The sequence below is a fragment of the Dasypus novemcinctus genome, chromosome 18, assembly GCF_030445035.2.
Source record: "Dasypus novemcinctus isolate mDasNov1 chromosome 18, mDasNov1.1.hap2, whole genome shotgun sequence".
In the NCBI taxonomy this organism is placed as follows: Eukaryota; Metazoa; Chordata; class Mammalia; order Cingulata; family Dasypodidae; genus Dasypus; species Dasypus novemcinctus.
Window position 1 is genome coordinate 47,827,788 of NC_080690.1, and position 71,280 is coordinate 47,899,067.

Consider the following 71,280-nt stretch of genomic DNA (forward strand, 5'->3'; position numbering starts at 1 on the left):
GAACTGAAGATTCTGCACCATTCCTTTTTCACAACTGAGATCAATCAGCAACCACACACACAACCTGGGCTTCCCATGATACCTAATCTCCTAACACTTCATTCTATCCAATGGCAGTGATCTGTTAAATGTGTCATGCTTTCCATAATTTTGTAAGATGTTCTATATGTATAAATGCACAAGTGAGAAAAATCTCTTTTGTTAGTCCATGTGTCCTCAATATCGATTCAGGAAAAAAAATTAGTAGCTGCATAATGAGACCATAGCTTTGAAAGCCATGACAATAAATTAATTTGGACCCTATTAATCTGGAGTATGTGCTAATCCCATAGGCCTGGGAAGAAGTTTAGCTTTGAAGAGAGAGTTTGCTTTCTAAGCAAAGAAGGATGCAAACAAGCCACAGTATAGATAATCTACTTTAAGACAAATGTTGTGCTTAAAGAAGAAAATGCATGTGAAACTCTGCCTGCTTGTGAGTCCTGATCCATGAGATCACTCTCCACTTTAGACATCAGCCATTCCATCTATGGATGAGGAACTCCAGGTCCCTCTCTCATTCCAGCAACCACAAAATTTCCTCCAGTACTTGAGTTGTATAGGGTATAAGACATGGAAATGACCTTGAGTTGCCCTGGTCCCACAGCCTTCATGGGGAAACTGAGGCCTAGAGAGGGGAAGGAACTAGAGCAAAGTCATGCATCCCTCCATTCAACCCAGTGGTGAAAGCCTCAGCTCTGAGTCAGGCAGGTCGGGGTTCCCATCCCAGCACTGCCTCTTCCATGAGATATGGGCAGATCGGGGTCCCAACCTCAGTGCTGCCTCCTCCTGTGAGATTTGAACAAGATCCCATTGAGTCTCCGTGTGCTCATCTACATCATTCAGATGAAGGCTGGAGACTCCCCACCCAGCTCCAGCTCCACAGTCAGTGAAGGTGGGTAGTCCCCTCTGCCCCGGAATCCCGCTGCCTGCTCTCTCTGTTACCACTGTTCTGACTGAAATGGGGCAGCCAGCCCATCCTCAACCCCTACGCGAGGAGGGAGTTGGCTAAGGCTGGCTCCCTAGCAGCAGAGGAAGGGGCCAGCCTTCTGAAACCCTTCTGTCAGTCACTCATCAGCTGAGGGGGACAGAGGACTCACAAGCAGGCAGAGTTTCACATCAGGAGGCTCCCACTGAGCTCAGGACAACACGGGGGCGCAGCTGCCAGCATGCATAGCATCCAGCATGCACAGCGTCCAGTGCAGGGAGCACTGGAGACAATGCTCTGCAGCTACCCTTGGGAACACACTGTCACAAGCAGTGTAAGCACCCCATCCTCTATATCCCATCCCCATTAACCCTCTTGCTTCTTTCCTTCCATTCTATGCCCCTATTTCTATCTTCCTCTCCCTTTCTAGAACAAAAGAAAACCTGCTGTCTGCTGACACCCCCTCTCTAACAGTAGTCAACATCCTGGTTTGCCATGACCACCCAGAGTTAGCACTCAACATTCCACAACCCAGGACACCCCTCAATCCCAGACAAACCAAAAAAGTTGGTCACACTCCAAATTGCTTCTTCAGGCACTTGGCTCCTCAAGCCCTTTCCCAGGGGCCCATAAGTATGATGTCAGCTAAGATGGCTAGTCATCTTTTCTTTTCAATTAGGAAAGGGTCTTAAATTTTGCCAAATGCTGTTTCAGCCTCTATTAAGAGTCTCTATTAAGAGACTCATCTTGCCTTAATCTGCCCATGGAGTAAATTACATTAGTATATTTACTAATGTTGAATCATCCTCTGTGGCTAGAATAAACCAAGTTACCATAGTTGAATCTGCTGTATGTTTTTTATGGTCTTATACTTGATGTGATTTACTGATATTTCATGGTAAACTTTTGTTCTAAATGAGGTCAGTCCAGAGTTTCTTTTAACCTGATGTTTGTTGATGTCTGGTGTCTGAATTTGGTGCCTGGAATAGATTCACTTTGTAAAATGAGTGTCAGCTCTTTTCCACTTTTGCAACACTCATCTCCTTCCTGCACAGCCTCCATATGAGTGAAAAGTAAAGAAGAAAGGTATTTAAAAATACAGTACAGGAAATTTTCCACAAGATGAAGAATTTCACTTTTTACATCCAAAACTCACATGTAAAAGAAAATTGTTTTGAAAATGACAAGGATCAAGAGATGTAATGGTTAAATAAAGAAAATAATTCTTCATGCATTCAGGGGGAAAAAAAATGAAAGGTTTTTTGGTGGGGAGAGAGTTTCATGAAATCATGCTATATTCAGACTTTTCCTCAGGAATTTTCAATCCAGCATCCAAAGGAGCAATGACCACAAACCAGTGAAAATATGAACCTAAATGTTATTACCATTCAATATGTCATTCAAGTGAAAAAGCAGCAGGCAAACATTCTCAAAGAACATGAAAGAACTTGGGGAATGTAGCACCAGGACACTTTTTCAAAATCTATTTGAAAAAAAAAAAATCTATTTGACAGTAATCCAAGCAAATCAAACCCAAAGGAAAAGGAGACTGGAGAAGTCATGGTATAATGGGGGGAGGAGGAAATAAGATATGAAGAAGTGATGGGGGGAGGAAAACTCAACACCAAAGTCTCTAGAGCAAAGCAAAGGAAAGCCAGTGTTAAAGGGAAAAGTTTATACTTTCAAGTTATCCTTCAAATATAAAAATCAAGAAACAGGCATTCTCTAAGCATAAGAACTGAAAAACACAGCACCCATGATGCTTGCAAAGAAAGAAAATACTTTACCACAAAACAGAGGCTCAAAATAGAAAAAAATAAAAAATAAAAACTTTGATTTAGAAAAGTCATGAAAAAATAACGAGCATGTAATACAAAAAAAATATAGAAGTAGAGGCAAGTCCAAACATTACAAATTTAAACAAGATGAAAGAATAATCTAGTGAACAAATATTGGCAGGGCATCTTTGGTTGAAAAAAAAAGTACTGCTAATTTCTTCATATTTCAAAGTACAGAGCCAATTGAAATGTTCAAGAAAGAAACATTCCTAAAGCAAAATGACCCCCAGCTCATATTGTTTTTCATAAACTGTGTTTCTTAATCTGAGGGACACTGAGGAATAATTATTCTTTCATGGTGAAGCATTGCCCTGTGCTTCAACCATTGTTTCAATTTCAATTTAGGTGTCTTATTTCCACTGTTCAACTCAAGCAAAGTTCAGCAATTTTATTTTAAAATAGCATGTGTGTAATAAGCCCATTTTATCAAACTGTTCTATTTGTGTGCCTGTGTATGTTCCTGGAGAGAAGCCTGGAATGGCCACCACCTAATTTTAACAGTGATGTCCGCACGGTGGGTTAGTGAATGTGAGTTCTCTTTCTCTTTTTACTTCTCTTTTGTTTGAATAGTTTACGATCATGAATCATTTTTCTAAAATCAATAGTCATTATTCTTGAAGGTAAAGGAAAAAAGAAAGAGAGGAAATCAAATTCTTTAGCCTTAGACCCAGACCTTCTTCCCCCATCCCACCCCCGCCCTCCCAGGGTTCAATCTCCGCTCCCTGGCCAGCCAGCAGGCCTCCTGCCCACAGAAGTGTTTCCCAAACACACACATCCCACACAGCTGGGTGGGGATGGCCCCAGCAGGTGCTGCTGCAGCTCTCCCCCCATTATACCATCTTCTAGGGGGTCGGCATTAGGCAACACTAACCCCACAGCAGGCTGTGAGGCCCCCTTGAAGAGGGTTTGGCTTCCTGGCCCCCTTTCTCCCCTCTAATAAGTGCCGCACTGGTGACAGCCAACAGGGCTTTCCTGAGGTCCAGCTTCTGCTTGGGGAATAGTCAGAGTCTCAGGTTCTGGTCTCGCTGTAGGAGCTTGGACAAGTCTCTCCTAGAAACTTTTGTATAATGAGAGGTCCTCCCCGGGGCCTGCCAGCTCTGAGGCTCTGGGGAGAACTCTCAGTAGTAATGGCAAAGACAGCTGGGCATTTGCACCAGGCATGCCCCTGCGGAGGGCTAGCTGGAAAGGAGAGGCTTGGTTTGCTGCGGCACCCATCCCCCACCTGCAAAGCTCCATGTTCAGAACCAAATGCACAAATGAAGGAAGTGCTCTTCATGTGCTTTGGTTCCAGAGAGGCCCACCCTCATGGGGCCCACATTCTGGCCCTAAATAAAGGAGGGAAGAGGCCTCTTGTCAGAGGTTGGTTTTGCATGACATTGCGCTGTCGGAATTGCCCAACCCCATAACTAGCCCTAAATGTCTCCTGCCCAGGCCAGTTTCTTCAAGTGTCTGCACCAGGTATAGCAGTCCAGGTTTTCCTGAGCAGAAAGAAGGGACATTAAGAAACACAGCAAGATCTTCGCGCAGAAGCAACTCCTGGAAAGAAGCAGCCCTCTCCTCTCCCACGTTGCACACCACAATTGGATTTGACTTGATCCCTGACAGCCCATTTCCAAAGTGAGCTTTTCTACAGTCCTCGTGTGTAGTTGATGGTCACTAACCAATGTCACAGCCTGGGTCACACACAACCTCAAGGGTCTGGGGGCATGAAAGGCCAATGCATATAAACCCCCTTCACCCCAGCAATCAACCCTGTGGCTCTGTGAGGTCAGCACCTGAGGTCTTGGGGAACTCCTTCTCCAGGAAAAATGATATGCTCTTTTTTTGCAAGGTAAGAAGGGTAACTCAGCTGCTCATAGGCAAGTAAGTCAAGGCAAATGTGTCCAACCAGAGAGAAAAAGAGCTGGCAGAGTCTCTTCATGACAAATAGCAAGGCATGTGTCCAGGCATCCACCGGTCTCCCACCATCTCACAGATCCTGATGTGCACAAGGAAGGAGCCCAGTCTCCCATTTCAGCAATGGAGAAACTAAAGCCCTGGGAGGAGAAGTGACTTGCCTGAGATCATGGCAGAGGCACAGCTGTAGAATCCTGGCCCTGGTGCTCCCCCCACTACTCTGCAACGTATTGCAATGTAGGTGCCCCTCAGGCTTCTCTCACACTGAAGCTACTAAAATAAAACCAAGTTGTCAAAACTACAGAAGCGAGAAGACAAATGATCACATGCAAAAAGGAACAATGGAGTGATTCTCCAAAATTCTCCAAAAGCTTCAAAAGTATTCTTTTCTCTGAACCTCTGAAGCTGCAGAACCTGGTACAATTGGATTTGGAGTTAAATCCCGAAGGGGCCATTAGTATCTGATGATGAAAAACTCATTTTACTGTAATTATTTGTTTACTGTCTGTTTTCCCTGATAGACTTTAAGTTCTTCAAGGGCAGGTATTTTCACTGTTAATCTTCAATACCTAGCCCTAGAAAGCCCTCAAATAAATCTTTATTGAATGAAAAAAAAAAAAACTACATTACTGAGTATTTTTCAGAGTCACAGATCAAATTGTTTCTGAGATTTTCAGAAGCTCCATGTCAAAAGCTGATGTTAATATCTTGTGAGAGACAGCATAATGGAACAAATGCAAAAATCAATGCCATCTGTCTCCAGGAAACTACTCGAGATTCCAGACATCAGTTAGGCCCTACCCAAGCAGATTCAGGAGTGATAGCCCCCACTGAGACAGAAATGGGAAGTGAACCAGTGTTTCTGGTTAAAAGAAATCCTCTTTTGATTGTTAAAAAACAAAATCAGGGAGTTAACTATTTGTTCATAGCCTAAGCCCAAACATAAATTTATAACCCAATCATTGCAATTTACAGCAGATCAGCATGTGGTCAAATAGCAGGAAGGACTTACTCAGTAAAAGATGTGGAGATGGGAAAAGAATTGCCAGTATGGCTGGTTAATGTTCATGCTCACTAGCCCAGAAGCAGTCACCTATTCAGAGGATAAGACAGAGGGTACATGTATGAAAGGACACTTAGGCCTCACAAATTCACCAGGCTTGGGAGAAGGTGGACACCAAGGCAGCTCCAGAAGGCCAAGCCACAGGACACATATGCAGGCTGGTCATACCAGGCAATTTCCCTGCAGCTCTGGTCACTCCAGCTGTTTCCCTAAAGACTTCAGAGTGACAAGCATCCCTTGTACATTTTGTATCCACGGTGACCCCATTCCCCAAGCCCTAATCAGGACATAAAGTCTGACAAGAAGAAGAAGCATGTTCATGGGGAGTCAAGGGACAGATTTGAAATCTGGACAATTCAGGCCATGGGGCTGTTCTCATCTCTGCCATATACCATGTCCAATTCAGCTCTGGGCTTCAGTGGATGTTTTGAATGAGCACGAAGCATTCCCAACCCCACTGTCCAGGCCTCCTCCCTCTGATGAAACTGATGTCTCTTCTCCCACCCACCCTTAGCCAACAACTCAGCATAACCACCGTTTCCTCTAGCAGACCTGAGTGTGCTGCAGTTGAAGGTTCTACAGTTCATGCCTCCATTCTCTCTGCAGCCTGCTTTCCCTGGGAATGATTGGATTGGGGAATGCCTTAGTCAAAATGCCTTGGTGACAACTGCCATTCATTGGATGACTGTCCCAAAGCAGATCTGCCAAGGACAGGCTGCAACTGTTGCAGTCAGTGCAGACAAGACCATCAGAGTCCCTGGTGACAAGCAACAGAGATTAGACAAAGAGGAAGGATGCTTGGGCCCAGCGGTCAAATCCCAGGAAGAGAAGATTCCAGCAGGCCTTGGGGACCCTGGGACCATCAGGGTGCTCTCCTCACCCTTCAGCTCTGCTTCTTTCTAAGCTCAGTATTACTCTCTCATACCAGTCAGTAAGACTGAACTGTGGCAGCCATAGCTCCTGGGCTCATGAGTTCCCAACTTTTCTAGATTTGGTGGAATGGGCGGCTCTCAGGTCCACATGGAGATGCTGATTTTCTGACTTGGATTACATGCCCCAATTGACAGCCATCAACTCCTCCTCCCCCCGCCCCCCGAGTTTTTACGGTTGAGTGAGGGGACACATTCCCACAGAGACAGAGGAGGCTGCTGTTTCAGAAGAAGGCTAGGGTGCCATTGGAACAAAGTGACAGGCCATCCCTCACAAGCCACAGGGAGCCACCTCCACTGGTAGCTCCTTTCCTGGCAGTTGCTGACCCTGTGTGTGGTTTACATGAGTTCTAATTACTGAATGGGGATTTTTCCTGGTTTCATCCTAAACTGTGGAGAGGCCAGCCTGAGGTGGGAGGTAGAGGCACTTCTCCCCAGAAAGCACATGCTTCCCAAAGCTCATCAAAGTCTCAGCTTCAGAGAAACACATCATCACCCCATTGAAGCATGCCAGGCACTGTGACGAGGGGCCAGCAGGAGAGGCCTACTGGCAATGTGCCTTTTAGCACCCTTTATGTCACCCATGCCCTGCCCAGCCCTGGTGTTGGGTTAAGGAGCTGCTACCCCTACGAGGACAGTCACACAGTGGCAGGGGAGGTGGAGGGAGAGGGCAGTGGGGTGCTGGAGTCAGACCCAGGACAAGCCCCTGACCTGTCCTAAGACAAGGGCTCACTCTCAAATCAGTCAATTTGGGCCTTGAGCCCAGGAAGCACTGCTAGGGGAGTGGGCGGGGAGATGAAAACAGGGGTGAGGTGCTAAGCAGACTGCTGCCATGGGTGGACAACTGGGGCGTTTGCCCACTGGGACCCCCTAGGGGACTGTGCAGAAAGAACATGCCTCAGAATGGCCCCCACCCTAAAGGTGAGAAATCAGGGGGCATTTATCCATCAACTCTCATTAGTCATCGGATGAAGGTCCTGTCAGGGCGTCCCCTCCCAGGCATCTCCAGGTGTAGGCTCCACAGCTAGAGAGAGCCCCAGGCATCCCAGGTAGCTACAAGAGGCTATGCACAGCCCACCAGCGGCGTCCATGACATTCACCAAGCAGGCCCTTCTGTGGGGCTGAAACAAGCCCTAAGTGACTGGGAGAGGGCAGATGCCCTAGCAGGACTTTTTCTCCATGGAGAAACCCGAGCCTTGTTCAAAAACTACCAAAACCCACCTAGGGGAGCTAGGGTGCCTCCCACCAAACTCCTGCCTGTCCACCATGCATTCATGAGTCTGTACACCCAAGTTGGCTGCTCAGAGGTAATACCTGCTCTGAGAATAAAATTCTCCTCCCCAGTCTATGCATGCGGGAGGACAGAACACAGATTCAATCTACCGTGTTAAATCAAGTCAGCTAATGCTCCTGTCTGCACCATAATTAACTTTACTTTCTTTAAAGGAACACATTAAAGAAAAGTGTTGTGTTTTTTAAAATAAAAGCCATTTTCCTCACTAGTATTATTTTTAATGAGTTAAGTGGCATTAGTTTTTAAATTGCAATTGAGAAAGCATGCACACACACACAGTAATCGACAATTTTAATTTTCAACAATTGTGATTGTGAATAATGCTGCTAATAGCTTCCGTGGTGGCTTATTCTCACTTTACTATAAGCCAAACCTCAGATTTCTATATTCATAAAGAATACTTGTCTTGTTCATCCCACTGCCCCGCCACTGGAAACCCACTCTGCACTGAGCCCATTTATCAAAACCACGGGTTGTTCTGGGGTCCTGAGGGCAAAATGGAGAAAGACTGGGGGAAGAGGTTAAATTTAGGACCCGTAGCTCCTGACCTGAGAGGTTCAGGGAGACTCCAGTATTCCCTGCAAAGCTCGGCTCTCCACCAAGAATATGAAATGCTCCGGCACAAAACATCCAAACGGACAGTGGCCACCAGCACGCTGTGGGTTCCTTTAAAAATAAGCCCCATTGTTCCCCAACCGCCTATTAATAGCCTGAAAAGACATCTGTTCCTAATTTGGTCTTCTCGTATCAAGAAATCTTCCCTTCACTTCCCTCCAGGGCCAGTATGAAATCAATCAAGTGACACATTTATCTAGCACTACACATTCTGACCCACAGCTCAGCACCAGCTCTGCAGTCTGAGCCAGGCACCCACGGTCCAAGTCCACAGGGGACATGCACCCATTCCCCAGTATCAGCGTTCATCACACTCAGGCAGCATAGAGACCACTAAGGGAGACCCAGGGCTTGGCTAGTTCCACCCCACTCAGTACCCGGGCCTTCTCTGCCCCATCTCTGGCAGTTGGCTATTTCACCAGATTCTGACACCAAGCATTATTCCACTTGGATTCTGCCAGTGACGAGCAGATCATCACCTCTCAGGGTGACCCTTTTCATCTACCCCCTCCCACAACAGGCCCACTTCTGCTCTCTGGGGTCACATACAGCAGGTCGATTCTTCTTCCTCTGCCAGTCTTCAGCTATTTGAGTAGAGGTCCCACATCTGCCTGTCCCCATGGCTCCTCTCCAGCTTTAGTACCTGGGCAGCAGGTGGCTGCTATGGACCAATATCCAGGCAGGACAACTGTTTGCACTGACATAAAGCTCCACAGGGATCTCTCTTGCTCCTAGGTGGCACCCTGAGTGGCCCTATGCCCCTGATCCATCCTGCCCACTCCACAGCCCCATGCTTCACACACCGTCCTCACCCCACCTCAGGGCCCTTGCCCAGCTCCTCCCTCTGCCCAGCGCGCTTGCCTCTGATTTCCACACAGCTGGTCTCTCCTTGTCATTCAGGTCCTCAGAGCCCTTCCCTGACCCTAGCCCACCCTGTTCAAGGGCCCACCTGGCTCCAGCACATACCTTTACATAATTCTCTAATAGCAATCAGCTATCTAGTTTGTTTTCTTCCTTGTTATTCACATGTTTATCTATTCTAGAATGTCAGATCAAGATTAAGCAGAGTGGGAACACCACAAATAGTTGTTGTTTGAGTAAAGAAAGCAACTTTCCAAGTAGAAGAAATAGCAGCCAGGGCAGCCTAAGCCTACTGGTTCCCAGGGAGGAGGCACCAGGCTTGGTCAGCTGTGCCACCTAGGGCGGATCACTTAACCACCCAAGTCTGGAAAAGGACAGTGACAGCCATGCCCTGCCTTGTCACAGCACGTGAAGTGTGTTTGCAGAGCACAAGGGGTACCATAGGCCTCAGAACAAGACCCCGCCTAGGGGCTACGGTTATCAGAGGGGACAGTCCCAGGAGCTGCATTGCAGAGGGAGCTCAGGCCGGCCTGGTGTGGGGGAGGGGAGGGAGGATTCTGCCTGCTGACAGCCCAGAGGGAGGAGCTGTCTGCCCCACCCCCAACTCAGCTGCTTCCCGAGCCACGGGGGGGATCTCACACTCGGGAGGGTAGGAGGGTGAAGGGGGAGTAAATTCACAGTTGTTTTCATCTGCTGCTCACACCCCCCACCCTGAGAGTGAGGAAGTCCAGGAGAAAGGAGCTAGGCCAGACCCTTCGGATGCAGCCTTTGGCTTCCGGTTCCCAGGCCTAGGGGCTGTCTCTCGGCCCCCGCCGCTCGCCATCGACAGGTAGCGAGGGGGAGCAGGAGGCCCTGGAGAGACTGGCCCCCAGAGGGCCCAGCCCCCAGCCCGCAGGCCCAGCACCCCCGCGGCTCCTGGGCCCCAGCCAAGGCGCTTCCGTCAGGCCTGGGCTGCAGGACACAGCCCGGATTGTCCGCCCCACGGCAGGCGCTGAGCTCCTGCGGAGGGGACAAGGCCCAGCTGTTCCGGGGACAAGCGGGCAGCTTTCTTCCCGCATGAAAAGGGAACCTGTGTCCCTTGGGGGAGGGGCGCCCCGGGATGCCCAAGGCACGGCTGTCAACACCACCCTCGGAGTGCCCCCTGCGCTCTGCAGGGAGCCAGGCCTGGCCAGCAGGGGAAGCAGCAGTCCCAGGGCCCAGGCAAGCATCCCGACCCCACTGAGCGCCACAGTCCACCCTGAGGCCTGGTCTCCGCCGCTGACCCCTGCATGACCCTGGGCCAGCCCCTCCCTCTCTGAGAAAGAGGAAGTCAGATCATTTTCCCTAAAATCCTTGCAGAGGAGGGGGGTCAAGAAAGCAGCGAGCCGTTTTCCCTGAGAGGTGGGGTTCGAGTGGTGAGGAAGGAAGCAGGCTGCCATGGGACCCTGTGTCTGCCTGGAAGGGGGCCCTCAGTCCAGTGTGCCCTGGAAAGTGCGGGAAACAATGTGGGCAAGGCCTGGGAAGGCCCAAGAAGAGGTGCAGGGAGGATCAGGACAGGCTCTGCTCGCCCAGACCTCAAATTCATCATTACAGTAGGTGAGGTTCAAAATTGAAAATAAGTAGGACTGGAAAATATCTAAGGAGGGTCTCTCTTTTTTTTTTTAGTGTCTCTTTTTCTCTGGGCCTTACTATCATTTATCATACAGCTCATTTTTTGGAAATAAGAACTTGACATGTTTCTACACTAGACCATGTCCCCCGACACACATATCCCCTAAGACAGCCCCTCTCTCGTTTGACTTCACCTCAGGTTCCAGGACTGGGGTGAAGCCAGAATGACCTCCCCGAGGCCCTTTAAGGCTCAGCGGCAGAGGGCAGGGACCCGCCATCTCTGGATGTGCGTGGAAGAGGGGCAAACGACACACTGAAAGGGTTGGAAGACCTCCACAGCTTTGGAGGTCAGGGAGGGCTTCCAGAAGAGGCCTCATTCAGACAGCAATGGCTGCTCTGTGATGAGAGAGTCTCCACTGCAGTAAAGACCTGGGCAGACACTGCCAGGACTCTTTAAGTAACTGACGGAAAACTGAGCTCTGCCCGCCCTCAACAGGAACGCCATTTTATGCTGTAACGGCTACATAAAGGATACGTAAAGGAGAAGTATAGGGGTTGCACTGCCCTGCAGGCCCGGCTGCACCAGGGGCACACCAGGGGCATGGTGGGCATCATTCCCCTCTGTCTCTGTCAGCTTCTCCCCTCCCGGAGGGTGCAAAGCTGGATGGCTGTCCTCACAACCTGCATCCTGGTGACCATCCTGAGGTCATCCTGGTGACCCAGTGGCCAGGGACCAGAGGGTTCTGACGGCCAGGTCTGGGTCACATTTCCATCTCCATAGGTGGGGAATGGGATCGGCCCCACCTGCCCATTAAGGCTGGGTATGGGGAGGGGTGTGTCTCCTATGGAAAGAGCTACAGGCAAACCTGACCAAAAAACCACTATAAATGGGAACAATATGCCAGCATCGTCCTTTCCCCACAAGGTGGCGGGGAAACCCATCTGCAAGAGCAGAGAGGATGAGCCTGGGAGAAAAATAGAGGAACAGACAGAGCAAGAGACCTGACAAATTTGAGTCCCTGCATCGAGCTCTGCTTGATCCAGTTCTAGTTATGGGAGTCATAGATTTCTTTTTGTTGTCGCTACTTAAGACAGTAGGAAAGGTTTTTCTGACACTTGCAGCCAAATCCTCAAACTAAGGCAGATGCGACAGGTAACCAAGACACGTTTAAATGCCTGTTCCCCACATGGTAAGCTCCAAGAAATCTGAAACCACCTGTTCTCCATTTCTGTACCCCCACCATCCAGCACACGGTCTGGCAAGGAGGAAGAGATGCTTAATTAATGCTTGTTAAATGAATGAGTGAATGAATGACTGTCCATGATGATGACAATGATTTGTCTTTTCTCCCTGCAATCTGCAGACCCTTAGCATTTGCAGAGGACGGTCATGCATCCCAAAGTACCTACACATGAGCCAGTGTGCTGGCCTCATCTAGAGAGAAGAGCAAGGGCCAAGGAAATGGTTATCTGGCCTTCTCTCCACAGACATCACATTTGTTGTGTGTTGATTAAGATGTTTTTTTGAGCGGCCCATTAGCAATGCTAGAGTGCCACCTTTTGGACAGGTGGTGCCATGCCATCTCAGAAGGGCAGCCCCTCTCCAGGGTCTCCCCAGAAAGCAGCCCATGTGTCCAGGCACCCACTGCAAAGCCAGGCAGGCAAAGCCTCAGACATGTTTTAAGAGTAAAATGGAAGTCATTAGCTCCCATTTTAATTTAACAAGCCCAATTTTATAAATAAGAGTGAATTTTCCCAGGCTATTATTTCTAATTATGCATTTACATCAATTCACATTATGCAGTTGATGAAATGTTAATACCGAAAGCAATTTTCTGCTGACGGGTGGCACAGAGAAGAGCTTTCTTCACATTACAAGTCAATATTTTTGGAAATAATTGCCCCACCAGAGTCTGCACTGACTAACCCAGTAGCTGTGTCTACACAGCCCCGGACTTGAGATGCTGAGAAGGGAAATCCTCCCACAGGATCCTGCCCACCAGGGCCCTCTGGCTGGGTCACCGGCCCAGAGCATCCTTCCCCTGGGGACTGCCCTGGGACTGGTGAGAGACAAGGCCTGGAGACCCAAGGATGCTAAACAGACACAGCAAACTGGACCTCCATGGGCCAAATTTAGCCTGCAGACCCCATAGAGCTTATTTTTGTAAGGGAACCAACGTTCCTGGATTTCTCACTTCAGAAACTGGAGCATCCAGCCATACTGGGTCTGCACTCCACAGGCTACAGTAGGACAGAGCTGGGCAGTAGCCCTGCCCCCGTGGGCTCCAGTGCTGGCAGTGGCCCCCACAGCAGACTCAGACCAGGGCAGTGGCCCAGTTCCCACCACTCTCCACCTTCATCTGAGCCTCCCCACAGTGGAAGGGGAAAGGTCTCCGCCCACTCTCCTGGAGCAGCAAGGCTGGGCGAGGACTGGCTCTGAGGAATGAGGCAGGTGGGAGTTGGGCTCAGATCTGGAGTCACAGGAAGGAAAATGTTCCATTAGGCAGTTGAGAGGAGCAAGAGGAGGAGAAGGAGAGGAGGGAAAGGTAGAAAGAGGAAGAGGGAAGAAGGGAAGGAAGGAAGAAGGGGCGGGAGGAGGGGGAAGAGGGGGAAGAGCGGAAGAAGGGGGCTCTTTTCCAAGAGCAGAGTCTCCTGATTCCTGTTCTCTTTCAGTCCCTCTTAGCAGGCTCCCAGCAGAGCTGAAACTTGCTGTCTGTGTGTGTACACACAGGCCATCTGTGCACACACACTCTCTGCATACATACACACGGTCTGTGCACACGCTGTCTGGACATATGCACATCATTTATACATACCTATGTTTTCTGCTCGCACAAGCTGTACCCTCATTGTTTATGCAAATACCAACTGTGCACTCATACACACACACACACACTGTCTATACAGGCACAGTGTTTGTTCATGTATGTCATGCCTGCACACATACTCTCTGACTACACATATAGGCATACCATTGCATACAGAGATATTGTCTGCACACACGTTTGTGCACATGCTTGCACACACACATGTGTACACACACTCTTGGTGCACAGCACCCCATGTGCTCATATCCTCCATGTCTGCATACACCCTCTGACCACACACAGAGGCACATCATCACATACTGGGAGATCGTGTGCATATACACGTTTGCACACCTACATGCCCTGTGCACAGGCACCTCACTTGCTCACATCCTGTCTGCACATACCTTCTGACCATACACATAGGCATAACATCTGCACATATCTGTTCTTGTCTGCATACACATGTTCATATGCATGCACACATGCTTGCTGTCTACATACACTCCTGTTTCCTGAGGCTATACCCCTGGGACCCCAGTGCCTGGAAGAAAGAGCAGGGGTAGCAGGCTGGAGCCCTTTTGGAGAGGGCTCGGCTCCTCCCACTGTCTTTGAGGGAGAGCTGCAGGCAGTGGGAGGATGGGGTTGGCTGGGCAGCAGGACCCAGGGTGGGCATCCTTCCCACCCTCCCCAGGTCCCCAGACACGGAGGCAGGTGTGTGTGTGGAGGGAGGGGGGGTATGCAGCCCTTTGTAAACCTGTATGGTGCACTCCAATTAGACCAGGCTGCCGCTTTCTCACCATGGGATGTCTCCTGCTCTGTCGCTCTAAACAGGGAGGGGCAGTCGGGGGACACATCTAAAGGTGGCCAAGGGAGAAAGGCCCTTGCAGGAATGTGCCATCCCCCAGCCCTGCTCTCCTCGGCTGGGCCACCCTGCTCTTCCTCCCCTATCTCCCAGCCGGGCAGGCTCTGACAGCCACGCTGCCTGTCCACCCCAGCACAGGCTGATGGTGCCACTGCAGATGGTGTGGAGCCAATCCAGTGCAGAGGGGAACTCCAGGAGAACCTTCTGTCCAGCCAGGGCCTTGTCCTCTCTGTCCGGGTTTGCCTGCCTCTATCCACCCCCCAGGAACCTGGCTGGACCACGCACACAGCAGGTGCTGCATAAAGGCTTGGCCAACTGGGTGGAGTCTCTGAATATCACTTTTCCAAAGGACCAAGAGAGAAGCTCAGAACTGCACAAAAATGACTGAACCCATTCTCCACCCTGGAGGCACTCCTGGTCATGGAACGACCAAGACAGCATGTTCCCTTCCCTGGGAGGCAGGAAGCTGGGCACAGAGTGAGGAAGAAAGGGTCCCAGGCTCTCCCCAAACCTCAGACCTCTTTCAGCAAGCAGAGAATCACATTCAGCAACTTTTTTTTAAATGAAAAAATGAAATTTTGAAACATTACTGTGAAAAATTAACTTAGGTTTGAAGTATCAAAGATAGTTTGTAAGACCAGGGCACTTTGTGGCTGGTGATTGCCCAAATTTAAATTCCCAGGCACCACACCCCAGCCAAGGGGCTGCATGGGGAGCACCCCAGGGAGCCACATTCCCAGGGAAGAGCCAGCCTGACCCCACACCAAGGCCACAGGAAGGGAGAGTACTCCCACATGGAAGAGCAGCATCAGCCCCGAGCTCCCCACACACCGCGACCTTTTGTCAAGTTCAGACGGGAACACAAATCTACCGTCACTCTGGATAGAGCTTGATTGGATCAAAATCCCACTGGAAAATGGGGAGAAAGGCAATAAAAACCTTCAGAATTGATATTAAACCACTGACATTTCACAAACCGAGCAGCGCCGGCAGCTGCCAATCTATCAGCAGGAGCAACTCTAAAGGGGCAAGTCAGGCATGAAGGTCACGGCATGCGCCTGGGAACCTCTCCCCACCCTGGTATCAGCGCCGAAGGAGCACAGGCCTCGACAGCTGCTCCGGGCCCAAGTGGGAGCCCCACATGGAGGACCCTGTCCCTCCTGGACTCCATGCCTCAGTTTACCCACGTGCAATCCAGCCAGAAGAAGAACTGATCTCCATGGCTGCTAGCCCTAATGTTCTGCAGGCAAAGATGATGCTAAATCTGTGCCTATCCCCCAGATACTGTACCCCACCATGGGGGAGACGCCATCCACACAGGATGAACCCAGAACGTCGCAGGCTCCTTTGAGAGAATGTACTAGGCCTGAGAACTCACCAGGAGCCATGCAGTTGCCTCAGCTTCCTGCCACCCAGCACCCATTAAGAACCTGCTGTATGCCAGGCAAGGTGCCAGGCAGGTGTGAGGATGAACATAGCACAGCTCTGCCCTCAAGGGGGTCAGACCAGGCTTCTTCTTCTTCCAGTAACCCCAAATAGAGAAACAGGGAGTGGGGCTGAAAAACCCCACTGCCAGGACCCAGGTATGGGCTTTCCCAGAATGGCAGCTTAAACCTGGAGTAGGAGGGCAATTACGGAGTGGGAACAGAAAACAAGGGCAGCCAACCTTGGAGGGAGGACAAAATCATGAGGAAGACTTCCTGGAGGAAGAAAGATTTAAGCTGGACAGAGTCAGCTAGAAGAGCTAGGTAGATGGGTAGGTAAGTGCAGGGCCAGAGGAGGGCGGGCATGGCAGGATGGTGACCCCATAGGGCTTGCCAAATAGGACCAGAGTCAGTACAGTGAGCCTGGCCCTGGAGCCCCTAGGTGAGTCCTCCCACCAAATCTGCGGGGTTCACATCAGAAATTTCTAGGCGGTGGTCTGGAAGGATGTGGACAACCTTGGAGTCCCAGATTTGAAACCATCCCTTAGCCCAACCATCATTTCCTGAGTCATTCCTGGGAGCCCAGAGATGCAGGTGACACATGATTGCACATTTTGACAACTGGTAAAATGACTTCCCTGTCACCCACTCATTTGATGCCCACAACACCCCCATGTAGGGGGAATCACACTGCCCTCTGATCCAGGAGAAACCTAGGCTCCAAATGGTGGGGAGACTCTCCCAAGGTCCCCCTGCTACATGTCTGCCCCCCAGACTTGACAGCCCATCACACTGTCTCCACAGCCTCATACCCCAAGCATCAGGGCCCTGCACTCACACTGACTCTTAACAACAGAAGGATGCCTCTGGCCCCATAAGCATTTTCAGTGGAACCACCTACAGTGTCCCGCCAAGGGGTCCTCTCCATGCGCCTGTAGAAAGCATGGGAGCCAGAGTCCCCGACCCTCTGGCTGACCCCTGGTCGTTGTCAGCCAGCTCCGTGTTTTCTAATCACTGTCCTCCCCATTAAGGTGAAGAAAGCGCACGGAAAGTAACTGAGTTTTATCTCAAACAGATCGATCTGCTCAGATCCATCTGGCCCCAGCCTCTTAATTCTCCATAATGTCAAAGCAATTTTTGGTTAAGTATACAGTCTGTCCTCTACTAAATTAAACTAATAGATCTAGTGGGAAATAAAACCCCAAGTGTATTGAGAATATTACAAATAAAAAAATAAGCTCTCTATGGGTCTGTAAGATTTACTTTGGTAAATGATTAAATAAATTAACATACACACAGGCAGCAGTAAAATCCATTAGGGGATGCTCAGCACATCTAGTCACCTCCCCCAGGCACTGCCCCTCCCCATCCAGGCTCAAGGGCTGCCAGGCAATGCCCAGAAAACACCCTCCCATATCCACACATCAAGAAAACCAAGGGGAGTGCCGTAAAATGCAGATAGCTGCTCTAATTGATACTGCACCCCAGGTGCTGAGTGATCTACTTTAGATACTTTAAGGCAATCGATCCTTCATTTACCCTCTGGTTGGCACTGCTATTACACCCCTTGTACAGATAAGTAAACTGAGGCTGAACCAAGATCAAGCTGATCCCAGAGCCCTGGGCACCACATCATTCTGTTGCCTCCCTAGGTGGTTTGGTTTGGCTTTGTTTTTTATTGAACTATCCCTTGTGCCACAGACAGCCAAAAGGCAGCCCTTGAGGGGGAGCATTGATGTGGGGTGTCATTGATGGGGGATGCATGGGTGGGAGGGAGTTCTCCAGGGCATGCATATAGGATATAGGGATATGTTCAGATATTCGTTGGGTATTGACATAGGGGGTAGAAATTCACACAACAACTGAGGGAGTGCTGAATCCCCATTCTGGGAAACTCTGTCACACTCCCCAATGGAGCAGCAACCATCCCCCAAGTACAAAGGGCAAAGACCAGTGAAGAAGGAAGGTCCCCTGATGGGCCCTTGATACTGAGACTATGCTTATGAGCCTGTGTGCTTGAAATTTCAACTAGGCCTAGAGCTGCAGGGTGCCTAAGGGTTTTCTCCTGATGGCCTCCACATTGCTCAAATGTGGTCACTCTCTAAGCCAAACTCAGCATGTAAATGCATTGCCTTCCTGCCAGCATGGGACATGACTCCTAGGGATAAGTCTCCCTGTCCCTGAGGGATTACTACCAAGTGCCAGCTGGTGATACAACTAGTAAAAGACCATGGAAAATAGGGGGAAATGGTAAAGACAAATGAGTTTATATGGCTAAGAGACTTCAAAATGAGTCAGGAAGTCATCAGAAGGTTTGCACTTACGCACATCGCAGCATAATCTCAGAGACAGTTAAAGTAGATAAAACCCAGGTAGGGGTACACCTGAGGGTTCCAGAGACACCCAGGTCCTACGGTCATGACAGATGGCTCTGGAGTTCAGTGCCTTTTCAGTGGGCCCTACTTTGGAATTTGTGCTCCTGAGTATGATGGAGTTGGACTCAGATGTGATCTCTCTATGCATGCCTCTTCTGTCACATTTACTGAACTTGTGGTTGGCACTGGGGTTGGTGTGTGCTCAGGAGACTTGACTCTCTGGACTGTCTATGTGCCAGCTGGGCCCAGACCCTCAGCAGAGTAGCAACACTTACTCTCCAGTTCATTGGACTTACCCAGGTCAGCTAACAGGGAGGTAAGGATGGTCAACCACCACACCAGGGAACTGAGAGAGTCTACAGCAATTATTGTAACTCTAGCAATGGAAGAAATTATGTCATTGATGTGGAGACAGTGGCCACGGGAGTTACTGAAGGCAGGGAGAGGGAAAAAGAGGTGTGATATTGTGGCATTTCCAGGACTTGGATTTGTCCTCAATGATATTGCAGGGACAGATGTAGGACATTATACATCCTGCCATAATCCACTGAATGGACTGGGAGAGAGTGTAAACTACAACATAAACTATAATCCATGCTAGGAAGTAATGCTCTAAAATGTACTCATCAAATGAAAGTACCACACTAATGAAAGAAGCTGTCGATATGGGAGGAGTGGGGGTGTGGGAGAGCAATATGGGAAACTTTTATATTTTTTAACGTAACATTTTTTGTAATCTATGTATCTTAAAAAAAAAAAAAAAAAAGAGGCAGCCCTGGAGATAGGACTCTGCCTTGATGACACTTATCAGAGGTGGCATCTAAGCGCCAGCGGCCTGCCCAACTGCAGCCAGGCACTCTTGGGCATCTCCATAGGAGGCTGGGGAGAGACAGGAGGCAGAAATAGCATTCCACACTGCAATTGGGAAAGCTGAGACTCAGGGACTTGCCCAACCAAACACAGAGGGCCCCGAGCCACTCAGCAGGGCCAAGGAACCAGAAAGTGTGGGGTGGGGCCCACTGGCCCCTTGGACAGAGGCACCATTGGCCTCTCTTCAAACCCTCACATCATCATGCCGGTTAAGCTGCTGTTTGCTGGGGCTCGCTCTGAAGGGCCAAGGGAGAGAAGAGTAAGAAAGCATCAAACGGCCTCTCACAGAGGAGGGCCAAAAGGAGGAAGGGATCCCGACAGACACCTTGACCCTGCTCAGCTCCTGACCCTGAGGCCCACAGACTGCCAGGCCCCTGCTCATGCTGCACAGTCCATCCCTCCCCCGTGCTGCCATCAGGGCCAATCGCCTTGTCCCCTTGAGGGTCTACACCCCTGGCCTGGCCTAGCATCTGGACCCTCTAGGCTCTGACTTCAAACCATTTTCCTAGTCCTGTCCCTCAATTCCTCCTGTGATCCTTTCACACTGGACTCTTCTCTGTGTTCCAAACAAGTCCCCAGCTTTTCTGCCTCCACCCCCTGGCATAGGCTGTTCTCATTTGGAATGTTGGCACACTTTTTGGCTCTGTGGGTGGAATTTCACTACCAGAATTCCTACTAAGTGTGTGGCTGTGTGCAGTGCATGTTACACATCCCTGGCTGAAACAATCGATGATCATTTGATTTGATCAATGATCAAATAATCAATGGTTATTATTTTTTTAAATTTTCTCCTTGTGTGTCCATTTCCACCTCCCCTTGCCCTTGAGTGCAGGTTCCTGGGGGACAGAACCTTATCTGTCTGGCACACTCAGGATCCCTAGTGCCGAGCACAGAACATGCCCTAAAGTAGTGCTTGATAGATAAGTGTTGGATAAATGAATGGCCCGGTTCTCAGACATGCTGGCCATTGGAGGTGATTTTTAGGACTCCCCTTCCTCCCCTGTCTCATCTGGACACCCCACCCCAAAGTCCAATCAACCCTGTCTCTGGCAAGCAAACAGGCTATGGAATATGGCCTCTCCCACCAGCGCAGCAGGGAGACACTGACACAGCCATGGTGGGGCCTGACTGTGGTGGGGTCCACCCCTGCTGCTGGCCAAGCACAGTTGGACAGTCAGCCAGGCCTGCTTTACCACCGACACAACAGGTAGGGGCAAGCCACTCCTCTGATGGCTGTCCGAGGCCTGGAAAGAGCAGAGGCCCTCCCTTGTCTCCGTTCCATGCAGGAGCCAGAGCCTCACTATCCTCCTCCAGGAACTTGGACATCCAGACTCCAAGGCTTATTGAGGAAGTGAGCAGAGAGAGCAACAGGAACCCAAGGTGTGAGTCATTCTTCTTGCCCTCCCCTAGGTCTTAGGGGCATTTGGTCCCCCATCAATCCCTGGCAGTCCCTACCTGGGTACAGAGAAAGCCATGCCTCTCTTTCTCTAACCCGGAGCAGCTGACTCTTGCCCTTGGAGAAGCCACCCTGGGGCCAGACTTCAGGTCTTTATCCTCTGACAATGATGACAAATGAGTGACTAGATTTGCCCAAAATAAAAGCCCCCATAAATCTGATATTTCCCTTCAAGCTGCTTGGTACACAGAGTATACCAGGCTTATTGATGGGAAAGTTTACGGATGGGCTGCATCTTAAGATCAAAATAACATTACCCAAAATCAATGTTGCTGTACGTGGTCTGGAGAGGACAGGAAAGGGCAGCTGAGACAAGAATATTGGAACTTAGACTCAAAGAGGACCTGAACATTAAAATAAATAAATTGATAAAGTAAGTTCCAGGAAGAACAATCACTTGGAGCTCTAATTTAAGGGTGCTCTTGCAAGAGGCAGAGATGTCTTTTTAAATAGCACTTTTCAAAATGCCTCTGAGAGTCCGATGAATCCATCCACAAAAAGGTATTGACAAGAGCTGCATTCTCCAACCCTCAGCCCCACTATACTATAAGAGCTGTAACCACAGCACGAGCAAGCAGCAAGGGCGGCAGTGGGCTGTCTGGCCCTGGCAGAAGCCAGCTCCCAGGTCCAGCCAGCTGGGCGAGCCCGGTCACTTTACAGAAGGGCTCCCCTCCATGTCCCTGTCCACAGAGAGTCCTCAGGCATTTCAGAGCCTGTGCAAGAGGGAGGGAGGGAGGGAGAGAGGGAGGAAGAAAGCTTTTAACCCAAAGGGTGTCTGGCCCTCCACGTTGATGAGCAATCAGGACTGGAGACAAAACAAGCCTGCAATGCTCTCGCAAGCCATCAGGGAGGAAGCCAAGATTGGCTCAGAACAGGACAAGGGACGCCCGCCGTTGGTAGGGCTGAGAAGCGGTGTCCCCAGAAAGGAGCTTGCCTTGAGGGGAAGCAACCCACAGGCTTTGTGGCAGACTCCTTTAGTGCCTCCAACTGAGAGGCACCCACAACCATACAGCCAGAAGGGAAAGGGATGGCTCAGCAACCTCCCAACCAGGCAGCAGAGGCTGCAGCCGGGTTTCATCTCACAGAACCTCCATTTGGCCAAAGGACTCAGTGGAAAGATATACAAGTCCCTGCTCTGCCCACTGGGAAACCCCCAGCAAGTGCAAGGTAAAGTAGCTTTTCCCAATGTCCCTAACAGTGCTTCTACTGAGCCCTAACTATGGCTAGACACAGCTGGGAGGTGAAGACACAAAGAAGAGAGGCCCAGCCTTCAAGTCCATCAGAGGGAGCAGAAGAGCAAACAGAGCTGCTGCAGGCCAGTTGCACGGGCAGGGAAGAGACTGCAAGGGTAGCTCAGGCTGCGCCTGGCAGAAAGGCCTCACTCGCCACACCAATTCCAGGTGCCAGGACAAGAGTCTCACCTGGAATGGGGAAGGAGTGTGTGTTTGGGTTAAGAATTAGAATGCCAGGATCAAGCAGACCTAGGCTGAAGCCTCACCAAGCCACTTAGTGGCTAGGTGACCTTGGGCAAATTCCTCAGCCTCTCTGGGCTTCAGTCACCTGTATAAATGGGGTGTCACAAAGATTAAATGAGCTCATTCACTCCACAAATATTTATTGAGGTCCTACTAGGTGCCAGCCCTGTTCTAGGTGCTAGAAATACATCAGGGAACAAAACAAAAATTCCTGCCTATATGGAGTTTGCAGACCATGAACAAGAAACACAATAAGTAAGGATATTGTGCTGTATGTTAGAATGTGGTAAGTGCAAAGGAGTAAAGAAAAGGAAATTGGGAGTGATGGGGGGGAAGGGTGGAGGGTGCAGATTGGAGAATTAAATATGATGGTCTGGATAGGCCTCCTTGAGAAGGTGACTTCTCAACAAAGACCTGGAGTACATGAAGGAATTAGCCAAAAAGGTATCTGGGGGAGGAGCATCCCAGCCAGCTGGAACAACTGGTACAAAGGCCCTTGGGTGGGAGCACTCCCTGTGTGTTACAAGAAGGAGGCCAGTCTGGCTAGAGAAGCCTGAGCCAGGGCAGAGAGGTCAGGAGAAGGGGAAGGCAGGCCGTTTGACCTTGTTAGCCCTTGCAGGGCCACTGATGTTTATGCTGAATTAAATGGGAGCCACTACAGGGTATGGAGCCCAGGAAGAACAATCTGATTTATGTTTATGAAGGATCACTTGGTTGTCATATTGAGAACTAATGCATGGAAGATGGGTAGCCCACACCTGGTACCTGAAAAGCATTTGGTAAAGTAAAGCTATTATTCTTATTAATAGCAAGACAAATTCATGCAGTGAACAAGAAACCTCTTACCCCATGATGAGGTCCAGGTTTAGAAGATTTGCAGACCTTAAAGGTAACCAAGGTGCACCTCCTCTGACTACAGGCATTCTCCCCTTGAGCACCCCTGAGAAGGGCTGCAAGCTGGTGTCAGGAGACCCATGCCGCTCCAGGCAGGCTGCCTTGTAGTGGGCTACTCTGCCCATCAGAACTCTGCTTGAAGTCAGTCCCTGAATCTGCTTTCCTAGAATCTCTCCAGGGTCCTGGATTTGTGTGACACAGTACAAGCCTGCCCCCTCCCTTCCAATGCTGAGGACAGCAAGAGCCCTCCAGGGTTGTACACTCATGGACCAAAGACCCGAAGCCATTTCTAAGGGAAGTCTCCTGGCCCCCTGTGGAGGTAAAATGACAGAAGGTAACTGGCACCTGTCTCCTTGGGGCCCCTGGAAGGGAACTGCAGGGAGAGGAGGGAGACTCCCCACATCTCCCCAGGTCCTAGCCAGAGACCTGGTCCAATGAGGCCCCATATCTGAGCAACAGTGGGCCTGGGGGGCTGGGAATGACTCCTTTGCCATTGAGAAGGAAAGTGAAATCCAGACACTGGAGGGAATAATGGTGATGCCTAGGGGTACCTCGCTAGTTCCGGAAAAGCTTGGAAAGGGCCTGTGTGTTTCTTGCTCTCCAAGGCTGTGCTGCAGGCAGCCTGGATCAGGTCGCCTACAGGAAAGTATTTCCCCTCTAGGTTGCCTTCTCCTTGACTCACAGGGAAACCTCCGGCGGTGCTCCCGCCCCCCCCCCCCCCTTCCCCAGAGGCTGATGGAGCAAGGAAAGCAGACATGGGAATCTGCTAGTGGAATCCCCTCACCCCAGCCTCAGGTGAGAGCTGAGGGGTAGGGAAAGGAGGTGAGTCTTGGCCCAACATACAGAAATCCACTGTCTGGGGATTGCGTGGAGAAGGGAAGGAAGATGGACCTTCCAAGACCAGCTGTGGGACCGGTGTCTATGATAGTAGGCCGGACCCCGACCATTTGCCCGCCCCACATTCCCTTCGGGGTCCGGAGCACACTGCCACTGATGGCTGGGAAGGAGGCTGGTTCTGCTGAAGGCTGGGAGCGATATCCGCTGCGGGGCTGCAGGGCTGCGGGGACGGGGGATGGGCTCCGGAACACGGCTGCAGACCTGACCTCTGCCTCCCGCCCCTTGGGATACCGCTCGCACCGGGTCAGGTGGGGGCTGCGGCCAGCGAAGAGCGTGTGGGGACTCAGGGGCCGGCGATGGAGGGGCAGGAACCCCGCCCCCCCCCCCGCCCCCCTCCGCCCGGAAACCTCCCGGGCCACGAGTCGTGCCCGGTGTTCCCCACCCCACCCCACCCCCGCCGCCTCCGCCGTCACTCACGGCCGCTGCTCGCAGGCTTGCTCGTGCGCTCCCCGCACCACAGGCACCTGCTCTCCCCGCGCTCTGCGCTCACTTCTAGCTCGCATACTGCAGACTCCCGGCGGCGCCGCCGTCACCCGGCCTCAGCCCCGCCGGGCCCAACGAACCGCCTCTCTCACGAACCACAAGAGCCCACCCACCCGCCATGGCCCCGGCCTGGGACAAAAGGCGGTGCGGCTCGCTGCCCAAGCCGTGGTAAGGAGTTGAAGGCTGGGGGCTGCGGAGACGGCCTCGGGACACGCAGGGAGCTGGGATGAGCGGCTGTCTCTGGCAAAGGAGACTGGGAGGAAGCCGGGGAGAGTTTGGGTGGGAGGACCCCCCACGTCAAAATGAGAGCGGGGCGGGGCTGCTCTCCAACAAGGAAGACTGTAGTTCCTTCTAGCGACCCCCGCGGGGGGGGGGGGGGGGGGTGCGTCGGGGCGGGGGCGCTGCTGTCTGAGGCTAGGGACGGGAGGGCGGGGGTGATGCTGCGGTGGAGGCGGCTCGGCGCCAGCCGCTGACCGCTCCCTCCCTATCCCCTCCCTTCCCCCTTTCTCCGCTTCTCTCCGGCTCGGGGTCCCCTGGACCGGCTTGACCGGCTCTCCCCGCTCTGCACTGGATCCGACGCCAGATCTGCGTGCTGCGGCTGAGCGCCCACTCGCCTTGCGGAGAGAGCCACGGAAGGACCCGCGGGGGCGAGCTCGGCGGGCGCGGGAGGAGGTGGCAGCCGGGAGCCAAACCAGAAGGAGACCAGAAGCAGAAGCTTGCGGCTCCGAGGCGCGTACTCCCTCGGTCAGGGATGGGTCCCCTCGCGGCCAGGCCCTTGTCCAGCCCTCCGGGCAGAGACTGAACCGCAGATCCTGCACGTCCGGTGGACGGCCAGACCGAGAGAGGCACGGACAGATTGCCAGGAGCCTCCCGGTGGGACCTCGCCTTTTGCGACCCCAGCGCAGCGCCCCCCGCCGGAGCCGCACCGGGCAAGGAGGAGAGGGAGCGGGGCTGATTGGCGTCCGCGGGGCCGGGGGAGGGGGCGCCGCGAGGGGCCATGGCAGGCTCCGAGGCTTCCTAGCCCGAGCCCGCGCCGGAGCCGGAGCCCAGCCACGCCGCCGCCGCCACCTCTCCGCACCCGGGCCCCCGCCGCCTCCGTGCCCCCGCGGGAGATGGAACAGAGCAACCGGCTCGGCGCCCTCGGATATCTGCCGCCGCTGCTACTGCAAGCCCTGCTGCTCTTGGTGGCCGACGGTGAGCGCGGGAACTTTGCTGCCGTGGGGGGCGCCGAGGGTCCTTGAAGGGGCCGCGGGAGCCAGGCTGCCCCGCGGCGCAGAGGAGGAGTAAGAGAGGGAAAGACTTCTCGGTGGCTAGCAAACCCTGTGCGCAGACAGGGCCAGGAGAAACGGGGGAGGAGAGCAGACGCGGGGCGGCGGCTGCACCCGCACGCGAGGTAGCTCAGAGCCCGGCCCGGGCTTCAGCTGCTGAGAGGCGGCCTGCCGGCGCCGGAGTCGGCGCGTGCCAGGCTGGTTGTGGGGGGCGACCCCGCCCGGGGAGCTGCGTGAACCTCCCCTTGCCATCCTGCCCGCTCCGGAAGGTAGGAGCTTGCAGCCAGTAGCTCGTCGCTACTGCGACCCCGGGCTGCTCCACTGAACTTTTCTAGCGTTTCCAGCTATGAGCCACAGAGTGACTGGGGGCAGGGGCGAAAAGCCAGCGCGCTGGGAAACGCCCACCTCACCTCGGGCGGTCCCAGGCTCCCGCCCGCAGCTAGTCACGCCTCTCTCCTCCCGCCTCCAGCTACATTCACCGAAGTCCCCAAAGATGTGACAGTGAGGGAAGGAGACGACATCGAAATGCCCTGCGCGTTCCGAGCCAGCGGAGCCACCTCGTATTCCCTTGAGATTCAGTGGTGGTACCTCAAGGAGCCGCCGCGGGAGCTGCTGCACGAGCTGGCGCTCAGCGTGCCGGCTGCTCGGAGCAAGGTAACAGGCGCCCACGCGGTGGGTGGCGGGGTAACCCAGGAGGAAGGCGGCCGGGTTGGCAGGATGCAGCCGCCCCGTGGCGCAGCCCATCGCCCGCCCTCCGCGTTCCCACAGTCTCTTCCACATCAGCCTTTGCTAACCCCAAACCCTGTCACTCCACTTGACAGTCCTTCTCCCGCACCCTCCGGAACTGCATTCATGCCCAGCCCCTAAAAAGCCACTCCTCAACCAGCTAGCCTGCTCTGGCTTGCTGGCTGCAGGCCAACTTCTAAAGACCACTTAGTCGCCCCTGCTCTTCCTATCCTCTGCCATGCTAGGTCCCAAGGGTGCGAGGCCAAGGAGGGAAACTCCTTAGGCTTGGTTGCAGAGGCCTACAGAGCACCAGGTACCGCCAAGGTAGATATCCCCATACTGCCTCCTCAACCCCCACACTCTTACACACAACTAAGCCACACATATGGCCTCACCCCAGGTCATTGCTCACATCTCCCGCTGGGTCCTTGTGGGAATACACCAGCCCTTCCCTCCATCCAGATTTTCAGGGTGTCCAATTAAGAGGCGGCAGACATGGGGTATTTGGAGGATCAGGGCAGAGAATGAGAATGCTCCTGGCACTAGGCATAGGCCTCTCTTCCCATCCTGTGGCAATCCAGCCTCCCCCTCCTGCTGGCTGCCAGGTGTGTGCAGGGGCTGCCCCTCCTCGCCCACGCACTAGATCAGCCCTGCTTCCGGGGAAACTTGCGGGAAATCCTGAAAATCCTTTCTGCCAGTAAACCTCTGCCACACCCTAGGCAGCTTCCAGGCCCAGCCCACCAGCCGAAGTTTCCCTTAGCGAAGGCGGATCTCCCTTCCGGGCATCTGAAGGCCGGGAGCTTAACCTTTCTCTCGCTCTTTGCATTTTAGGTAACAAATAAGGATGCCACTAAAATCAGCGTAAGTGTGGAGCCTAGCGCGGGCCGTGGGAGACCCCTTGCGGTCGCTGGGCGCGCGGCAACCCCTCCCACTTAGAGAGCCTCGGTCACCTGTCCGAGCAGGGGCCAACTCACCGCCGGGCACTTCTGGCTGCTTCCGCATGTCCGGGCTCCATCTGTCGCCCTGTGCAGGGTGGTTGTCTTTCGTGCAAATCAAGGATCCGCGGCCTGAGTCTTCTTGCTCGGCCTGGCGCTCACTTGTAAAACTCCCCTTGCTCAGACCCGCACCTCAGGCCTCAGAAATGTCCTCCCCGTGGGCATTTCTTCCCCCGCAGGGAGTGTGCTGCTCCTAGCCCTCGTTACTTCCCCCCGGGCCTGTCCCGCGCACACACTCGATGCCCCAGTGAACCCCATTGCAGCCCTCTGGCCTGGTTGTGTTTCAGGGTGCATAATGCTATTGGTCGGCGGGGTGGGAAGAAGTGGTCTTGCTTACTGCGACTGCTGTCGTGGTGTTCCTAGCTCTGGGAGGAGATGCGTCCTAGTTTTCTTTTGTGCGTGGACGCACACGTGCCTGGCGATAACCATAGCCTCTTCTTGGGTTCGGTTTAGATGCTAAGTTTCCCTGGGTTTGGGGGGTAGAACCCAAACCAGTGTTGGGGCTGGACTTCAGTCGAAGCCCTAGAGACCACACGGTCAGTTGGAGCACGTCGCTGCTAGAAAGACCAGGCTTGTTAATCACCAGGAGGCGGGAGCCAGGGGGTTCTTGGAGGCACGGGAGGCAGAGGGTGGGTGTCTGCTGCTCTGATGGGAAAAGCAGGGGAGGACCAGAAGCGAGATCTGGGGAGGAGTGCAAGAAGGAAAGCAGGGGCATTCAAGGTTATAGGAACTGGGGACTTAACCAAGAACAGGGCTACCCGGTGGCCAAGGAGAATTGGGGCCCCTATACCACTGGGGAAACATGAGGATGAGGAGGAAAGCTGGGTCACGAAGCAAAGCACACCGGGGTCCGGAGATGGTAGCGGTTGGTGACCTGGGCGGGCCAGAAGCTGGATCACCCGGCTGCCCTCTGATCACCCATCCCCGCTCTCCTACAGACGGTGCGCGTCCAGGGCAACGACATCTCGCACCGGCTGCGGCTGTCCGCTGTGCGGCGGCAGGACGAGGGCGTGTACGAGTGCCGCGTGTCGGACTACAGCGACGACGACACGCAGGAGCACAAGGCCCAGGCGCTGCTGCGCGTGCTCTCGCGCTTCGCGCCGCCCCACATGCAGGCCGCAGAGGCAGTGTCCCACATCCAGAGCAGCGGCCCGCGCCGCCACGGCCCCGCCAGCGCTGCCAACCCCAACGCCGCGGGAGCCCCCGGCGCCGCGGCCCGCGCCGCGACCTCCGAGCCCGGCCGCGGCGACAAGAGTCCGCCGCCCGGGGGCCCGCCTTCCGCCCCGGAGCCCAAAGTCCCCGAGGCCGCCGCAGCCGCCACCACCGTCGCCGCCGCTGCTGCTGCTTCGTCGGCGTCGCCGCCCCCCAGCCAGGCAGTACTTCTGCGCCAGAGGCACGGCTCAGGTAAGGGCGGGCGCCGGCCGGGAGCGAAGCCAAGGGCTCGGGTAGTTGAAAGGGTCTGCGGAAGGCTCCAGGGCATTTACTTCTGCATGTTTTGTCATTCAACTTCTGTGCGCCGAGGGCGCGTATTCCAGGGTGCCCTCATTTGGGGCTCTTGGTTACCTACTTCCTGTCTCTCCTGTTGGCCTTCTGAAGCATTCGGGAAGTGTCATTGTGCCTGTGGGGCCTTTCTGCCTGGAATCTCTGGGAATCTCTGGGTACCGCCGGGGCTGGAGTGTGGGGAGCCCTCTGTGCCCGGGAATTGCTCTCTGGGTTTGGAGAATGGACCCTGAGGGCTGCGTAGGAACAGCCGGCCTACTTTCCAAGGCCAGCCTTAAGCCTCTGGAGGGGCTCTTGCAGGGTCTGCCATTAGCCCCTGCCAAGAGTGGGGGTCCGTGGGGGGTCGCCGTTAAACTTCACAGCTTTGCATACCTGCTGCAATCCTCCCCTTCGCTAATGCAGGACAGTCCCAGGACTGGCTTTGCACCCTGCCAAGTGGTGTTGGAGGAGGGAAGTCAATGCCATTGTTAGAAAATCACCCAGAGTTTAAGACCCTGGTGTCCACTGCCAGTGAGCTAAAGCTTTCCTGGAAAAGCAAGAGGGTGGCAATGGGGGTGGGGGAGATAGAGTGCAATGCAGAAGGTCAGAGAAATGGATTCTTTCGAGGCTCAGGAGCCCTGAAGCTGGATGGGCTGGTAAGAAGTAGTGGGGCTGATGGGAGAGTAGAAGGGCCTGGCCTGCTGCCCATTATGCTCCCTCCTTCCAAGGCATCACTTCCCCCACTCCCCTGCCCAAAATATGGGCCTGAGATGGGCCCAGCTCTTTGTGATTTTAGACAAGTCACTCTCTCCCTCACCTCTCAATCTTATTTAATGAGGAGTCCCACAGAGACCATCTCTGAGTAGCCTTGCAGCCCTGCAAGCTGGCTTCTGGGACAGTCTCATATAAAACCCCTGATGGAGAGGAGCCCATGGTCATGCTTCTACCCTAGTTCTCAAAGTCTGGCCCACATGCCACCTGCATCAGTGCTCACAAGGAATGCAGGCTCCTGGACCATATCACTGAATCTGACATGGCTGCATTATCATCCTATACTCTCTGGGTGATATTTTTTGCCACCAACAGTGGAGTCCAGCCAGTCTGCCTTTCAGCGCCAGTTCAGTTTTGTTTTTCACTCCATTATACCCCACATGGAGTGCTTCCTCAATGTGGTTCCAGCTGCTGGCTGGATCTGGTGGCCTTGCCCCTCAGGCCCAGGGTCCTAGGTGTCCCTCAGGCTGTGGGAAACAGACCTAGCTAGGGCCTCCAGAGGCCTCTCCCCAAGCAGTCCCAAGCTCCCCTACCTGGGTTACACTTGCACCCCATCCTCTGGCTTAACATTTTAGTGAGCTTCGTCTTTATTTATTCCTCTTTCTACCCCGTGTTAATTTTAGGAAAGAATATCTTTTGGAACAAATAAACCCCAAAATGTCAATGACTTGCCACAATTCAAATTTATTATTTTTTATTTCTATAAAGTTCTACCCTGGAGTGGACATGTGGTGGTTCTGCTCCATGTAGTCATTCAGGGACTCAGGCTGATCAAGACTCTACCATTTCCACAAGCAACTTCCAAGGTTATTCGGGGCATCAACACATCACCAACAGAGAAGGGAAGAGAGAATGTGAGCAGAATTCTCATCCAGGTTTCTTGAGAGAAGGAAGCCCTAATGCTTTAAGGCAGACAGTGTAGATAATGAATTTTCTTTCTTATACATTCAGAATGGTCCTGAATAGGTACTGTTCTTGTGAGATTAAGAAAACTGTCACTCATATCATTTTGGTGGGGCTTCATTTACTCAGTGTATAGAATTGCAGGGAGATTTTAAAGGGTAGTCCTAGAAGTGATAAATATTACTTCTACCCCCATCCACTGACCCATGGTCCAACACGGATACCGAGGCAGACTGGTAAATGTAGTCGGCAGCTGCTTTCCAGCCTCATCACAAAAAAGGGGAGCAAGAACTTTTGGGGAGTTAGTCGTCTCTGGCTAGCACACAGTAGTTGTATTGGGAAAGTGCTTATTGGCATATAGAGTGACTGGCTTACATTGATGCTGGTTGGTGAAAACCCCAGTGCCCCAGCAAGTAAACATGTGTGTCACAGCCTGGAGCATACTTCTGCCAAGTTGTATAGACTGGGTAGAGCAGCAAAGTAGGGGATTTGGAAGTTGTGCCCCTACCACTTACTGGCTGTGTGTCTTTAGGCCAGTGGCTTAACATCTCTGAACCTCTCTCTTCATCTGCAAAATGGACATGGCCTCAGAGGGTGGCTTTTTAAAATTGAGGAAGCTCAGTATGTGTTCACTGTTAATACATGGCCACTGGCTGCTGTGGCTGGAGAGGAGGGATGTGGGAAATAAAGATGACTGGTTGTAGGTCAAACTGTGGAGAGCCTTGAATGCCAAGCAGAGCCAACAGGGGGCCTTTAAGGCTTTGGTCAAAGGAAGTGCCACATGAAAGTGGTCTTTAAAAGTGAACTTAGTAGTGTTTTCAAAAATGGTAATGAGGTCAAGGTCACCAGATCATTCCTGCTTGAATCTCCCTCTTCCCCTTGAAAGTACTGCCCGGCAGAGCTGGCCAGATCTCCAGTCCCTGTGCTGGACAATAGAGTAGGGATGTTCCAGGGTATATCATCCCCACAGCAAGGAACGCAGCTTGCCAGTCCTCTCCTTAAAAGCTAGGACTAGATGATGCCCTTCATCTCAGAAAATGTAGGGGTCCTAAGTTCAACTCGATCCAGATGGCACTGTATCCAGGGCTATCCTAGTAGGTGGGGCCTTGAGGGTCTGCCCAAGGATAGATGACCACAAATACACTTGAATGGCCTTGATCCCACGGAGGGGACCATTCTCCATCTGAAAGGGCCCCATCCCTTCCCAGCCACCCAAGGCCACACAGGCTATGAACTGTCTATAGGGGTGAAGTCTAAAAACCATGTCCTGGGTGGCAGATGCTACTAACCTTTCTGGAGGGCTCTACCATCAAGTGGTGCCCTGAGCTCAGCATCCAGGGCCCAGTCCTGCCAGCCTCTATGGGATGTGGCAGGTCACCTGATGGTTCAGGGCTGCCAGCAGCCTGATCTGGCCTCCCCAGCTCATAGTTCTCAGCAGCTTGGCTAGGAGGGATGATTATCCCTTGGTTAACCTGAAAGAGTGTTTGCAGAGTGGATCTGTCAGGGTCCTGGCCAGAGGCAGACTGCATATTTCAACAGTGATGGAGAAGAGTTAATGAAGACTGTGAAGGGCTGGTATGGAGGGCGGGTGCAGGTCCCCGGACTGGCAGCAGAGGGAGCCACTGGCACTGTAGCTTGAAGGGGAAAGGGGAGGGGGAGCCATTCACAGATATAGAGCTGTCCTGCCTAGCAGGGGGATGCAGCCCACTCACAGTGACCCACCAAGGGTCACCCCTCCTCCTGCCTTCCAGCCTCCTGCCAGGCGCTCCCATTGGCCAAAGCCTCCTGGAAGCCAAGGGCAAGAGCACCAGCTCATACTGCCCATAAAGACCAACCCTTGGGCATAAAGCAGAGTGGAGAAGGCAGAAGGGTAGATCTTGGGAGGCACAGCAGAGGGATATGCAGTCCATCCCACCCAACTACAGGACAAACCCAGAGCTGAGATTCTACTTAAAGCAAGTCATGCAGGGCCTGGGGCCAGCGAACACGGCAGCAGTCCCAGCCCACCTCCACAGACAGCTACCACTGAAGCAGTTGCTCCAGGAAAGAGGCCAAAAGGAAGTCCTGGACAACACCATTTTGCTGTTTTTTGCAGTGAGCTACTTTCACAAGGCCAGGAAAGGACAGTGGGGGAGACTTTACTCCATGCTTATCCTTTAGCCACTGCCCAGCCAGGCAGGACCTTCCCTGCACCCCCTGTGTGCCAACTGCATATTTGCACTAACAGTTTATGTGCAAAAACTCATTCATTTCATGCCTCATTTGTCAAGAGACATTTTGATATTTGTGCTTAAAAATAAACATGGGCTGGATTTGCAGAGCAGGCACAGGAGGCTGTGCCCCTTCTTAGCCACATTCGTAAATCTGGCTCCTAATTAATCTGAACATTGACCCATTTTTTCATGAACGCTTTGCTGCTGGTTGCCATTTCGAGAAGAAAGAAAGAAAGAAAACAAAACAGAATTTCTTTCAGACAAACACTTGTAACTGGGAAAGAGACCTCCGTGAAGATGAGAATGGCCTCAAAAGAATACAGTTTGCAACTGAATGGCTTGTATGTTGGCAAGAGGTTCCCCTCTGCAGGGACCTTGGGATCAGATCCATGACGTGCCAACCTCTAATTAGCCTCAGGGCTCCGGCTCCAAGGAGAGGCGCTGTGGCCCCCACAGAGAGCTGGCTGAATGTGGGACCATTGCTTGTGCCCACACCAAGAACTGGCTCTCAATATTTCAATTAATAATGAGAGAAAGACAGCCAAGGCCATGGCGTGACGACTTTAGAGAGCTCGTTACTGCTGCGAATCACCAGGGGGGAGCATCCTTGAGTGTCACCATGGTGACCATAAACTGTGACCAAGGGGGGCTGTGGGCAAGGTGAAGGCACTTGACCCATGTCCGGGCTGGATGACAGAGCTGGTGGAAACCACGTCAGTGTGCCCCTGGGAGAATCGTGATGTGGTGGGAAGTCTTCAGAGTGCCAGCCTGCGGAAGCAAACACCTGGGCTGCCCATCTCCCAGACCCACAAAAATCCAAACATTATCTCCTTCAATAAAAAGTTCACCCCACTCCCACCCCCCACCCCAAGCTCTGATGTGACACAAGGATCATAATTAAGGTGGCAAAAGATGTCCCAAAGAAGAGAGAGGGTGAGGCTCTCTGAATATTCCTGAAAGAGAAAATTAAAGGATGGAAATGGCTGAGCCTCACAGCTGGCAAGAGATGCCTGCATTATCTCTTACAGCAGCAAACACGTGTGATTATCAGCTACGTAACATCCCCTCTCCCTTGTCAGACTGTTCCTGAGGTACTGCCAGGGCCCACGCCCCAGGCATGGCAACGGGAGGAAACCAGAGATGGCAGTGATGGACTCATTCTCAGGTGTTCACAACTCCCAGGGCAATCGAGGCATCCATTTAACACCAGGACAAAGCCTGTGTCTGTGGGAGTCTCTAGAGGGTGCATTGCTCTGATCCAGCTGAGGCAATCAGGGAAGGCTTCCTGTAGGCACTGTTTGATTTCAGACTTGAAGGAGGCACCTGGGATTGATGGCTTCCCAGCTCAGGTCAGTGCTGGGAAAACTTCTAGAGGCCTCTTCTTCCCTCTTCCCCCGATTCTGTGCCCCAGGAATTGTGAAGGTCACACCAGATGGGATGGCCTTTGGCCATCACTGAATGGTCAGTCAGCTCCCTACACAGCCATCCTCTCAGCATCAGTGCTTCCCCCAATTTCAGGATAAAACAGCTGCCTGCTCTTTGGACTATAATAATGATAAGCAGGAAGACTTGCCTTTTACTGAGCATTTATTATGTGCCCCGCTTGTCCCTCACAGGTTTCAACAGCCTTCCTTTCTAAAGTTCTCCGACACTCCCCCAGCCTCCCTTCATCCCCAGAAGACACAGTCCCCACCTTGTGCTTTAGCCCAGACCCTTTCCCCAGCTGGACTGGCAGCCCCCTAGAGAAAAGCTGAGAGCCAGCCCTTCTAAATGTCACCGGGAGCCCTACCCACCCGGGAGCTTCTCATTAAATACTCCAGGCGCACACTTTCAAAGCTCTGAATATTAAGGATTCTCCCAGCATCTGTGGGGATAAATGAGGTCAAGTGCTTTTATAATATGCTATTGATTAGTTCTGTGCCGTGTGGACAGTGGCAAAGGTTTAGCTGTGGTCTAAACCCCTGTGCTTGACAGGAGATGCCATCATGGTTTTAAAACATTTTTGCAGCACACACACCCTATATATATATTATCTTTTTTATCCCCCCCATACTTTTTGCAGACTGTTAACAGGCACCTCTTGGACACCCACATCCAAATCAATTAAAAGTTGCACTTTGTCTTATATAAGGGCTGCAAGAAAGTTTAAGAGGATGAGCCAATGGGTCTGGTCCCTTCAATTCCTGCATCCCTTCCTATTGGTGATGAAGGATGACAACCCTTCTTCCCTGGGGGGTGCTTCTGGGGAAATTAGCCTGCTGGTCTGTAGCCGGCTGGAAGGTGTGCTATAAATACCAAGATGGATTACCCAGTTTGGCCTCCTCTGGGTTAGGGTTTAGCTGCCATTGAGCAGCAAGCGACAGAGTTGGCAGCAGGGTTTGCTCGGCAGCAGAGGAGCCTCAGAACCAGCTAACGCATGAGGCCTGCTCCAGCTCGGCCATCTCCTCTCCCATCTGCCTCTCATGAGATGGCCCTCAAGAAACAGGTCTGTGAAGACTGGTCCTGAGTCTGCAGTCCTGGGTGCAGGCTGTTTCTGGAAAATATCAGTTCAATCCGATCATCACTGCTCTTGGAACTGAAATATCAAAGCTGACTTTGGACTGGCTTCCACTGGCTCTGGTTTTGCACAAAATATGGAATTAAAGTGGACATTTCAGAAGCTTTTCTCCCACACACACACACCATCCACCCACTCACCCACACCCATGGGCTCTGCTCCCTCCAATTCAGAAGTGACATCCTTGTGGGAAGGGCTGCAATGGAGAATAGCTCATGCAGCAGGGTACTCGCGGGGCATCTCCTGAGTGCATCCAGCTGCGGCCTGTCCTGCGTTAAAGAGCAGGGGTCCAGGGAAGTGACCCAGACAGAGTCACTCCTCTCAAGAGCTGTCCATTCTGATGGACAATACAAAGCATGAACCCAAGGGAAGTCAGCAGCCATGAGGGAGTAAATAATAGCAACCAGCCTTTCCAATCATCGTCTTCTTTCTCCTGATGTTTCAAATGTGACTTACTGCTCAGCTAACTGACCTGTAGGCAAAGCAGAGTCTGAACATGGACAAATTCTTCCTGTTAGTTGGGCCTTACAGAGCTCATTGTCACCTAGAAATCACAGTGCATGCCTTCCCCAGGGGTGCCCCCCTTCTTATTTTCTAGATGAGGCCAGTCCCTTGGATTTGAATCCTAACTCTATCACTTCCCCTGCTGCCTCATCTGTTACGTCTGGATGCTACCCAGACCCATGCCAGGGGGTGGTGACAGGATTCGAGGAACTAATCTGTGCAAGGGGCTTAGTTGAGCACAGGGCCTGGCACACAGGAAAACTCAGTCAGTGCTGGCTCTACTGTCATTGTCATTTGTGGGGACAGCATTAGCCCACCAGGATCATTCAATGAGGCCACAGAGCCCAGACACAGGCTCCAATCCAAGGCTTCACTCACCAGCCCATTCTCCCTGCACATGCCAGAGCGTCGTGGAGCTAAAGGTGATGAAAGGAAACCAAGGGAGCTCAGCTCACTCAGAAAGTGCCATCAGATTGCAAAGGGGTTCATCGAGTTGCTATTTTTGTACTTTCTCTACTCTGTGCCATTTCAAGGAGGGCGGGTAGCATGTGGGGAGGATGCCACCTCCTCCTCCTTGCCTGGCCAGGGCGGTTTTTCATGAGTCAGGAGCTCCTTGGTGAACAAGGACAACTTCATCGTGGCTTCTCTTGTTCCATCAGCAAATTAAGTCACCACCTTTGCACACACCCCCACGGGCCCAGCCGTGACCACATGGCTCCTTGGGAAGTGTCACCACAGTTGGCACCTGCCTTGTACCTCATTTGGCATCTTCGTTGTACCAGGCTGCTGTGGTGGGAAGCTCGTGCCAGAGGAGGTGGGGCCGCTGGGCAGGGAAGGAAGTGGAGGAGGAGAGGCAGGTGTCTCTGCAGAAGGCAGCAGAAGGAACAAAGCCCCTCGTGGTGTCAGGTTGCCAAAGGAGACCCCAGGGCAGGTCATGACAGGCACACACAGGGGCAGGGCTGGGGAGTGGTGGAGGCTGTGGCACCATGGCCACTCAGGGTGGGCCTGCCTCTCCATGTGTGTTCTTGCATCTTGCTCTTCCTGTTCATACCGCATCTGCTCTCCCTCTTCACTGTGGCTCATTGTGCCCGCCCAGTATCCAGGTGCCAGAAGGGACCCCTCCTGCCCACTGCAACCCCTCCAAGCCCAGCAGAGGCCAGCAAACCTGCTTCCCCCCAGCCACTGCAGACTCACAGAGAAAGTGAGTCTTACTTTCTCCACTCACTCCACCTGTTGTTGGAGACCTCTGAAGGCATAGCAAACTTTCTCGCTGAGACCTGGCCTGCTGCCCATCAGCTCTCCTGGGCTTTCTCTAAGCCAGAAAGCCCAGCTGCAATGGCAGTCCCTCAGAATGACTTCTGTCAAAACTGAGTCTTGTACAAAGGCCACTTGTGCCAGAAGAATGACCGTTCTTAACCCTAGGGGAGGGCACTGGCATCACCTGAGGGCTCAGTCTGAGCTGGTGACTGGGCTACAGGTAGACCCAGCCCCTGCCTCCAAGTGCGCTCAGAGGGATGCATGAAAGGTGGGGCCAGGCTGGGCTGGCCCAGAGAAGGAGACCTGCAGCCAAAGGGCTCTCACCTGCCTAGAGCACTCAGAAGCACCCACTTCCATCTCGGGCCCCCAACATTTCCATCCCTGCCCTGGGCCAGCATCTGGCTGACAGCCCCATCCAGACCCATGCCCCTGCGGACATCCTGATTCCATCTCATTTCTACATCTTCACTCTACATCCTCTACATGCTTGCACTGGGCCTCACACTAGTGGGTATTCATTCATTCATTCATTCATTCATTCAATAACTGTCCATTGAGGCTGTATTATGTGCCAGGAACTGTGCTTGGCACTGATGACACAATATGAATAAGACCAGTGAGCTCCTACGAGTCTGACAGAGGGAGAGACAGGTGTTAACCAAATAGTCATGCAGCATGTGGAAATTTGCAGCTATGGTGCTAAAACAGCCCTATGGGCTGTGTGGAACTAGGAATTAGGGGTCTTGACCCAAGGATGTAACACTTGAGCTGGAATATGTCTGGAACATGGCAAAGGATTGGCTAGGTATAGAGGGAGGAGCTTCTAGGAAGGAGAAATGGCATGTGCAAAGGTCCTGGGAGACAGTGGGGGGCAGGAGGACCAAGGAGGGTCCAAGAGCCTGATAAAAGTTTCCCATGGTTGAGGCAAGAGATCAAGACAGACCAGCTGAGGGGTTATAAGATCACAAGGAAGTCAGTGTCCAAACTTTGTAAGGCCTTGGAAGGCATGTGGGGAGCTTTGATTTTGTCCTAAGGGCAGTGGAATGGGAAGCAACTGGAAGAGGGTATGATGCTTTTAGAAATGAGCACTCTGGCTGCAGTGTGGAGTTTGAAGAGGTGGGGACAGAGCAGATGCAGGGATCCAGCCAAGAGATGATGGGGCTTGGACTCATTGTTTGGATGGATGGAAGGGTGGAAGGATGAGTGCATGGTGGATGGCTAGAAAAAAGGATGTGCGGATGGTTGAGTGGAAGGATGTGTAGATGGGGTATGGATGGCAGGATGATACAGGATATGAGCTGGGCCTTGCAGGACCGGTGGGATGGGAGCAGGAGGCATGCCTAGGTTTTTCCTGGTACCTGAATAATGCAAGCTCAGGCCCAGTCTTCCAGGATGGAGGCCCCAGAGAGAAAGGGCCCAGGTACAACCTGGCTAGGCCCAGAATTCCACATCTGGCACAGACTGGCGAGGCCCAGAATTCCAGACCAGTCTATGCATCTGCCTGCAGTCTCCTGCTGCTCTCCACAGACAGGAAAGATGGGCAGAGCAAGTGGGCACAGCAAGGCCCCAACTTGCCCCCCAGCCATTCAGATGGCATCCCTTCTCTGGACCCCTGACCTCCCCTCAGGATCCATGGTGGGCTTCCCAGAGCAACTGGACACTCTAGTGGATACAGCTTGGTCTAGACTTGCTGATTCCTGTCCACATAAGAGTTAACAGAGATGTATTTTTGCAGGCATTTTAAAAATCTCATCTCCAGGTGGGCAGATGAGGAAGTGTATTCCCATTAAAGACTAATGTAACAACAACAACAAAAATACACAAGGTAATAATTCATAACGCATTTTATTCTACAGAATCATATTTTAAAGTGTGACATATCCTGGGCAACTCCTCTGTGCCAATTTTATTTAATGAGCCCATGTTGTAGAATTTTCAGAACACTATCCCTGGGCAATTAAAATGTGTTAACCTTTTCAGTTGAAGTATGTTTCTGAAGAATAGTCTTCAGGGTGAAACAGAAGGAAATTCACAAGTGTCAAGGAGGTGAAACCAAGAGTCAAGTTGGAAAAGGAAAGAATTAGTGTTGGGTCCTGGACACACCGGTCTCAGGGCCCTTCGACCCTTCCTTCCTGTCCCTCAGGCCTCTGGTCATTCCTGCAGCTCAGATGGTGTCCCTTCTTAGCCAGGTCCAGCTCCCCCTGGGACATGGGGATTGCTTGGCAGGACAAGGGGGCTGTGGCCTGGACCCAGATGCTGGTGGCCTTGGTTGAGTGGATATTCACTGTCCACTGTGCCTGACTGGGGCAGCCTGTGATGATGCTGGGAAGATTTTACCTGTAGGGGCATGAAGGCTGTGGAGGGGAGCTACCCACAGACCACTCAGATTCAGTGGAGGCTCTGGCCGCCTAGCCTGCGGTACTCTAAGGAGGGACAGAGTCCACTCCATGGAAATCGTGACAGGTCCCGCATTTCCCTAGCTGTTTAATAGACATACCAGTCCCCCACCATCTGGGAGTCCAAGAGTTTTAGATCTGGAAGGGGACTTGGGGACTCTCCAAGTGAGCCATTCCCAAATAGTGTTCCTTGGAACCATGAGCCCCTAGCCCCACACACCCTGCTACAACCAGAGCAGCTCTGCTTCTAATAGTTCTATATATTGCAATTTCCCCATAGCCATTAGCTTGAAAAAAGGCTTAACTGCTTTAAAAGATTTAAAAACAACAGCGCTAGTCCAAATATTTACATACATGTCACTTTCTAACAAAAGAATTTGAAGTAGCTTATAAAACTGCACATGATATAATAGAACAAAAATTAAAACTGGAGACATCAAAAAAAAGGGGGTGGGGCAAATGACAGCCAAATGGTAAAATTAGTAGAGTAAAAGCTAGGCAAAGAAACATGTCAAGAATGTCCCAAGCAGTTGAAAAGTCAGCTTGCTGCTCCCAGAGATCCTCAAAGTGGGCTCCCAGCCCCTGCATTTATTCAAATATTTAAAATGACATGCTAAATAAAACAGAGAGAAGTGAAATAATATAAAATAAAATAAAGTGAAATACTGGATGTAAAGCATCTGGCCCAATGCCTGATGCATTGGATACTTAGACCAGCCAGGAGTATCCAAGAAAGACTTTTGTTCATCTACTCAACGAACATTTCTGAGTATTTCTGGGTACTGGGCAGGGTGGTAGGTAATAGAGGAGAGCAGTGTTAAGAAATAAACACCAGGAGAGGGTATATAGCTCAGTGGTTAAACACCTGTTTCGCATGTACAAGGTCCCAGGTTCAATTCCCAGTACTGCCTAATGAAAAAAAAAAACACAGATTTTAGGGAAGTGGATGTAACTCAGTAGTTGGCCTGCTTCCCATGTACAAGGTCCTCAGTACTTCCAAAAAATAAAAATAATAAATAAAAATACTACACAAATGCACCACACCAATGCAAGCTTAATAATAGGGATATGGGGTCTCTGTATTTTAGGCATGATTTTTCTGTAAACCCACAACTTCTCTAATTAAAAAAAAAACAAAGTAAACGCATCATGACCTCCAAAAACAGGCTGGGAGGTAAAGGCCCAGAAGAAGCAGAACTTACTTCTGGGAGCCTCCAATGAGTCAGGAGTGAAGGCCCGCAGGGCCAGAGAAGCAGATGGTGAATGGGAGGCCCTGGGGCGGAGGAGAAAAGATAGAGAGAGGCTGGATGACAAGCACATGGGGGCGGTCGGCAGGGCAGGGCCAGAGCCGGGGTAAGATCTTCATCGAGAGCAGAGGGCAGCTGCTGGGGGGCATCAGGAGGCTATGTGATTTGTATTTTGCACTTGAAAAGGGACTTGGGGTGCTGGGGTCTATGGGTGTGGGGAGGGTGGCCAGGTGCAGGCTGAGGGTGGTGAGGAGGGGTACAGGATGGGCCAGGGGCAGGTATGGTCAGTGGAGGGACAGAGAAGTCAGTGCAGCTGTCCTGGAGGTCACCTTGTGGGGCCCTCTGGGTTGGACTTGGGAGGATGGACAGGCTCTGGGCAACCACAGGGGACAGGGAAGAGCAGTCTAACAAGGGGAACAGCAGGAGTGAAGGCCTGGAGGCAGGGAAATGTGAGTGAAGAACCCCTTTGCCTGGAGCTTGGGATGTTGAAGGTGTGGGGAGGCAGTGGGTGCTAGAATGTCGACATGGTTGGGTACTGAAGAGCTTCAGGACCAGGAGCCTGGACTTGCAGGGAGTCACTATAGATAACTCTTCTTCCTCCTGCTGGCTGTGTGACCTTGAGGAAGTCACTCAACCTCTCTGGTACCCATCTGTGGAAGGGGAAATGGCACTGTTTTAGTGTCCTGGCCATTATGATAAACACCATACAATGGGTTGGTTTAACAGCAGGAATTTATTGGCTCATGGATTCAGAGGCTAGAAGGTTTTCTCCGTCCCCAGGTGGAATCTTCTGGCTGGTCGGCAGTCTGGGGTTCCTTGGCTTTTCCGTCACATGACGATGCACATGGCAGCATCTTCTTTCTCTTCTGGGTTCCGTTGACTTCCAGCTTCTGGCTGCTCCCCGCAGCTTCTTTCTCTGTGGCCTTCTCCACAAGGCCTCCAGTAAGAGGATTAAGCCCCATCCTGGCCACCCGTTACCTGGAATAACCTCATCAAAGGTCCTATTTACAGTGGGGTCACAGACACAGGAATGAAGATGAAGAACATGTTTTTTCTAGGGCATAACTGCAAGCCACCCCAGGCACCTACTTCCGAAGGCTGCTGAGCATGTCAGGGAAAGAAAGGCACGTAAAGGCTGGGACAGCTCCTGACACTGGGAACCGCAAGCCTGTTACTACCCCACAGCCGCAGGGAACCTGGATGGGCCATAGCTGGGAACCCTGGGGACAAATGGCCCGGTGCGGAGACACCGTTAAAGGATCATTTAGGGCATGATCTCCTGTCGAAAGAAATAGGAGCTGGAAAGGAGTTAGCAACCAGGGTGGCCACATTAAAAAGCCATCTCTAGTGTTCAAATCTCCCCACTCTCCCTTCCCAGGAAACAGCCTAGGGCTAGGGTCAAGTTGGGGCATTTGGGGGAATAAGAGTTCCCATTCTATGCAAATTTGGGACATACACTAAAAATGATCCACTGCTTATCTGAAATTCAAATTTAACTGGGCACTCTGCATTTTATCTGGTTACACTGGGCCTCAGGTAAGTCACATCACCACCTGGTTCTTGGTTTTCCCACCTGTAAAATAGGGGTAACTCCTACATTTTGGAGGATCGGGTTTAATGTAAGTAGTGTGCTTGCAGCAAAGCCTGGCTCTGGGAAAAGTGCAATTATTCCCCTAAAGGGGTTGGCCCTCTCTGCCGTGAGAGGAGGTCTGAGGCCAGTCTCTGGCACCTTGGCTTCCACCATGGGCTTCCACTGGGACTGGAGAGGCGGAACATGCTGTGAGAAAGGGGGGAGGTGGGGGACAGAGGCCAAGGCCACACGAGCATACCAGCATTCACGCCCAGGCCCCTGTGCCTAGCTGCTCAGGGAGGGCTCCCTGGTGGAGGTGGCACCTGTTCAGGGCTAGAGGGACAGGTCAGACTCGGGCAAAGGAAAAGGAGGGGCTGGGGTTCTCCAGGCCTGGCAAGGAGGGCTGGGGCAGGGAGAGCAGCGAGGGGGTGCTATGGGTGGCGCATGATTAGGAAGAAGCCCTGCGTTGTACCTCTGAGATGTCAGCCCTGCCTCCTGTGAGCCGAGGGCCTCTCTCCAAGGCCCTGCAGCTCATGGAGAGCTCTCCAGGTGGGCGTGAGGGAGGCGTAATGGAGGTCACTGTGGTCATCTGGGCAGAGCAGGGGCCTGAACTCCAGCTGTAGCAGGGGAGAGAGGGCTGCAGTCCGGGGGCAAGGAATGGCTGAAGCAGGTAGGGGACGGGGCTTCCGTCCCTGTCCCCAAGGACCATTCACACTGCTCCACTGCCTGCCAGCTGAGCCTGTCGTCTGGGCATCATCCCCAGGGAACAGGATGTCACTGCAAAGGGAGGACAGATGGTCGTAAAGGTCAGGGACTAGCTGCCCAGGGCTCAGGAGCAAGAGGAATGGGCCAGAGCTCTGCAGTCCTGTGCAGGGCAGGTCAGCAGGGCTGGTTGACAGCAGAGCACTTGGTCCCAAATTGTGTGCTCTCTCACAGCCCACACTCAACTTTCCTTTCCTATAGCTCAATTTCCTTAAAACCCAGCAGCGCTCATTGTTTTTTTGCCCTAGTTACCAGCACACATTAATTTTATGGTGGAAATTAATGCTACCCAAATTCTGTTAGTGCTCGATTATTCCTTAGCCATCTCCCTTTGAATAAATAACCACAAAAAAAGCTTAATTGAAATGCCAACAAGAGGCAGCCTTGCAAGGCAGCATGGTGGAGGGTACAGCACCCCATGGGGGGTGAAGAGCCAGGCTTGCAGCTGGGCCTAGAGGAAGATCTTTCTAGATGCTGCCAGGGTGGGGCAGACGCCAGGAATGTCAGGGCTAGGAGGCCCAGTTCAAAACAGCCCCTGGCCCCATCGCTGTGGAAGGGGCCTGCCAGGCTGCAGTCACACAGTGACAGAGGTACAGCACCAGCCAGGCCTCCAGTCCTGCACCAGTGCTGGCTCAGTGCTTCCATTCCCAGATGCCTTCAAAGGGCCAGAGACGAGTGATGGAAATGGGTGAGGCTGACCTGACAGTGCAGGTGAAAACCTGCAGCTCACCGTGGGCCCAGGTGGGGGGCCTGTAGGGGGTGGTGGAGACTGAGGAGCCTCTCTGGAGGTTCCTGCTAGAGCACCCAGCTGCTGGTCTGGGCTGGCAGACCCTAGCTTGCTTTTCTCAGTTTTGCTGGGTCTTGGGATCCAGTAGAACTGCAAACCTTTACTTTTAGATAAAAACCCTCTACTTTTTAGAGGATGGAATATAATTCACTCTATGGGTTTCTATGTGCACCAAACCAAACCCGTCTGCAGACCAGACTCCACCCCAGGTGGTCCTTTTGGGCCTTTGAGGACACGTTGCCCTGAGCTCCATGGAAGGTGGCATTAATGTAACTAGAGAGGCAGGGAGTGAGAGATAGGAAATGTTAAAGATGAGTGAGGGGCAGGCTCCAGGAGTGCCCTAGGCATGCCTGTCACCAACGCTGCCCTCTGCCCCGGCCTGGCACCCCCGGACCATATGCATCTCTCCTCCACAGATGAAGAGGCGGTGCCGGACCATGGCGGGGATGACCCCCTGCCTGCTCTTTGCTCTCACTCCAGGAGCCTTTGTTGACTCAGAGAAGCTTGTTGCTCCCTGGCCCCAAGAAGCTTCCATACTGGCCTTCTCCTCCTGCTGGAGATGGGCTGTGGAGGGGGGCCAGGGACGGAGTGGAGGCAGGAAGGAGACCAAGGGCGGGAGAGCGGGCGGGATGGAGAACTGGTCTGTGCCCAGCTGGCCCAGGCAGTGAGGCCTCCACCCCTACAGCTAAATGGATAGCCAAGTGCAGCCAGCAAAGCTCAGGCTGTTGCCAAGTGGGGCTGCCCTCTCCTCTCATTTCAGAGCTGAGCACCAATCCACAGGCCTGTTCAGGCAGTCCACTCCGCAGGGGGTTCTGACTTTGCCAGCCACAAAGCCCTTGTTCTAAAGACGTGCCGAGGCAGTACCCACATAGATGCAAGCCACCTGGCTCCACTGAGAGCAGAGGGCGGGGCCATCCTTGAGATTCCCCCGAGCAGCCCCACAAAACCTTCCAGGCTCTGAGGGGCCCAGTGTGCAAACCTCATACCTAGACCTGCCTGGAATGGCTCCAGCCAGTTCTTGCTCCTCCATAACAATGGGAAGGGGCTGCCTTCTACCCACAGCCAGCACAGCAGGTGCTGAGGCCACAGCAGGGCAGAAGGTCCCCAGCAGATAGAGGATACCATCCCCCATCCCTGCAGGGTGGCAGGGCAGGTGGAGGGAGAGCCGGCCTGTCCTGGCTAGCTGTCCCCACTAGCAGCTCAGGAGCAGCCCACCATGATCCTAATGCCCAGGCATGGAAGGGTCCCCTCAGCTCCACTCCTCTGCCCAGACCGGGTCCCCATCCCCCATCCAGCCTGAGCCACACTCACACAACCCCAGGCCTGTGCGAGCCCAGAGGAGCAGGGCAGGGAGACCAGGAACCTAACTCACAGGCTTGATCTCCCAATACTGGGCAAAGCATCAGCCCTGGAGGCAGAGATGAAGCCTCTCCTTTGCTTCAGATGGCCTCCGCATTGCTCTCTGGGCCTTTGGAATGCTGCTATTGCTGGATAGATGGAAAGGAGGAATTTCCCAGCCAGAAGCTGCATGGGCTGTGCCTCTGGTGCGCCCACTGGGGGCTAGACGCACCCACTCTGTTCTTGGGGGAGAGAGCCTCTCCTCCATGGCTCCAGCATGCGTTTTATCCTGCTCACAATCTCAGTGATAAAAATTAATATTCACGGAGCCAAAGAAGCTTGATTTCTTTAACAACGATTACCGAAATGGGGATACTTGTTCAAAATAAAGAATGAATCAGCCAGCTACTACTCCATCAGAAGGCTTCACTCGCCTCTCAAGTAGCCTGATTTCCCAGCTTAATCATGACAAATAAACTTCTGCATGCTCCAGTGCTATCCCTGGTGCCCTGTGGGAAAGGGCCAAAGAGCTAAAGAGACCATTAGCTTCCAGTCGGCACCGCAGCCTCCGCACTGGCCAGCCTGCCCAGCCTGATGCCCTGGGAGCACCAGGTAGGAGATCCTACTGTGTCTTAGCCAAATGCCCAGCCCTGGCCCTGGAGAGCCGAGGTGAGTGGGACCCTGCCAGTCCCAGAGAACAAGGAGTTCTGGCTTGCTTCAGGACACAGTGAGAACAGGGACTAGGGCAGCAGGAGCTAGGGAGCCAAGCGGCCAAGTGCTGGACAATTGTTATTCACTCTTGGAGGAGGCAACACCTGGGGTGAATGAGGGATGGGATACATTGCACCACAAGACTTCTGAATTCTAGCCCTATGCTGGTGAAAGGACCCCACTTCCTTCCGGGCCAGCCTGGAAGCCAGTCTTCCTTGGTCTGCTCTACTCATTTGGGAAACCTAAAATGAGTATTTGGATGACCGATGGATACTGTACTAAGAGCTTCCAAAATCTGGCTCCTTCTTTCACCAAAGATCCAGGAATGTCTGTCATACGGTTCAGGAGACAGTATTCCCTGCCTGTTCTACCTTGGAAATTCTTCCTCTTAAGAGAAGGATACCCCCAAAACTATATTGTTCAGCCCTTTTCAGAGATGTCACTATGTTGTCCTTTCCTATGTCATCTATTTATATGGCCTTGACTCTGTTTGAAGCACTTTTATTTACATGTCTGTATCAGTGAGCTTTTGCTATGTAACAACCCCAAAACTCAGTGACTTAAAACCACAACCGTTTATTTAGCTCAGGATTCTGTGGTTCAGCCATGGGGGCTGGACTCAGTTGGGTGTTCTGCTGGTTTCTCTTGGACTCATTCATGCTTCTGTGGTCAACTGCCAGTTTGTCTGTCTGGGGTTTGGTTGGTCTAGAAGAGCCTTGGCTAGGACATCTCATAATTCTTATCCTGTAGCAAGCTAGTCCAGGTTTGTTCACCTGGCAGTGGGTTCTAAAAGGCACCAGAGAGAGGGCAAGCCTCAATGCATATGCATTTTTCAAACCTCTGCTTGCTTCATGCTAGATAATATCCCATTGGCCATGTGACCAAGCCCAGAGATAGTGAGAGTGGGCACTGCCATAGGGCACATGTGCCCTGGGCAGAGGATTTTTAGGCATTTTTGAAATCTATTGCTGTGATCTTGCTTCTTCTGGACCCCAGCCCAGTGAAATATGTTATGCCATGCATATATCATCATCCACATTTTATGAAGCTTGACACAAGACCAGAGGGGTGAAAGGTATGGCATGAGGTTTCACAGCAAGCTGGCAACAAGGCTGGAGCTAGCAGCCAACTCCTGGGTGCCAGCCCACTACCCCATGCCACCTCCCTTGGCACGTGCCAGATTGACTCAGTATGGTGATGCTGAGCCTAAGAGAGGCTGAGCTGCCTCCTGAGAGCCAAACCCTGGCTGCCCCCTGCAGACATCCACCAGCAGGGGTGCCCAGGGCCTGGTCTCTGCCGTCCCCAGGCCTAGGCCTCTGGAAGCCATTTCCACTCTCCCGCCTTGCTACTCTTACCCGAGCCCAGCCCAGTGTGACAGGCTGGTTTCCCCAATTAGAGATGCATTTTGTTTCAATGCAGGGTCTTTTTAAAGTCCGGTGCAATTTTAAAACTTTCTAACGTGAGTGGGTGAGACTGTAACAGTGGAAATGATGAGACAGCAGTATTGGAGGCCAGTGAAAATCCACCCTCGCATCTTGCATGGCCTACAGCTCCACAGGCCACCATGTGGAGTTGGCCTTGTCTGGGTTATCAGCCCATATACCATTTCTCCCAGCCCTGCATACTTGTAGGACGTGGAGTTGTACTGCACAAGTGCATCCATTTGTACCCATGTAGGTCGTTTCTGTCTTGTCTGTGCTTGCCTGAATACCAGGCAATACCAGATCTACATCAGGAGAGCTAGGAGGCTGTGGGGCCTGGCATGGCCCCAGAAGCCCTGTACACCCAGGAGGCAGCGCTCTGCTGGCTTGATCCCCATTTCCCAAGCATCCGAGCCTCAGTGAATTCCACTCAGGGACCTGCCATCCATCAACTTGTCCATCACTGCACCCTCCCTCGTCCTTCCCAGTGATGCGTGACAGTCAGCAAAGGAGGATCTGAGTCTTCTGAGTGGCCGTGGCCCCACGGTCCTTCCCGCTGACGGATGGCCAGAAGCAGGATGTTAACTCAAGCCAGGCTGGAAGGACAGCCAGGAGTGACGACTGTCTGAAAATTAACATCTGAAGAGAGAGGTTAGCACATTTGGATTTGTCCTGACCTTGGGCTTAGCTCAGAACTGAGTTTGGAAGTGATTAACTGTGGACAAGAGGTATAGACAGCAGATGTCTCCCCCTACCAGTCCCTTTTCATTCAGATGTTTCATTCAGCCCATGTTTCCCAAAATGCACAGATGGGATCTTGGAGTCTTCAATCCCAGGGAATGGCCCCTGGGATCCTTTGCCTGACCCCCTCCTTTTACAAAAGGGGGAGGAAGGCCCAGGGAAGTAAACTGGTCTCTCTAATAACCATTAGGGATTAGTGGTGTAGTGGGTTGAAGAGATTCCTCTCCCCACTCCCCCCGAAAAGAAATTCATGTTCAGCAGGAACCTCAAGGTAGGACCTTATTTGGAAATAGGATGACATCACACCAGATTAGGGTGGACCTTAAATCCAGTGACAGATGTCCTTATAAGAGGAGGACAGGCACACAGAGAAACTCGGAGTGGAAGGCCATGTGAGGCTGACACCAAGATTGGAGAGATGCGGCTGTAAGCCGGAGAATGCCAAGGATTCCAGAAGCTACCAGAAGCTAGGAAGAGGCAAGGGAGGGGTCTTTCCCCAGAGCCTTTGGAGGAAGCACGCCCTGCTGACACCTGGATTTCAGAGTTCCAGCCTCCAGAACAGCAAGTGAATAAATTTATGTTGTTTTAAGCCACACAGTTTGTGGCAGTTTTTTTTTTTTTTTTTTTTATGGCAACCACAAGAAATGAAGATGGGGAGCACCTTAGACAGAAAAGACTAATAGGTCCTCCACCTGGAGAGAAGAGATGGCGTGAATCCAGGTCCAGCCGTGTCAGGGAGCCACAAATCTGCACTGACTGAGGCCAGAGGGAACCAGCATCCCGGCAGTGGCTCCAGGGGCAGCTGAGTGGAGCCAGCGGCACCCTGCTCTATGCAAGGTAGGGCTTCCTCCCAGGCAGGGTCTAGTCCAGCTGGACTCAGGCAAAGGGAGGAAAGAGGCCTCCAGATGACACAGGTGAGCAGGGTGGGGCCAGCAGAGGCTGCCTCCAAGGTCCCGGCAGCACTGTGGAGCAGGCAGGGGGCTTCCACACTTGCTTCTCTCAGTAACCCTGGTGGGATCATGCAAGTTCCAGGTGAGTCCCCCTGGAGTCCATGGAGTGGGGTTTCCCACCCTTACAGCCATCCTCAGGAGGTGCTCTCTGGAAAGGTTTCGGCTAGATGGAGAGCCTTGTGATGAGGACCGGGGTCAGGGGGCTGCCCAGGGAGGCCCAGGTGAGGCAGGATGGAGGCATAAGTCTGGGTGGCAGGCCAGGGGCCAGGTTCGTAGGTGTTGGAGATGCAGGCATGAGGGGCCCAGAACAGGGCTAGGGTTGTTCTTCAGGAGCCCTAGCCCATCCGCCCTCCACCAGTCAGTGATTGCTGAACTGCCCACTGTGATCCCAGAATCCAACCCTGATCCCCACCCAAAGCAGTGAACTGAGGATGTTGTGGAAAGAAGACTGACGTGAAAAAAATTGGGACGCCTAAGTTGAAGCATATGTGAAGGCACAGCCTATAGAGGGGTTGATAGGGACTCACAAGGGGGTGGAATGGTGTGCAGTCATGGAGTCTGAATGGAGGAGGAGGGGATGCTGGGCTTTAAATGCCGAGGACACTTTGCAGCATTGTATTCAGGAGGAGGGCGGTCAGGGAAGGAAGCGGTCGTCTTCCTATTAAAATAAGCTAATGACTCCAACCTTAACACAACAAACCAGCTCAGCCACTCCAGGCCAAGGGCCCCTGGTTTCCGACCACAGCAGCCTCCAGAAATGTGCAGCCTGTAAATATCGCTAAACCAAAGCTACCACGGCTGGGTGCTCTCTGCTCAGGGTGCAGGTTCTCATGGGGCGCACACGTTCACTGTGCCATTTTCTTATCCCCTGCAGGCACCGGCCCCAGCTCTGCCACAGACCCGCTCCTGTCCCTGCTCCTGTTAGCTCTGCATAAGCTCCTGCGCTTGCTGGTGGGGCACTGACAGGCTCCCCTGCCCTGCACTCATGGGCAGGTGTGCCCGGAACCCACCCAGACCTCAGCCAGGACCGCATTCTCCAGAGGGACACACAGAGACTGAGAGAAGCATGAAAAAGTCCACGTGGAAAATCAATAAATCATATTTTTGGGGGAAGTTACGCAAATGTAGAACACCTAAAATAATGCATCTAGTTTCCAAAAAAGATGGAGTTTGAGCCATGCGGTGTGCATGGGGTCAGTGATTTCTCTACGTCAATGTATTTTTCTTTTCTAAACTTCTCCTCCAAGTCTTCATATTGCACGAACTGTTGAGCAGTTATCCTTAGGACAACATGTAAAAATGTTGGGTTAAAGCTTTTCTGACAAAGTGAAATATTTTTTAGATTATGGTGTTTAGGATTTTTTTTTTTTTACTTTTTTCTTTGAGGGTTTTTCTTTTTTATTAAAGTAAATTATTTCTTTTGAGACATTTTGGTTAAAAGACACACCTTATCATAATTAAAATTCACTGTCAATAATATTTATTTTTAAATAAAGATTGGAAACAAGGTCAGACACTTGTTTATAAACAGTATTGTATATTGCTGAATAACAGTTGAATAAAAAACAACTTTGAAATAACATTGCTACCTCCATGTATAAATGTTCAAACCTCGGTGCCCAGCACAGCCCAGATGCCATGGGCCTTAAGTTCTCTGAGAACAGCTGCACCCATGGCTGGATTTGGCCCAGCAGGGAGGACAGCCCTGGGCACCTGTTAGAGGCCACACCCAGCCAGCAGGAACACTTGTCCCAGCCTCCTCAAGGGATAGAGGACCTCATGGAAGCAAGAGTGGGAGGATAAAAAATAAAAAATAAAAAAAGAGTGGGAGGAGCCCCCAGACCTGGTGCTGCAGGAAAGGAGGCCTTTGGGAAGAGGTGTGGTATAAATCAAGAATCACGCCTTCCCCTCCTGGCTTAAACTAATTGTGCAATGTGTTTGCTCACTTGGAAATTATATATCCAGGTGCATTTATTGCCATGGGCTTTGCTGCTAGTTGGAGGAGGGAATTTGAAGAGATGATGTGACATTCCACATCTGCTTTCTCTGAGCATCTAGAGATAGCTGTGAGGTCTCAGAAAAAGATGGTTTGGGGCATGTGAAACATATGTCTTAAAGAAACAAACATGCCAGATCCTCATAGACTGGGGGCTATGATTCTCATTCCATGACAGGTTCCCATTAACTAGCCAGAACACAGATTCATTTAAAAGCTAGCATAAGCAAGTATGGTTGTCATCAGCATTGCTCCCCAAATACCACCAGCTCTCTGTCCACCAGGCACATGGTAGGACTGAGCTTCCTGGCATCATATCGCCAGCTCTGGCCAATGAATTTTGAATGGAAGGACATGTATCACTTCCAGTCCAAGGCTTCCGAAGGCTAGTGCAAAACCCTCCAAAGCACTCTTTTCCTCTGACTGACAACCAGCAACATTCAAGACAATAACTGCTCTGCCTGCCTGGACCTCTGAGTGACCACAATGGGCAGACTGCCCCCTGCTGGCCATAAATGGACACACAGCAAGACGAGGAATAAATCTTGGCCATATGAAGCCACTAAGCTTTGGGGTTACTTGCTATTGCAGCATATTGCAGCCTTGCCTGACTAATACAGCAAGGTACTCCTGTATGTAGTTGAGGGGAAAGAGAAAAGTAAAATGCATGCGGACAATCCCACCTGAGTGCAGAAACACTGGGTATGGAGTTGGCATGCTGGGATGCCTGTGAGAAGCCAATGTCAGGACTGCTGTTTCTGGTGGATACATTAAGTTGTTTCACATTTCATTTATATTGATCAGCACCAATCGAGCTGTAAATTTAATCACTTTGTCTGGTGGATAGTGATTCTGTCCAGAAGGATCATCTCTTTTTATAGTTAACTCAATACTGCAGCCAGCTTATGTCATGTTAAATACTGGTCTTCTGTGCTTGAAAAGAAAAAGGCACTTCCCGGACACCAGGTTGATTGGAGACGATGTGTCAGTGATAGGGCTGACGTAATGTCAGACCATCCAGGGGACCAGCTGCTGGGGGTCATTTCCCATCACCCAAACCAGGCCCCTCTGAGCAAGAGCATTCGATCTAGCCACTGCTCGGAAGCTCCTGTCACTGGCACAATGCATACAAGGAAGGGGAAGGAGGGGTGCTGGGGAAACTGCCCTCCTGCATGGTCCCTTGTTCTGCACAAGGAGGCAACACCTTGCACACAGAAGAGCAGGCCCTAAGTCTGCCTCCTAAAATCAAGCCTTTCAGAAAGGAAGTCGTGGATGTGGCTGGGCATGTTCCTTGGAGTGAGAGTATAAAAAGTTCCCCATTCACCAACAGAAGCCAGTGAGCACCAGACTGAGGCCGATGCCCAGAAAGCTAAAGCAACTCCCCCAACCTGGGTCACCAACATCCCTGCTGGTTCAGGGCCCCAGATTCAAAGGAAGGAGAAGTGAAGAGTGCACCCATAACTCCATAATACAGGCAGACGGGGATCTGCGGTCTCCAGGGTCCCTCCTGCAGTATGGCCTGGGTGAGGACAAAGAAGGAGCAGGCTGCACTGAATTTTATAGGATTTATGCAAATATGGAGGGACAAGCATCCACCAATAATCAAAAATGTGTGATGGGACTCACCACCCAAACTGTCTTTTCCTTTGGGTTTTGTTTCCAGCCCAGGCAGATGTGTACCGGGGTCTGACAGCAACTCAGATTGTCTCCATACGAGAAGAGCGCACCGTGGGCAGTGCAGGAGCTCTGGTCCCAGCCTTCAAGGACCACCCGTTCTGCTTAAAGGCCCTGTGGAACCAGAACCATGGGTCCATATGACAAGGGTTATAACAAAGGGAGGCAGGGTGGGGAGGGGTGGAGCCTGCCTTCTACAATTCTGAGGGTGCCGCTGGCTGACAGCACCTCACTTTGCTGACCTGCTGTGTTCTTCAGCAGCAGTCAGCATATCGGGGTGAAATCTTGGGGGAATCATCGGAGTTTGGCTGGAGACCAGGTGACCAAAGGCAGGGTCTTTCTGGGTTTCTGTGTTATACCTTCCCCACATTCCTAGTTACAGTTTGACCCAGAACAAAAGGGCCTGACTGCCATTTTCCCATTCCACATCCAGCTCAGACTCCCATGTAGAGGTTTGCCTTGGTTGGAATTTAACAAACCAGTGACCTAAGCCATGGGTGAGCTGCTGAGCCCATGGGTAATGGGCTTCTGACAATGGCAGGTAGGCCGCAGCTCCTACTTGCCTCAGTGCATCTTGCCCCATGCAGGCACATTCTCACATCAAGTTGATGCCACTGTCTCAGAGGGTGCAAAACTCTGCTTTTCCTGGAGAGCCGGTGGCTTAAGGCTTGATGCCTTTGCTTCATGTATTTAGCAGCCTGCTGCTTTAGAATACTTTCGCTATCCTTCCAGTGAATGATGCAGTGGGAGACTGAGCCAGCAGGTGGGAAAGCCTCAGCCCACCTGGGCACCCAGGGGCGTTGCTACCCCTTAGAGCTCCTGCCTTCATAAGCTGAGAAAGACCCACACAACCACCACAGCAGGAAGACAACACCCTTTCCCTCATCCCTGGGACTCCAGAGATCTGGGGAAACTACTCACTCCTTGAAATGTGTGGCAAACCCATGGCCTTTATGAGGGAACCACCACATTTTGCAGCTGTAGATACATGAGGTAAAGTCTGGAATCGCCACAAGAGGTGACCCCTTTTAAATGACAAACACCAAGGGAGCATCAAAAAAGATATTTCAAGTCATTGGAAACATGACTTCACACCAAGTCCAATCTATCACCAACTACCAGAAAACAACAAAACTCAGATTTTTTTCCCCTGCACCTGATTTTTTCCAAAGGAGAAAATAAGTAGAGACTTTGAAGTCAGAAAGCTTTCTTAAGGGAAGTGGCTGTGGCTCAAGCAAGTGAGCTCCTGTTTACCATGTGGAGAATGTAGGTTCAATCCCTGGACCTCCTGGTTAAAAGAAAAAAGGCACCCAGACGTGCACAGTGAGCCACAGGCCCCCACACAGCAAAGCAAAGCACCAAAAAAGTTTTTTAAGACCCAAAAGGTGAAGACTATAAAAGAAAAGATGAATAATTTTGACCACAGTATAATGAAGAGCATTTGTTTATCAAAGGCCACTTTAGAGAAAGCGAGATGCTATTTACAAAATAAAAGCAACAAACAGTACCAACCAAGTAGAAAGAATTGCTGTAAATCATTAAGGAAAGTACAAGCAATGCAATAGGAAATGGACAAAAGACATGTACTACCAGATCATGGGGAAGGAAATATGGCTAATAATATAAAGGTATTCAGCCTCAAGAGTGATAAGAGAAATGCAAATCAAGTCCACAATTACTGTGCCTCTTCAATTTCCAAAAATCAAAAAGTCTGACAATAGCAAGTGTTAGAGGAGGGTGGATCTACAAGATATCTTACACATTGATTGTGGGAGTGTAAATTGCACAATCTTGTGGGAAAACACTTTGACACTAACTCTTAAAATGAAGCATTTGCATACCTGATGACCCAGCAATTCAGTTCTTAAGTACAGATCTGGCAGAAACACTTTCAGAAACACTTTCACAAATGAAAGTGTATAGCAGCCCCATTCACATAACCTAGAAACAGACAATTTCCCTAGACAGGAGTGGATAAAAATACTCTAGAATATGTTCATGGTGGGACATTATACAAGAGTCATAATAAATTGCCACAATCAACAAGCAACTAACTGGTTGGGTCTTAGCATCTATTAGTTGAAAAACATATGTCCCAAAAGATCACATAGAGTATAATATTTTTTTATAAAGTTAAAACTCAACTAAAACATTTTATGCACACACATACTCTCTCTCTTTAGGAAAACATGTAGATAAGGTAGAAATACCTAAAAAAAGGAAACGAGAGTGATGAACAAGGATCCAGGACCATGGTTCAAACTGATTGGTGGGGTAGGGGCTTATTGCTTTATTTAGAATGAATGAGTATATGCATGCATGCATGAATGAATGAATGAATGCCACACATGGGTCAATGATGACAGTATATCATGAACAAGAATTGTAATTAATCAAGTCTATACAAGTGAAGCTGAAAACAAAGGAATTAAAAAAGATTGAGTCCTATCAGGGATTTATATTAAAACAAAAATGGGAACTCTGTATTTTATGCATGATTTTTCTGCAAACTCACAGCTCGTCTAATAATAAAAAATAAATATATTTTTTTAAAAAATCTTTCCCCTTCCATAGCCTCCAAAATAAGCTCACATCCAGCTCAATCTCCCATCCAGGGGTCACAAACTGGCAGTTCATAAGCCACATCGGGCTCACAGGCATATACTTTTTGGCCTGCAAGGGGAATTATTTTTTATCATGACTTTATAATATCAGAAACTCTCACATAAAAATCCAGATGCCTTGCCTCTTTTTCAAAAGCCATAATGCATGGCCAAGGGGGGGCCCACATTCCCAAGTGGCAACAATGTGCAGTGCCAAGCAGCAGCTACCCCCTGAGACAAGCCCCTCCACTCCCATCGCCCCACTAAGCCTGAGCCATGCAGGTGCATGGTCCATGAGTAGCCATGGACCTATAAACTTGCAAGCCCTGTCCCACGTCTTGACCAGTCTCCATCCCGCCTTTGCCCTCAGCAGCCCTTACCAGCCGAGGCCAGTCTCCTGGCCTAGCAGGGCAAGAAGGCAATGCACTCATTCTGTGTGTGTCTCCAAGAAGTGGTAGGGTTAACCAGAATCCCATTCCTGGAGCAGGGAATTGATGTTTTTTAATAACATGCATCTAGTTTTCGATTTAGGAACGCAGCAAAGAAGTTAAATTGGATTGCAGATAAACTGAGTTTTCTTTTCCTTGAAAATGCTAATTTTTCTGTGCTTGGCTTTTTTAGTAAATTACAGGATGCAAAATTTTCTGTTTTGCTTTGGAAGGTCCGCAGCATGTTCTACAACACAATCTACCAACATCCCCTAACCTATGTAACGGGTTAATTCCCTGTTTGCCTGTAAAGGCAGCTAAACCTATTTCTGCTCCCTAAATACCAAAAGGTTTGATCATTATGGTTCAAGCTCCCCTTCACTGCCTCAGCTTTAAGCCCCTGGATGGTAAAAATTTTCTTTCCCCCACCTCCAACAGTTTCTCCAACAGGGTCCTGATGAATCTGAGCTTCTAACTACAGCAGACCACAGTCACTTTTCAGAATGTTAATCCCCCTAACATGGAAAGTCAGTTTTACAGGGAAGGCTCTTCTTTATCAGCAAAAACTGATTCCATTTGACTGATTAATTGTGCGCAGACACTGTCAAAGGCTTCCAGACTAGGGGTGATGGCTTGGGTGGAGGCAGCTGTGCAGTGTGGAGATGTGGGGGCGCTCCTGGGCTGGGGAGGCAGGAAGATTACAAATGCACAAATAATTAATTCAAATCAATACAGCGAGGGGTTCAGGCTGAGAGACATTCAATTATGTTGTTCAAAGAGAAGATGCTGATCTTCAGCGCATCCGCTCCATGCGGCAAATAATAGAGCGTTTTTAATTTGTGCAGCAGGGATGTTAATCTTTTGCCGTGTAATCCAATCCCTTGGGGAACGCCATAAATATGTGGCACTGTGTGAATGAGGCTTCCCATGGAGGGCACTCAATCAACCTGCCTCTGGCTTTCCTGCCTGTCCTTTTATGTCAATCTCTCAACACTCAATTAGGAAATATATGATAGGCTAATAGATGATGGATGGATGGGTGGATGGATGGATGGATGGATGTAGAGGCAGAAACAAACAGAAATGTCAAAGATCGTCAGGCCCCCTCCCCATGCACACACACAAACCATAAACAGTTTATGGGTTCTGGATTTTGCCTGAGCCAGTAGCACAAATAAATCCCATGGGAAACATTAATGTCTCAAAAGGATTCCTTTAAATAGCAAGCTCCTATAGCATGTTTAAAATAGGATTTGAATTCCATTTTATTATACAGAGAGAGACACACACATACATACACACATGAATGAGAATTTGGAAGGCTATGTGCTAAGGTGTTAAATGTTTATGTCTCCACGTGGATGGGATTATGTGTGCTTGAATGCTCAACTGCCATGTCCAACTTTTGTAAAATGAATACTTTTTACGTCTGTAATAAAATAAAAGCAATAAATATTTTTAAAGAAAAGAATTTCATACAAATGTAAGATTCAATTTATAAAGATGTAACTTCCCACCTATTTCCAAGAGAACATTTACTTTATCAAAGGAGGCTTTCCAGGAATGTGCTGTTTTTCCATCCTGGCTCCTTGGTGGTGGGGTGTGGAGGAACCAAGCAGATCTCTGGGACAGGGAGCTCAAAGTACATTCAAGTGCCTGATCTCCTGCCATCCCCGCCGCCCCAAAAGATGCCTTAAAGGAGGTAAATCTGTTTGTTCCAAGCACTTGAGGGTATAACCAGGACCTACTGGGGGAAGGAAAGGTAGAAAGGCTCCTGTCATGGAGCCAGGGACCCACAAGTTTCTGCAGAATGTAGACTTTACCTGGTTAATTCACTCAACAGACACACATGGATTACTGCTCTGTGATCAGCCCTCCACAGAAGAAGAGATGGCTAGGGCAGGGTCCTCTGCATAAAGGAGCTGGTGATGCTGCAGTTGGGGGTAAACATGACCACAGTTAACTGGAATCCAAGTTGGTCTGTAATTAGCACAGTCTTGGGGCTAGGAAGGGACCCCAGGGCCAGCCAGCAGGGGCTCACCAAACATTTGCCCTGTTGAGTTGAAATGGTATTTGAACTGGGCCTTAAGAGACCTCCCTTCCTCTGCCTGGTGCTGAGAAAATCTTCTCAGGCACAGACACCAGCTCAATGCCCCCTGTCACCAGAGCTGCTGTAATCTGGACAACACTCAGTGCTTTGTCACAAGTACTGTCACCAGAAGTGGCAGCCTGATTACCTCTCTTTCTGAGCTGTGGAGAGATTTGGAAACAAGAAGCAGAGCCTCTCGGGGTGCCTGAGCAAAACACAAACCGTGTGGGAGTCCCGGAGCCCATTCTAGAGCACAGATAAATCTTCAGACAAGGGACTATGCCATACCGCATGCACTTACGGTTGAGTCAGTCCCCAAGTGGTGCATTCCAAGCGACCCAGAGCAAGCCCTGGGAGAGGCAGTGGTGTGCCACATGAAACGGAGGGCATCTTCATGATGGAGACAGAGATGTGGGGTGAGCTGGGCCCACCACAAATCAAAAAGAACAAGGAAAACTCCTGGTCAGATACAACAAAAGAAACATCAGCTCTTACCTTAGCCAGACCCAGGGTGCTCTGTGCACAGAGACTTACCCTGCACAGCAAAGCACAGCTGTGTGAAGGTCTGGCGAATGACCAGCAGAGCCAATGCTGAAGGATGCATTTGTTTGCCATGTAAAAAACACAACACAGTCAAATGAGAAATTTGCCCTTTCCCCCCTAAGTTTATGAGGCAGTGACTAAAAAAATGATCTATCAAACAGGAACTATTTCAGCAATTGTTTTTTATTTATTAAAGAGATGTATGGTGTTTGACATTCTACAGTGTGCATTTTCTACAAAATAGAAATGGTAGAAAACCAGAGAGAAAGTCAAAGAGACTTTGTTCCTGCTCATTACTAACAAGTTCTCAGTTTTCCAATGTACACCACTGGTAAAATGGAAAAGGGAAGTTTTCAATGAGAAGTCATATGCAAATGACCCTTAAGGTTATCATTCAGCCATTCCAAATTTGCATACCTACTACGTTCCCACATCTGGATTGCTCAGGCTTAGAAGAAATTGGAACAGGACCTGTAGGTGTGTGGTAGCTGAGGCAGATCCTTTTGTGCCTCGCACAACCTTCCCTCGGTGCACTCTGATTTCACTCGTGGCTGTGGTAGAAGCTTCTGGAATGCTGTCCAAGATGCCACCTCAAGGGTACACCCTGGGCCTCTCTACTTTTCTACTCAGGACTCCCTCTAAGCTTCAGAGCTTGTTCAGGCTCTGACTGGCTCAGGTAGAAGCAGGTAGGGTGGGGTGGTCCCCCAGTAGACTCTTGTGGGTAAATGTCCCTGACTGTCCTCCTCAGGTGGATCCTTCTAGAAAGCATTCTGCCTGCTTCTCAGTGTGCAGCCAAGCCCCTTACCTACACGGTGACCCAGATAACACATTCTTTATTGGCAACTCCTCCTCCCCACTCAAGTCTCTGCCTCTCCCACTTTCTGGAATCACCCCCAAATAAATGATCTCCTGCAAGTCCTTAGTCTAGGCTGTGATTTTGGAAGAATCCCAATTAGGGGCATGGGTCTTTGCAGTCATTTTGCCTGTCCAACATCCATTCTTTTTGCATAATGGCGTAAACTGGGCATCTCCTTGAGGAATTACCACGTGCTCAGTGTGTACAGATCTGTGGGAGGTAGTCCATCTTCCATGAGGAATGGAGCAAAGCCGCCATATCACCTATTTCCCCATACCCCAGGGCAGCCTTGTGGACAAGTCTGGGCCACTGATCCCCCAGGAGGGAGGGATACCAGGGCAAGAGGAAGAGCTCACAGCCACTCGGACGCTGGTAGTGGTTTGTGTTTACCAGATGCTTCTTGCTGCATGACCCTGACTGTGGCTTCTTCTGCCTGCCATCCCCAGCTCCCTTGAGGCCTGCTGCCTTCCATGAGCCCCCCGCGAAAGAAATTCTCTTCAACTCAAGATAGCCAGAGTCAAGTTCTGTTGCTGCTGCCACAAATCTCAGTTGACATGGTTAAGCTGGGATAGCAGACACCAACTCCAGCCAGCCTCAGCAGGCAAGGGGAATTTATCAGGATGTTGGGGAGCCTTGTGGAACCCGACAATTTCAGCTGGGCTTAACAATGGGGCTGGAAACAGACAACAGAGGCTGTCACTACTCATTCTCTACCACAACTGCTTCATCCTTCTCTCTCTGCCAACTGGCTGACTTTGCTCAGGACCTTGCAGCTAGTGGAAGGAGTCCTACTCCAAGTATACACATTACACAGCCAGCTGCTCAAAGAAAGAATGTATTTCTCTTCCTCTAGCATGCACATAGTCCCTAAACCGGAGTCCCAGAGATGGGATCTGATTGGACCAACCTGAGTCAGATGACCAGCCCTTATCCAATCAGCCGTGACTAGAAGCTGAAGTCATGTTATTCAGTATGACTGCCAACACACCCTCTGCTGCTGGGGAGGGGACAGGGTACCATTGTGATCTGAGAAGTTACCATAATGGAGCTCCATTGCAGCAATGCTTTTCAAACATCACAGGACATGCAAATCACGGAATCTTGTTAAAACACAGGTCCCGATTCATTATATCTGGGGTGAGGCCCAAGGATCTACATTTCTAACAAAAAAAGCTCTTGGGTGGCATGAGGCTGCTTATACAGGGACCATACTTCAAACATCAGAGCATTATAATATCAGCCAAGGAGCATATGCTTGCCCTCTTTTCAGTCTCACTAAGCTACCCACCCCTCCCCCCACCCAGCAAGGGAAATCTATTTGCTTCTTTCAAAGCATCAAGGACTAACAGGAAAACATCTTGCTATTTGAGACATGATAAGGAGTGAGTTGCCAATGACATTTTGATGGGGCTTTTGTTACACAAGGACATTAAATCAGTCTACCAACGAAACCATTAAACTTTCAGCCAAGTAATTACTTTCACCAAACAATGATCCAGTCAGTTCACATCAGACCCCAGCCCTAAGCCTCACCCCATCATCTGTCCGGGATCATGATGGCAACATCACTGGTTAATTAAGAGCGATGCTCTTACATTTAAACATGGCACTTTGGGCTCCATTGTATCAACTGGCCATGCTGAAGTAGTCTGCTTCACCTGTGCTCCAATGGCCAGTCATCAGAGTGTCCTCAGCTGTCCATCCTGGGCTCCCAGCCCCACAGAAATCTCACACCCCTCCCAACCCCAGTGTCTCAGGCCCTGAGCTGTGATGGCCTGGTCCTTACACTTTCCCCTCCCCCTCTCCCAGACCCCATCTGCTTCTCTCCCACCCTATTCTGCCCATGGCCTCGGCTACAGCCAGCAGCAAACTCTCCTATTTGAATTGCTCTTTGTGACTATGACCAGGTTGCCCTCCATGCTTGCTGGTCAGTGGGGAGATGGCCAACGCCTCTGCCCAAGTCACCCAGGGGTGTGGAGCAGTGCCCATTTTGAGCAACAACAACCATCTTGGTAAAGATACCGCAAGCTGAATGTTGTGCAGCCTGTCTGCAATGCTGCCAGATGGCAAGGCCCAGCTGTCACTGTCTTTGGAACCTCAGAAAGAGATCTGCAGGGACCAAGGGATGGCCTCCTGGCACTGTGTTTCAGGGGTGGGACTTCCAAGGAGAGTCAGGGGAACCCTCAGACCATAAGAGGCTTGTGCCCTTGACCCCAGTCATCAGCTTTCACATTGCCATTGGACCTACCCTTCTCAACCTCAGCACGCCTCTCTCTGGAAAAGGTCACCAAAGGTAAGCTTCCCAATACTATCCAGACCCAGAATTTGGACACCAAAGGAGCCTGCAGTCCTCACAGAATTTGATATTAGATGTAAATCTTTCACCTGAGCCAGGATTTTTCCCTCTAGTACCCACATTTGCCCATACCCCACAACCCCCATTCAGAAAGCAAATTCTGAAGAGTGAACCCCACACTCTCCAGAAAGCCCCCCAGTTCCACAGCATTGGTCAAGACTGTTTCAATTGCAACTAACAGAAGAATGGCTCACATGGCTGAGAAGTTCAGGCATAGTTGGATGTGGGATGCAAACAACCTCATCAGGAACAATGCTCTCTCTACTCCCAGCTCTGCTTTCCTCAGGGCTGACTTGGCTTCCAGGTGGAGACTCCTGTGGTTCCAGGCTTACCTCTTACTAGTTTAGCACCCAGTGGAAAGACTCCCCCTCTTTCCCCAAGGCTCCAGCAAAAGCTCTGGGGTGGATGCTCATTGATTGGACAATCAGGGGACCAATCCCAGTGGCCAGGGAGATGTGGCCCTCTTGTTGGCCAGACCTCCCTCATAAGCCTATCCTTCCAGCCAAGGACTGAGGGTGGGAGAGAGTGTGCCCCATCAGGAAATTGAGGGTTTGCTAACATAAGCAGACAAGTAATTACAATTTGGCTAAAACAACTAAATCTTTGGGGACAGTGCATAGCTCTTACACTTGCAATTATTATAACATGATGTTGCACCAAGCAGTTCTCCACATGCTCAAGGAATAGCATATCCTGGGTAATCCTCTACTTCTAGGTCATATGGTGGAAACACACAGACACACCATATGTGGATCACTGAATGCTGAAGCTTGAAGGTTGCCCCAAAGGTAGACCTGGGTGGGATGAGAATATGAGCATCAGGAATTTGCTTGGGAGGGCCTAGAACATCTGTATGGGAGGGGGAAGTAAGACAGAGACAGCAGCCAAGAAATGCCATGCTCTCAACTAGGCACCACACAGGGAAGTCAGCGCTAAACCTGCCCAGGAGCTCCAGGGCACTGTAGAGTGCACACCTCAGAGCCATCCCACTCAAGGGGTTTTTAGACACCAACCCCTGCCTGTCAGTGTTGAGGGCTCTTGCTGGGGCTGCTGATTCCCTGATTCTTGAGACGGTTTGTGCCGGTGACAAAGGAAACTTCAGGTAAATAGACTGCAGAGCCGGCCCTCGGAAGTGGGGCTGGTGGGCCCCAAGAGGTTAGGGAAAGAGGCTACAGGCAGGGAATGCTAATTTCCCAAGACACACAGGGCTTACCTACATGGTTTTGAAGGTTCTAAAGTCACTTGAGAGCCTTGCAATTCCTTGAGGTCTATAATAGGTTATATTATTTAGTATTGGCTCAAGTCCCTGGATACAAAAATATAGTTAATAAAGAGTTTTTGTAGGCAGAATGTTGAGTGAAGTCACTGTATGGGGTTTAAAAGTTAGAAATGTCTTCACGGAGAATGCTACTTTGTTCCTCTTTGTTATTAGCCTCACTAAGAATTTCAAAACATTTTATAAATAACATTGTCTCTAAGTCACCCTGAGAAGGGAGAACTGAATTTCAAGGTTTTTTTTAAAAGTCGATTTCTTTTTTTAAAAAGATCCAAACTGGTTGCATAACCTGCTGGAGACAAAGTAGCTGACAGATTGATTTTTGCACTTTTAACCCAATTGTTCTGACCTTTGATGAGATGCTGCCACAGAGAATATAAGATCAGCCTCTGGCAGATGACTCAGGCCAGGCCTGGAGCTTCGCCCCCAGTGTCTCCAGGCCAGAGGTATGAAAGCTGCAGGTGAAAGAAGTAAAGCTTTGCTCCCAGAGAACCCAAGTCAAGGATCTGATTGTGACACACACAAGTCATCCAAACCGCAGGCCACAAACCCCTGGCATTCAGAGGGCCCTTTGCCAGTTAAGAGGCATTTTAATAGACATTCTCACAGGGTACCCTGTGAGACGGGGAGAACATGGGTCATGAACCCCACTCCTCAGAAGAGCGGAGCGAGCATCTCCAGGTGAGGGCAGCTGTGCCCGAGGCCCTGGAAGAAGCAGGAGTCAAACAAGACTCTAAAGTCACCGGATCTGAGGTAAAGGTTTTTCCACTGCCCCAGTGAGCCCCAGATGTTTGCTTTCTCATAGATTATTACAATTATTAGATCAAACTATCCCAAAATGCCTATTTATCTGTCAAATGATCAAATAATAAGTTTGCCATTAGTATAGGTTAAAAATGGTCACATATTCACAATTTCACATGGTTCAGCCTAATACAGAACAATTTTGATTGGAGTGAGAGCAAAGGCATTTTTTTTGAAATTCCATCATTATCACCAATAGAAAAGGCCACTCTAGCTGTAAAGGCGAGGTCACCACCTCTGCACGGGGCGGTGGGGCTGTGCGTCCACACTGCGCTCAGGGGCTGAGCCCTGGGAGCCAGGAGCTTCTCTACCATGACATAGGCACCTGGAAAGCCCATCCTGGGCCACTGTCATGGACACCCCGTGTGTTGCAGTGGCCACTCCTTCTCCCCACTGACCCAGCAGCTGGCCCGCTGGTCCCAGGGGACTCTATAACTCAGGAGAGGGCAGGGAGCAGAAAGGACGAGGCCCCTGTCATCAGGTCCCTGAGCAGAGCATGGCAAAGATTCTGAGGGTCCACTGATGTGGTGAGGGACGTGACCTGCCTGCAGAAACAGCCCCACACATGGTAGGAAGGAGCAGCGCAAGTGCCACCAGGGAGAGACAACTCCGCTGCAGCTCATAGCAGAGAGCTGCTGGCTGGACGGAAGTGATGACTCATAAAACCCACAACTGCTTCAAGACCCATTCCTTTTTATTCAAAAAAGAAAGAAAGAAATATGCATGTTTATTCTCCTTTCTGTGCACCAAGCCCACAGATCATCATCTCCCTGCATTATTGCTTAATTGCAGAGCAATAGAGTGTGTAATTTGGGAAATGTAATGCTTGGGGAGCCAAGGAGGATTTAACTTTCCATGCAAAATGCTGGGAACACTGGCCTGAGGACAGCAGTGAGTGCCCAGCCTCTGTTGCCAGCTGCCTTGTCTCTCTCCACAAGGAAGTGGCAGACACTGGGTAGATTGGGAGAGAGTATAAACTATAATGTGGACCATGGACCATGTGGTGCAGCAGTGCTCAGAGATGTATTCACCAAGTGCAATGAATGTCCCATGATGATGTAGGAGGTTGTTGTTATGGGAGGAGTGGGGTGAGGGGGGTAGGGGATATATGGGGACCTCATATTTTTTTAATGTAAAGAAAGAAAGAAAAGAAAAAAATAAAATATATCAATATTCCCATTATATTTTAAAAAAATAACAAGGAAGTGGCAGAGAGTACTTGCATCACACCTCATGCCTCCTGCCCAGCATGATAGCGACATAAGAGACATGTAGCTCAGGAGGGACATGCCAAGTGGTTTCTGTGTGCCCTCCCAATGCCAGCTGCATGGGCAACAGGGTAGCCAAGCAGAGCATGGTCTAGTCTCAGCCACAGGAGAGCCAGAGTCTAGTGTGGAACCATGTCAATAGCATGTCAACAGAGATGCTCAGTGATGTGGGCAAGCTGAGGAAGCCTATTCAAGAAGGGCATCCTGGGGAAACGGACTTTGGCCCAGTGGTTAGGGCATCCATCTACCACATGGGAGGTCCACGGTTCAAACCCCGGGCTTCCTTGACCCGTGTGGAGCTGGCCCATGCGCAGTGCTGATGCGCGCAAGGAGTGCCGTGCTACGCAGGGGTGTCCCCCGCGTAGGGGAGCCCCACGCGCAAGGAGTGCACCCATAAGGAGAGCCGCCCAGCGCGAAGGAGGGAGCAGCCTGCCGAGGAATGGCGCCGCCCACACTTCCCGTGCCGCTGACGACAACAGAAGCGGACAAAGAAACAAGACGCAGCAAAAAGACACAGAAAACAGACAACCGGGGGAGGGGAGGGGAATTAAATAAATAAAAATAAATCTTTAAAAAAAAAAAAGAAAAGAAATAGGAGAAGATCTTTAAAAAAAAAGAAGGGCATCCTGGATCTGAGTCTTTCAAAAGGAGAAATGAGGCAAACCAGGGGCTGTGAACAAGCTAGTCATATGCTCAATGATCCTGTTTCTCTTGGGGGCAACTGATGTGTCAGGGGACTCTGTCAGGAGAGACTAGTAAGGATTGGGAGGAGGGAAAAGATAGAGGGATGTGGAAGGCAAACAAGGTGTGAATTCCAGGAAAGTCCCAGCATTGGCCTGATCTGTGGGTAACTCTGGAGCATAAATTACACCTCAGAGTTTTACCTGCCTCAGGGTAAAGACACTGGGATTTCTATTCTCCCACACCAGTCACTCCTTGGCTATGGGCTGGTTTGGGATGCGGAACATAAAATTCCCAGGCACTTCAGCTCTCCATTGGGAGAGGGGGCTCTGGTGTCCAAGGGTAGTCCGAAGAGGGTTGAAGGTGAGGTCTCTTCCCAGAAAGGTTCACAGGTGCTTGGGGAGAGGCGCCTTGGGCTAATAATGATAAGGCACACCCAGGTGGACCACAACACCCAGTCTGTGATGCCACATGATGGGACTCTGACAACAAAAGGTGGATTGAAGTAGATTTGCCAAATCCTGGCCTGGCCACAAAACCCCAAGCAAAACTAGCCATCTAATCCCTTCCCGGGGTGACCATGGAGGCCATCTGGAAGATGGCAGCACCACAAGGTGAAAGAATCTGGATCCCTGAGTCATTGCTTGAAGGAACCCCACCCACCTGTATTGAACTATGATGTAAGCAAGAAATGGTGGCGTTGAATGATTGAAATTCAGCGGTTGATTGTTAAACCAGCTAGTGTAAATTACAGGGAGCATTCAAAAAAGAAAAAGAAAAGAAAGAATGCATTTGAGAAAAAGAAATAAGGTACAAAACATAGAGTATAAAGTCTGGGGTGAGCTTCAGAGGGAGATGAAGGCATGGACGCCAGATCCTGGGCAGAACATTGAAGGGCTCTTGCTCCCAGTTTAGCTGATGCATGGGCAGATCTGTGCCTGGAAAGATAACTCTGGGTACTGAGTGGAAAGTGGTTGGCAGGATAAGCCCAGGAGCAGGGCACAGGGTAGAAGCTATTGCTCTATTCTGGAAAAGAAATGTTGATGACACCAGCCAGGACATTGGCAGAAAGGCAGAAATCAAAGGACATACACAAGACAGTCAGCAAGTGAAATTAACAGTCCCAGGGACTGGTGGAGATGCAACTGACAGGGAAAGTCTGAGATATGGAAGAGGGAGGATAATTGATGGAAGGAGATCCCAGGAGATGGGAAGGGGTGAAAGGTTTGCTCCTGAGCAGGAGGGAAGAAAGGTGGGAAGGACTAGAGAGAGAGCTATTCTGGGATCCAAGAGCTGCTATCCCTGCTGCCAACATGCAGGCATCCTGACCACAGCCTCAGATTGGTTTCATCTCCCCACAGCTGGTGGCAGGTGCCTCATCAATGCACTGAGGTAGCACTTCTATGTGTGGTGCTCAAGGCCACAGTTTAGGGCCACTTCAGTCAGGTTCGCCCAGATAGTGTAAGTCCATTCTCCATAGCAACCACACCTGAAGCACAAGGTTCCACATAGCAGAGGCAGAACCACCTGATTTTTATAAAGTAGAAGTTTATCAGCTAGTTCACAAGCTGGCTTAAGCCAAAAGAGAATGTATGGTCTGTACTTGGCTGCAACGGGATCCAGAGCATAGAAGTGTCGAGCCCTGGCATTTTCTCTCTCTCCTTCAGGTCTGCCTGATGCCCTGGCAGCTACATGTGACAACAAGCTAATGGCAGGAAGCTCAACCAGCTCCAGTAGAGACTCCCAGCACAGACCTGGCTCTGACTGGCCTGGCCTGGGCCATGTGCTCATCCTCGACCAATCAGGGCCAGAGGGACCAAAAGTGCTGATGGGTCACCCCAGGATGGCCCACTTCACTGGATCCATGTGGGCTGAGATCAGGAGGTGTGGCTCCTCGAGAGAAATTCAAGCAAGTTAGCCCTCAGTGGGGGAGCAGATGCTGGGAAGCAAAACCAACTAACGTCTCCCACAAGAAATCTGAGGGGGGCTCATTCCAAAGTATCAGCAGGAACAGGAAACACAGCTACAAGGATGCATGGCTTGGGCATGCATTTGTGATGGAATCAAGTCCTCGCAGAGTATGCATGTGAGGGAGAGAGACAGCCAGCCACAAATTTGGAAAATTAGAATGTCATTCTGGAAACATTGCCATTTTAAGATGTGCATCATGAATGCTTAGAAAACAGTTGTCATTAGCTTCTCCTTGAACTTCAAGCTTGCCACTCCTTCCATTTCACTTGAAATGAACCCATAACTCCATCTCATGAGTTCAACCAGAGATAATTCCTTTATTAAATAAACTTCATTTGGCAGCTGACTACTGTGGGCTCTGGGAGAATAGGTATCTTGCTTCTACTGAGAAGCATCTCAGTCAGTGAAGCAAAAGCCTCTTTTGGGGAAACATCACTATAGCTTAGATAAAGGGAAGGTGGAAGCTTCTGCTCTGAAGGTGCAGAGCAAAGAAGAGAGAGTGGTCACAGTGGGAGCAGACTCAGAGGCTGGGGGAGCTCACCAGCTACCTGCTGCCACCCCCCTCCACACACACACGTACGCACACACATACACACACATTCTAGGAGATGCCAGTGAAACAGGGGTATCTCTGCATTTGCAACATCTCCAGGGCTGACTTAGAGTTCTCCCTGCTGCCAAGGATCTGAGATAGAGGTTCCAGAATTAGTTGGGGTAGTTCTTGCAGGGGCTACTCAATTTGTCCAAGAGCGAGAAGAGATGCAGGGAGATTTGAGAGCTCTGCTCTCCACCCATGTCCCTTCGCTAGCAGAAGACACCCCCTGCAGTAACCACCCTCCAAAATTTTCCCCTGATGAGCCCTTCCTCCTCACACTCATCCCCTTGAGTCATCTCCTCCCACCTTGAATAGGACTGAAACATGTAACTAATAGAAAGAATATCGTAAAATGATGGTGTCCTTTGAGACTAGGTCATAAAAGACACCGTGACTTCTGCCTTGCTCTCTCTTGGGTCTTTCCCTCTGGGAAAAGCCAGCTGTCACTCCATGAAGATATTCGAAGAGTCCTATGGAAAGGCACAGCTGGCAAGGAACTGAGGCCATCTGCACTCATCCATGTGGGAGAGCCATCTTGGAAGAAGATTCTCCAGTCCTATTCAAGCCTTCAGATGACTAAAAACCTGGCTGGCATCTTGACTGCAAGATGAGAACCCCTGAGCCAGAACCACTCAGCTAAGCTTATATTCCTGACCCACAGAAATGGAGATAATAAATGTTCTTTGAAGCCACTAAGTTTTGGGGTAATTTGTTACGCAGTAAAAGATAAATAAAATAACCCCACTTCCAGATCAAGTAAATAAATAAGTCTTTCATTCTTGTTATCTATCTCATATTTGCAAAACTTATTCTCACTCAGTGCCATGATCCCACCTGACTAGATGGTAGGTTCCTGAGGGTAGGAACCAGACTGTAATTAATGCCCTCTTCCTTTCTAGGTCCCTAATTCCTCACACACTGTAAGTGTTCAATAAACATTTACTAGATTCACTTGAATAGCTGGCTTTTGGTATGGGAGAAAACTTATGAGCACGGAGGTGTTCCCTTCTCCCAGAAATTCACTTCCACAACTCCAAATAAGGTATGCTACTCTTTAATTAACAGAAAACAATCTTAACCCAGACTTCAGCAAGCTCCTTGCAGAGACAACATCTACCTGCAAAGGAGTCCACAAGTCAATACAATCAATTTCAGGAAATTGTGTCTGGCAGGCAACCTCAGTATCCCAGGACAGACCTCACTGCAGCTCAAATCGGAAGCACATATCTGCTTGACCTGTTACCTGACCCTGCTGAGACAAAATTTTCAACTGCCTGGCCATCAGTAAGGACTTAACACATGCCTACTACCTGCCTGTTACTCTGCTGAGGTATCTAAACCAGGTCCCTGTCCTTGGGGAGATTGCAGTCTGCTAGGGAATGTGTTCACATAGAAAGATGAACCACCCTCAAATCTTAATTTGCTAAGACCATTTTCACTGACTGTAAATGGTCTTGGGGAACCAAGAAAGGACCCTTCATTCTGGAAAAATGTGCCACACCATACCCTCTACTCAGGACACAGGGGTTCATGTTCTAAGGAAAAAGATTGCCAGGGAGGTATTCCAAAGTCAATTTACAGAAAGTGGCACTTAAGCTGAGTCTTAAAGCGTGAGCAAGAAGTGACTGAGAAAAGAAGAAAGAACAATCCAGGCTGTGGAAGCATCATGATCAAACGGTCCAATGAGGCAGAGGCTACAAGGAGTCTGTTGTTGCTGAGCACAAAGTGTGAGGTGGGGCAATGAGAGATAAGGAGGGAGGCACAGGTCACAGAGGGGTTGGGAGACAATTCTTCATGGGTCTGTTGCACTTCTGCACATCTTGTGACCAGTGGCAGTGATATTCCTTGTTTTAGAATACCTTTTCAAGGATATTTGTAAACAGCCTTGGAGGATGGAAATAGCATCTTCCTCTGGAGCAAAGGATATGCATGCTGGCAGCCCATTATAAAAAATTCAAGGACCTGAAGTGTTTCTCTCCTATTAGGGAACCCACTGCATATGCAGTGGCCCCCTGCATTGCCCTGTGGAAATGGAATCCACACAATACATGCCAATACTCTGATACTCTGGCTTATTGCTATTGCTGTGAGTAGTAAAATCTTTTGTCTCTGACCCAGGAATCTCATGTCTTCTGCCAGCATCCATGAAACTGTGGCAGGCTAACTTGTTAGCTTGCAAGTAGGGTAAAATCTCAGCTACTTCAGTTTCTGATAGGAGACCCTTGAATTTCAGGTTTCATCCTGCTGGTTTTTAGGCAGGGAAATTACATATTCCTTTAGCCCTGGAAGAGCATTACCATGAGTGCACTTTGAGAAAGAGCCACTTGTTGGGTGTTCTGGATTATTTTTATCAAGGTATTTAGAAATCTCTTAAGGGAAAAGTTATCCTCTGTCCTTTTTTATCTAATAGAGTTAGGTAAGAGTCTACAGGGTAGAATCTGGTGTGTCTGATCAGATGAGAGAAGAAGTACCCATGGTGGTGACCCCACTGAAGCCTCCAGGACCACTGGCCTTCACACAAGGCAGAAAACCTACTGGCCTTGACCAACATATTCCTCCCAGACAGCCTGGGATTCTGAGCCCTACTTGCTCCCAGGACATTTAGGGAGATTTATCCTACAGCACTCATGAGTCCCTGAAGTCCTCAAGCTAAAAGGAAGCTTTAACACCAACTGGTTCAGCCTCTAGCCACTGGGTGGGGCTAACAGTCTTATCAAGGCTGATTATTCTATTTTAAAATTTCAAGGAGACAGGAACCCTCCTCACACCTCTTAACTACCCAATGTACCCTGACCATATTCCCTTTTGATTTCCATTCAAACCCAATTTCTTGACTTTTTGGACCCTCTAAAAATAACACATGGTTATTCCAAAGATAACTTCTACTGAAAACTCCCCTGAATTACTTTAAAGTCAAATGGGCAGTTGGAAAATGGGGATGCTAAATG

The 71,280-nt window shown here is 50.8% G+C and overlaps 1 protein-coding gene across 1 annotated transcript; it reads left to right on the forward strand.

The window, feature by feature from the left end:
* Positions 1–24,540: 24,540 nt before the first annotated feature.
* VSTM2B (V-set and transmembrane domain containing 2B) lies at positions 24,541–50,774 on the forward strand. The gene is made up of 6 exons (XM_058280079.2): positions 24,541–24,764; positions 25,180–25,790; positions 26,334–26,518; positions 27,422–27,451; positions 28,524–28,989; positions 50,067–50,774. Exons 2-6 carry the CDS (start codon positions 25,709–25,711, stop codon positions 50,153–50,155), a joined length of 852 nt encoding a protein of 283 aa, XP_058136062.1. The 5' UTR covers positions 24,541–24,764; positions 25,180–25,708; the 3' UTR covers positions 50,156–50,774.
* Positions 50,775–71,280: the final 20,506 nt, after the last annotated feature.

Excerpts from the sequence above, each read along its gene's own strand:
- VSTM2B (XM_058280079.2), top strand. The coding sequence starts at position 25,709 with ATGGAACAGAGCAACCGGCTCGGCGCCCTCGGATATCTGCCGCCGCTG. Across the intron at positions 25,791-26,333 it reads GCTGCTCTTGGTGGCCGACG|CTACATTCACCGAAGTCCCC; the intron begins GTGAGCGCGGGA and ends TCCCGCCTCCAG. Across the intron at positions 26,519-27,421 it reads TGCCGGCTGCTCGGAGCAAG|GTAACAAATAAGGATGCCAC; the intron begins GTAACAGGCGCC and ends TTTGCATTTTAG.